This window comes from Otolemur garnettii, unplaced genomic scaffold, assembly GCF_000181295.1.
Source record: "Otolemur garnettii isolate 467f Iridium unplaced genomic scaffold, OtoGar3 scaffold00049, whole genome shotgun sequence".
NCBI lineage: Eukaryota > Metazoa > Chordata > Mammalia > Primates > Galagidae > Otolemur > Otolemur garnettii.
The window spans coordinates 2,318,995-2,385,003 of record NW_003852444.1 but is presented as its reverse complement, the minus strand read 5'-3'; the positions used below and the strand labels follow the sequence as shown (position 1 = coordinate 2,385,003).

Sequence of the window (66,009 nt, the reverse complement as noted above, 5' to 3'; positions counted from 1 at the left end):
ATTAGGGCCTTCCCCACCCACATGGGTCAGTGGGTTCAAGCTGAGGGGGGGCGTGGCACTCGGATCCAAACCTTGAACCTAGGACCTTTGTGCCCATTAACCAGCATTTGTCTGCTTGCCGACCCACCCACCTCTGTCCTATTCAGCTCTAGACAAAGACCCCAGGCTGGTCCCTGGTGGGGAGGAGATAAGCCATGAGTGTTTGTCCTCCTGGAGTGGGAGACTGTTTCTCTCTCTCTCTCTCTCTCTCTCTCTCTCTCTCTCTCTCTCTCGGCTTCCCTGCTGGTGTTGCCTTTTTATGTTTAGCCCACATGTGGAAAATTGAGCACAGACCCAACGTGGGGTTGTAAGGAAGGGGAAAGTGAGCACTGGGAGTACAAGCTCAGGCAGCAATGCTCTCCGGCCCCACACCCAGCTGTGTGTGCTTGGTCAGCAGGGAGGGTGGGCTGTGGGGTGGGCAGCTCCCAAGGTGCTCAAACCAGCACCCCTATCCATGTCCATGCTCACATTGGAAACTACATTCCCTGTCCCTTCCCAGCTGGCTGGTCCCAGGGAACAGGAAGGATAGTCTGAAACTCCTCCTTCCTCGAAAGGTCACAACTCTTTTCCCTACTCCCAGGCCTGTGCCACCACCCTGGGGGGCACCTCCCAAAAGAACACAGGAACAACTTGTTCTGTGACCTCAAATCAAGGAGTATTGGGGGTTAGGGGAATGAAAGGAGGTTAGAACTCATGGGAGGGCAGTCACAGGGCCACCTCATCTCATGAGACTTGTCGTCACATCCTCTCCAACCTCCTTCCCCCAAGCTCCAAATTCAAGAAGGCTTTGGTTACATGGAGCAAGTCACTGTTGATAAGCTTACAGACAGACATCTAGTCTGCCCTGATCTTCTTATGGTGCTGACCAAGGCCCAGGGAGACCTGTTGGAATCCAGACTTGGAGGAGGGAAGACAGATCTAGATCATGCTGACCTGAGAGGGGGAGAGGGTGGCTCTAACCAGATCTCACTGCTTCAGGCTGAGTCTCAGTCGCTAGTCTTAGTAAAAGTTAGGTCCTCAGGATTCACTGGAGCCCCAGAGTTGGACTGGCCCCCTCCAGGGCTGCCCACACAGCTAATCCCAGAGACTGTTGAAAAGGCCAGAGACTGTTGAAAAGGTGTGTGTGCACGTGTCAGTCCCCACAGTGCTGGGCCACAGCCCTGCTTGGGGGCATAGGAGCTGTTGCGTTTTGGGACTTATTTCTCAACCTGGGAATTATTATTGACATTCTGGAACAAATAAATCTTTCCTGTGGAGCTAACCTAGGAATTACAGAATGTTTAGTAGCATCTGAGCCTCCATTTGCTAGGTGACAGTGGCATGTCCCTCCCCTCCATTGTCACAACCAAAAATGTCTTTAAACATTGCCCAGTGTCCTCTGTTTGACAAAAGTCATCCTCTATTGAGAACCCTAATTTGGGGCCTCAAACCACATGTACATACACATAGACGTATATTTTCTGCTATTCTCTCTCTTTTTTTAAAATCTGCTTTGTCTTCTGAGTTTTTCCCAGTTTTTCTTCTCTTACTGACTCTGTCACTGTGTAGTGTATCTCTGCTCTCTTAGTTTTGGTCTCTGTGCTGGAGTGTGTGTGCACATGTGCGTGGTCATGTGTGCGGTATTTGATACATGTACAGCATATATATTTATCTATTATATTTGTATATAATCATATAGTGTGTTGCATGGTGTGTGTGTCATACAGGATGTGTGTTGTGTGTGTGGTAGTGTGCATCAGTGTCACAGTGTTGGGTGCGCTGTGTGTGGTGTATTTGCAGTGTGGTGTTGTGTAATGATATGTAGTGTGTTTGCATGTGTGCAGCGTGCACATGTGTATTGTGTGGGTCGTATGTGATTTGGTGTGTGTTATGCATGCTGTGTTTGTGCATATGTGTGTCTGCATCTATGAGTGAGTGGTCTTTCTGGGGTCCCCTAGTCTCCCCCGGTCCTCTTTCTCTTGATCGCTGTCTGTTTCTGCTCGCAATGGGCCCAGCTCTGCTCCCTGCCCAGTGGCATCTCTTCCTCCTTCTGTCACCAGCAGGGTTGGTGGGGCGGGCCAGGTGCTGTGAGGATGGAGCCAGCAAGGGGCAATGAGGTCAACACCACTGCTCACGAAGCTTGGAGTTTGTTCCAGTCACTGGGTTCACAAGCCCTGAGTGCCAACTCATACAGCCTGCAAAGGAGCTGAGGACAGCGGCGGGCAGGCCGGGAGCACTCCTGGGCTGGGGAGGACAGACCGGGCACTGCTGAGTCCTCTGACTGGGAGTGCAGTGAACTGCGCCCTAGTGCTGGCTCTGTCATTCCCCAGGTGGTACTTTGTGCTGAAACCCTCCACTTCCTTTCCAACGCAAATATCCTATGATTCTGAAGAAATATGAGTCACATGGTTCAAGTGTATGCAAATTCGCTTCAGCTTTCCAAGGTGGAAAGGTCTGATTTGTTGCAAAACTGTCATGTATGTTTCCCCAATAGTGTGATTTTAGTGCCTAATCCCTTGTTCTTAACCCAGTTGCCAGTTGTGGCACTATCTCTTTGCCACAAGCCCTCATTTCCTAAAAGCTCTCAGCTTAAGCCCCCTTAACCTCCACACCCTGGGCGCATTATATATGGAACTTCAGACACCACATGCTTCCTTGACCAGGTCAGGGGAAGGGCCCAGTGAAAGGTATAGAAAGACTGAGTCAGCCATGAGGCACGGGGAGGGATGGAGCAGCAGTCTCACCTGCTCAGATGTGCATGTGTGCATGAGTTGACATAAAGTTATGCATGGCATATTTTATGTCAAAATGAATCAATACAGTACAGCAATGTTTTAAAATAGTTGGGGGCATCCTCCCAGAAGTCCCTAGATTTCAAAATCCACAGGCATTTAGTCCGCCTGGCCCCCTATCCCTACGTAAGAGTGTGTAGAGTGTGATGAAGAGCCTATATGGACATGGGTCGGGGTGCACTCTCCCCTCCTCTTTTCCGTTCCCCTCTCCTGCCATCGGCCTGTGCAGCAGGAGGCTGGTTCAACCTGGAGAGGGCTCACATAGCTTATGGCCCCTCCCTACCCCTCTCCAGGAGTTTGAGTTTCTTGTTTCCTGGGTTCCCCCCTCCAGGAGATGTTGGGGGAGGGACTGAGTGCTTGTCTGTGCAAAATGGCTGCTGTCCCACAGGTGTTTTTGTCCCACAGGCCCCACAGAGCTGTGACCTGCCTCACCCAGGCTGGGTGTGGGTCTCCTGGAGAGCTGGCACATGTCAAAGTCTACAGCCTTCCCCTGGGCTGAGCCTTGGTCCTGCTGGGCATGTGCCCCAGGCCTCTGTCTCTGCCCTCTTTGTCTCCCCGCCTTCCCAGACCCTGAGGTCTTCTTTTAAGGCTAGGCGCCAGTCCTCTTCACCTCACTGTGCCTGGCCCCATCTTTTCTCTCACAGGCACCAAAGTCAACAGAGAGGCGGTACGCACCCCCAGGAGCTTTAGAAGTGAGCTGACTGTGCCATGGGAGGGAGGGGGCTGGGTTTCTGGGAGAGGCCAGAGAGAGCAATCGATTTGTAGTCAAGACAGCAGCATTCTAACCCTAATTCCACAGAAGTCACTTGGTTGACGTTGGCTGAGTCACTTACGTTTTAGTTTCCTCATCTGCAAAAAGTAAGAACTCATATCTTAAGTCCCTCTGTTCCTTTCTCCACTCTCTGCTGCCCCAGGGTAGCCCCCTCAGCATCCAGATCCAGAAGGGATCGTTTCCAAAGTTCCATCGTGTCAGGAAGGGCTCCTCATTCTCTGTGTCTGGCTGGCTCAGCTCTGAGCCCCACACTGGCAGAGAAGAGGGAGAAGGCAGCGACACAGCCTGCAGACTCGCAGCTTCTGATCATCCGCTGGCCTTCCAAGTGGCAGCTTCTGTGGTCCAAGCAGCTCTAGGTGAAGAGAGGGTGAACCTCTCCAACTATGGTGACTCCCAGAGCTCTGGAAAACCACAGATAGGGGAGGGGACATGGCATGTGGTCCTTCTGGCAAGGCGGCACTGGGCTGGTTCTCTACTCCAGGGCAGCCCAGACGCTGGGCTCCATGCCACCAACTGCCTTTACTCGGCAAGGACTTGGCTGTTGCCTCTTAGCCAGGGGTGTGGAAGGGGGATGTTGAGTCACTAAGTCTTAGAGTACAAAGCACGGGTCGGGGCTCAGGAGACAGGACCCAGCCATTATCCCACATCCCACCGTAGTGGGCAAACCTCCAGAACTCCGCCGCAAACCCTATTCCATCTGCTGACAGAGCCTTTGAGCTGCAGCTCTGTGTGGAGCCTGTGATTGCCAGTCTTCCCCCAGTTTGTCCCCACCTTCTTAGTCCTCTTCCTCAGCCCAATAAACTCAGGGAGAGGGTCGCAGGTGATAAAAACTCCTTCAAATCCTATTTATGTAAGTCAAGCACTCCCCTGAACACCGCACCACCGCAATCAAAAAACCCAAGCAAACTGTCAGGTTTGCTTAGGAGTAGGGGTTACTGTCCAGTGTGTGCAGCTGTGCCCAGATGCTGTGAGGGGGAAGCTGAGAACCAGGCTGCTTCTGCAGGCAGGTCCAGGGCAGAGAAAGCAGGAATGAGACAGGAGCAGAGCAGATGAGGGGGAGATGTCCTGGGGGTGCAGTGGGGGGGGGGCACACCTGAGAATCCAGGGACTGAAAGGAAGCACCAGGGAGTCAGGGAACAAACCCTGCCCCCCAGCTGGGGCTTGTAGCCTCACCCTCCAGTGGAGTGGCAGCAGGGAACAGGTGGCCTGGCTTTCCCCTGGATGGTGAGGTCATGCTAAGCTGGGGCATGAGGGATTGTGCAGATCCCATGGCAGATACCTGAGCAGGGTGTGGTGGGAGGCAGGAGCCCAGGAGGCCAGGAGGTGGTGCTCCCGGCTGGGTAGGAGAGAGGGAATGAAGCCAAACACTGTGTTCTCGACATGGCTGTTGGGCAACTCTGGATCTACCTCGGCACACGTATCATGAGGTCCCTACTCAGCCACTACAATAACAGGAAGTAGGAAACTTCAAAAAAGGATTTTAGCTATTCTGCAACTCCCCCACCACCTTGTCTCCGCCACACATGATTCCTGGGATACGAGGCATGGTTTCCTCCTAAGGGCCCTGAGCACTATGGAGTGAGGCTGTTGCAACCTGCCTTCTGGATTTGTTTGAGCCTGCGTGCACGGGGACTCATGCAGGGTGGTGGAGGAGGGTATGTGCTGGAGTAGGTGATGATCTCCCGATAGGGGTCTGTGCACCTATCATCCCTCTCATCGCATGCCTAACTGCTGTGCCCTGGGGTGGCTTTCCTGCCCTGTTTTTCTCCTCCTCCTTGTCTTCCTTGTCTTCCTCCTCCTCCTCTTCTTTCTCTTCCTCCTCCTCCTGGCTTTGCTGAGGTTCAAACTTTAACGGCTGACTCTGGAATATCCAAGGGACCCGTGAGTTTCCAACATGCAGGCAAGTCCAGGATCCATTCCTCAGGCAGGACTAGGTTCAGACTTCCAGCTCCCACATGGAAGTGCAGAAGGAAACGACACCGGCGCGCAGCTGCCTGAGGCTGCCGGGGTGGGATTCTGTGGCAGAGGTTGTGTGCCCATCCCTGGAGTAGCTGATGTAGCATAGTAACGTGCCCTACTGGCAGAGGTGTCTCTTACTTCCATTCTCTGTGTTCGTCCTTGTCACAGACTGCAGAGAGGGTGTCCTCACCCACCTGGGTCTGGATTTGTCCATCATCCACATGGATGAGGGAGCCGTGGTAGAGACAGGTCTCTCCAGGAGCCCAGAGTCCTGGGTTATTGTTCTGCTCTATCCAGTGAGATCTGTGACCTCAATCAATCTCTCTGAGAATCGGTTTCCTTGTCTATAAAACAGGGACACCTAATGCTTGACCCGTTTACTTTATGGGGTTGTTGTTGGGATTAAAGAAGATAATGGGCATTGAAAAGATTTTATGCACTGTAAAGTGCCACATGAATTTGAGTCATCTGTTTTACCATTTTGCTTGGGTGGGAATATTTGAAATTGAACACATCCAGGCAATACTAATAGCTTTCTGGTGGGTGGAGACATTAACTCTGGGGCTCTGAATCTTACAGTGGAAGCACAGGCCTTGGGGCCAGATAAATCTGGGTTCAAAGTCAAGCTCTGCTAATTACTGGTTGATTAATCTTGGACAAATTAATCTACCTCTGTGAGCCTCAGTTTCCTTGTCCACAAAATGAGCACATTAGTAGTCACTTCACCTTAGGCAAGTAACTCACCCTCTCTGGGCCCTGCTTGCCTATCTGTAAAGGAGGGTGACAACAGCTAACTTCCAGGTTCCTGAGCGTTAAATGAGATGTGTATAAGGCGCCTGGCTCATGGTGAATGTGCACTATTAGCCTCTGTTCTGATTCCCTCATCCTTCTCCTCTGTGGCTGTCTGTCTTGAAGACCAGTGTGCATTCTGGTGAGCAAATCCTTCCCCCTTTATAGTACTGGAGCTGATCTAATCTCAGACTTGTGATCACCTGCACAGGGCAAATTTCTGTTTCATCCATTCTGTGGACTTCACCCTTATCCCCAGTGAAGAGACTGTTTAGATCAAACTCCTGAGTACACTATTGACTTGTGAAACTGCTGCAGTTCAAGTTCATCAACTCCAGCTCAACTTCTGAGGCCCAATTCACATGTCCTGGGTTCCCTTCTCTTCCCTCTGCACCTAGCCCCACCCAGCCAGAGCTAGTCCCTGTTCCTCTAAGCTCCCACCTCTCTTTCCCCATGTCCTGAGTGTAAAGAATTACATGCGTTTAAGTGTCCCATACTTGCTTATTTCCCCCACTTGGAGGTCTAACAGGGAACAGCTAAACCACAGTATGTTCTTCTTTCTTCTTGCTGAAGTCCCTGGCTTAGAGTATGTGTTGAAGTATGCTTTGTGGAGAATAAGCCATGCCAAAGAAATCGCAAGCTATTTAATAGGTGTATTACCCTTCCTAGGTCCTAACAGCAAAGGTGGGACAGTGTCTAAGAGACAGACCCAAAAAGTGATGGGAAGCAGGGAAGGTGGCGGTGAAGTGTGTGTGTGCTCATATGCCCAGTGGGGATGGGGGTGTTTTTCACTCCCCAGCCCATACACAAAGAAAGGGCCATCTGCTCTTGAAAGATTAACTGGCCTGAAGAAGGTGGGAAAGGAGCCTCAGCTGGAATGGTGGGGGTGTGGTGTGTGTGGCGAAGACACCTGTGTTCCCAGCCACTCCACCCTCTTTTCCTGAGTTCTACCAGCCTGGTGGCCTTGGACCAGAGGGAGAGAGTGATCACTGACCTGAGTCCTAGAGGGGCTGGCACAGAGGCTGTGGGGCCTGGGAATCGCCTCCTTCTTTCCCGTTAGGTTCATTAGTTTTACCCATGAGGGAAGAGAGAGAAGAGGGAAGAGACAGAGATGTCTGTTAGGGTAAAGAAGGAACAATTTAGTCCAAAGCCCCTTTTGCAGATGCTCTCTCTGGATGTAGTTTATGTAGGGAGAGGAAAGGGAAAGCGAGGACTGCAGAGCCAGGGGCAGGAGCCGAGATTCCCCAGGAGAAGGAGCTAACTCCTTCACTGGGGAATTAACTGGGGAGCTAACTCCTTCCCGTCCACTGGGAAGGCTTACCCTCTCTGACCCTCTCTCCATTCCATGGAGTCCTGGCCTTGGATACACCTATCTTTTTCCCTTTCCTTCTTATCCTTGAGCTAGAAGACAGGACTATAGTAGGGCTGAGGAAAAGCAGAGGGAGCAAGAATACGAGAGAAGGGAATAGGCACAGACTGAGGCACTGCATTGACCCTTACATCAGTAAGGCCCGAGCCCGCGTGTTCTGCATACATGGTGCTACTTTATTGTCACAAACTTGTCAGGTAGACAAGTCAGAAATCATCATTGCCACCTGATATATGAGTTTCCTCCGCTAATGCCGCAGCAGAGCCAGGGATTAAAATTGGGCTTTCACCTGCTGGCTCTCCAAGGGTTCTCCTCATGGGGACGTGAGAGGAGAGGCTGAGTTGGCCTCTGAGTAGCTGAGAGCCTAAGACAGTCTAGAACCGAGTAAGGCCACAGTGACGGTTGGGGTGGGCAGCAGTGAGGAATGTGTCTTGGAGGCACCACAGCTCAACAGGGACGGGGTTGGGACAGCAGCTCACACAGAAAAAGCAGGGGAAGAGAAAGCTCTGCTGACAAGAGAACAGCCATTTAAGAATCACTAAGGAGGGCCGGGCATGGTGGCTCTAGCCTGTGATCCCAGCACTCTGGGAGGTTGAGGTAGGTGGGTTGCCTGAGCTCAGGAGTTCAAGACCAGCCTGAGAAAGAGTGAGACTCCATGTTTCCTAAAAATAAAAAAATTAACTGTGTGTTGTGGTGGGCACCCCTAGTCCCAGCTACTTTGAAGGCTGAGGCAAGAGGATCACTTGTGCCCAGATGTTGAAGGTTGCTATGAGCTAGGCTGAGGCCATGGCACTCTGTCTCAAAAAAAAAAAAAAAAAAAAATCACAAAGGAGAGCCCCTCTCCAACCACCTGGCCCTGTACTGGCAAGAGAGGACATATACACTCAGGCCTTCCAGCTGTGGCCCAGCCTTGCACAAGCCCCAGCTCCATCAGGCCCAAATGGCCATAATTGCAGCCTCCTCCACCCCAGGAACAACAAAGAGGTACAAGGAAAATGAAAGAGGTGTGTCCATTCCAGGTGGCTCCATTCAGGCAGAGAGAGTTGGGCCACACTTCCCTACCTCTGCCCATCAACTGTGTAACACCACTTGGTGTGACCTGCTTAAAGTATCTCTCGCTGTGCATTTCTCTTCTTTAAGAGACAAGCAGGTCTGGCTCAGAGAAGGGAATGATCCTTGACCCCACATCAGAGTGTTTCTTCAGCTTACCCCTATGTGATTTCGGGGGTGGTGAAAGGCCTTCTGAACGGTACAGTTGGCCCTTCTGTCTCCAAACCCACTCTGCGTTCTTAGGAGTCCTAGCGTACCCTCCCTTCACTGGCTCTCTCCCTCCTTCTCTTCTCACTCCTGCTCAGCATGACCTAGGCCTTATCTTGAATTTCTTCAGGCAACACAGGGGGAGGGACGCTGACCTCTGGTCTTCCTGCTGCCAGCAGAGCCATTCCTCAGGTGCAAGTCAACTTTTCTCATCAGAACCCAGAACCCTTCTGTGAAACACTGTAAATATCTAGGGAAGAGGACATGTTTTTAAAGTTCAGTGATGCCTGTGAGGACAAAATTCCCTCATCACTTTCTTGTCCCTGGTGCAAGAGGCTTACAGGACCAAGATTGTCTTCTGTGCTCCATCCTGAAATAATCAAGGATAAGGGAGACAGGAGGGAAGAATGGCCAGCATTTTCAGGTACCTGAGAAACTGCTGAGAGGGGAGAGCAGCTCAGCAGGACCACTGCCACCTAGTTTAACACTTCAGCACACCGTTCACCTCCTATATCTGTCTGGCAGTGCAGCAGTGTCTACGCCTGTTCTCCCTTCCCTTTTCAGCTGGGCTCCAAAGGTGATGTGGAATCTTGGCAATTGCATTAATTTCTTTCTCAGAGGGTATGACTACCACGGAGTTCAGTGAGCTCCGTCCCAGAGTGCTGTTGCTGAAATTCTCTCCCCCTTTTTCATTTTCTCCTTTCATTCCTCACCTTTCTCTTCTTCCTGTTCCTCCTTCCTCTCTCTCAATCTCTCTCTCTCACCCTCACACAGAAAGAGGTATATTTAGTATATTTAGGATGAACAATTTTGTAGTAATCATTGGCCTTGGCTTTTACTCATCCCAAAGTGTTTCCATTCATATTATATTATGTGCTCATTTTTAGTTACAACTTCACTCAAAAGGCAGATTTTTTTTTTCTTTAACAACCTTTGAGAGGTAGAACAAAAACTGAAGTATCTTTGGCCAGTAAGAGAACCTAAAATAAAAATAGGTCAATCATTCATAGATTCAGTTAATAAATATTTATTTCATAACACATCATACCAGGAATTATGCCAGGCCCTAGGAAGACAGTGATGAATAAGAAAGACACCATCTTTGCATTTGTGTAACTTGCAGTCAGCTAAACAATTAAGTACAATAAAGTGCAGTGCATGTAATGAAAAGAAAACACTGGAAACATAGAGGAAATGGTCTCTAACCTAGCCTTGGCGTCTGGGAGCCCCCACTCCCTTGGACATACACACATACATGCTTCCCAAAATGTATAATCTTTACTCTGAGACCAACAGGATGAATAACAAGTTACAAAGATGAAAGAGAGAATGAGTGCAGAGGGGTAGAAAGGTCCAGAAATTGCGAAGACCAAGAGGATGGAGAATGTAGCACTATTCAGGAACTAAAAAATAATTCATCCTGGTCAAATAGAGTGAAGAAGGAGAGAGGTGTGAGGGGTGTCTGGAGAGGTCTCTGGGGTCAGCTCAAGAGAAGGCTTCCCACAGTCCAGAGTTTGAGGCAGGAGCTGCCTTTTGCAAAGCTTATTTTGGCTGCAGGGCGGAGTGTGGGTTATAAAAGACCAACACTGCACACAAAGAGCACAGCAAAGATTTAGGGACCTACCCCTGTGGAGACAATGCAGGAGGCAGGTGAGGGTAGCTCATTTTAGAAGAATGGCAATAGGGTTTGGAGAGGCGGGGGCAAATGAAATATATATTTTTAAATGTTATATTGAAATAAGCCAGTCTTTTAAATATATTTAGTGACAAAAGCAATAATTGTTTCTCTAATTTACTCTACTATTATATGTATTTTAAGAGAAATAGATACATCCATAGGCTTGGATATGCCATGAGTATTTCTGGAAGGATAAATAATAAACTTTTCTTAGTGAATGTCCCTGGAGAACACACCTGAAAGCTTGAGACAGAGGTAGGAAAACTTATTTGTCTGTGTGCTCTTTGAATTTCAGACCATGTGATGTGCCATCTAAACAAAATCTTTCTTTTTTAAGAAGACATTTTTGGAATAGAATACTCATAGAATTTGAGATTTCCTGGAGTGAGAGCTAAGACAGAAGTGCTGAGCCTGACACCCAGGATCCTGGCTTAGGCAACCTTGGCGGTTGCACTGCCACGTGTTTGTTTGAGGACACCAGTGGAGAAGCAGGTTTGGTGAGGAAGGAAAGCTGTTCAGTTTGGGACATGTTGTATTTAAGCTGTTGGTAAAATATCCAGACAGAGCGGTCCAATAGATAGGGGCCAAGCTGCTCAGGCCTGGAGCTCCAGAGATAGATCTAAAGTAGAGAGAGGGAGTGGGCAATCGGTGAGCTCCTGTGCGGCGATCTATGAAAGCAGATGGGATGGCCCAGGTGGTGGGGAAAATGAGAGCCTGTGGGCCAAAACTCGTTACTGGGCCGGGAGAAGAGAAGCAGCTATAGTGGCCGGGGTGTGTAGCGCAAGACATGTTGAAAAATGGTGAATATTCAACTGTTCTGTGAATATCACCGAGAGCTCAGATAGAACTAAGGTTTTCAGTGGGTTCCATCACAGGCAAATAATCTTGACTAGTGGTATCAGCAGCAGGGAGAAGACAGGGTCAAATCACAATGGTCTAGGTGTCAGTGGGAGGCCAGGAGAAAATGGAGTTTACTCTTCAGAAGTTTGGTCCTGAGCAGGGGGTGGAAAAGGTAGAGCAGTAGCTGAAAGGAGAGGCAGGGTTGCAGGAGGGCCTTTGCAATTCCTTTGAAAGTGTAAAAAGCATAGAGGATACATATTTGCTGTCAGAGCCAGAAGAACGGAGAGGTTAAACATACACAAGTGAGGGCGGCGCCTGTGGCTCGTGTGAGTGAGTGTGTGTGTGCTTGTGTGGTCCCTCCACGTTGGGCCCTCAGCTCTGCACCTGTCTGTGGTTTCAGAAGTCCCACTTAGTCCTTTGCTGTTCCAGACCACAGTGCTCCTAAAAGTTGTCATGCCTTTTTGGTGCTGGTAATGGTGGAGGTTGAAATAAGAAGTGCAGTCTGTATACCCTGCCTGGGTGCCCTGGACACCTGGTTACCGATTTCTCTGCTGGAAACACCCCTTTGTCTATTGTTCTGATTATTTCACAATCCAGCACAGGGGCACAGGGAAGTGGGAGTGCAGGATGGCTGTCTCAGCAGCTTCCACGGTTGCTTCCAGGCACAAAGATGAGTGGCTGCTGGAAGCCACCTGAGAAGCAGGGAAGGAAGGGCCCAGAGAAGAAATGACCAGGACATTCAAGCATCATTTACCAGATGTACACAAAAACACCAGGATGCAAATGAGATGCAGACATTGTTCAGACTCTGTCTGACAAAGCAAGGATAAGACAACTCAACCTCGGTGAGGAACAACCCAGTTCAGAACCAAACAACCTGAATAGCCACTTCTCCATAGACGATAAATAAATGTCCAATACTTAATGCATGGTGACAGTCATCAAAACTGTCAGTCTTTAGGGAAAGTCAAATAAAACCTACAATGAGATACCACTCCACATTCATCAGAAGGTAAAGTGGTGAAGCCTGCTGTAAAAATCAGAATGGTGGTTCCTCGCAAAGCCTGACACAGAACTGCCACATGGTCCAGCAATTCCACTTCTAGGTATACATCCCAAATAATTGAAAATAGAGGCTTGAACAGCTATTTATGCCCCCATGTTCATAGCAGGACTATTCGCAATAGTCAAAAGGTGAAAAAATCAAATTTTCATCAATGGGTAAACGGATAAACAAAATGTAGCCTATACAGACTAAAAATATCATTTGATCTAAAAACAGGAATGAAATTCTGATGCCTACTACAATATGGATGAACTTAGAGAACATTATGCCAAAATAAGCCCGACAAATAGGACTGCAATTGTAGGATTCTGCTTAGGAGAGGTGCCCAGAGTAGTGAGATTCACAAGCAGGAAGGAGAATATTGGCCATCAGGTTTGGAGAGGGAAGAGCAGGAGAGCTATTGTTTAATGGGTATAAGAGCTTCTGTTTAGGAAAGAACTTCCGCAGATGAATCATGCTGAATCCACTGAATTGTACAATTAAAAGCGGTTAATATGGTGAATTTTATGGGTCATGTGTTTTGCTGCAATAAAAAGAAAAAGAAGGTAAGGATAAGAAATCTTTTTTATTGCAGTTTTGTAGTTGGGGTTTGGTTGCTAGGTGGGGAGAGAGTCTTGCAGGTTAGGGGAAAGGAAGGACCACAACCTGAGTGCCATGCCCAGCTCCTCCCACACTAAAATGCGCAGAGCCAGGCGGGCCTCCAGCAGACTACTTTCTAATGGTCACATGGAGCGGTCCTAACATTAATCCTGCATCACTACTTCAAGTTTTTGTACTCAAGTACAACTTTGGTCCAAAAAATACCTCCTTTTCCAAAGATGTGGGTCTTCCTAGAACCCAGAAAATACGTGTGACAATGTATATCCACTGGCCATCTTCAGAAATGCTGATGTGAAGGGTGAGACACGGCCCTGTGGGAATATTCTGTCCACGCCCTCCCACCATAACAGGCGTGAAAGTTAGATACTTGCGTGGGCAGGTGTTTTCCTGCTTGTCCCTGCCCCTGAGCCCACCTGGGCTCGGGTCAAGAGGAATGGGGATCCCACTCAGAGACGGTAGACCTCCTCTCCTTCCCCCTCGCCAAGGTCTAGGCCAAGATTCACATGTCCCATGGCATTTCGACGAAGGATCTCCCAGCCCCGGTGACTGCTGCTGCGGGATGTGGTCCGGGACAGGGAGGGCGTAGGGAGGGCAAGGGAGGCTCTAGCCAGGGTCCCACTCTCAGCCATGGAGGGCTGTTTCTCAGAAAACTGCTCCTGCCCATCCTCCTTGTCTGGGCCCTTGAACGCCTCCACATAGCGCATCACCCGCAGGGGGTTCTGAGTGGTGTGGTTCTCCACCCTGAGGAGGGCAAGAGGGAAGGGACTCAGTCGAGGTGGGAGAGATGGACCATGGGGAGAAGGGAAGGTGAATGTTCAGAACACAGGGTTGAGAGGAAATGGGAGAGAAGACACTTAGGACCAAGTGAAGGGAAGAGGATTGGAGTGGAGCTGAACCTGGGATGGAGATCAAAGAAGTGGAGACTCTGTGTGTGTGTGCGTGTGCGTGTGCATGTGTGTTTGTGTGCATGCACACATGCTTGCACAGTGCCGATATGTGAGCATGCCAAAGAAAAAATAGAACCAGTTACGAGATAAATGTGTCACGAGGACACAGAGCAGCAATTCAGGAAGTGGATGTGAGTGGAGGGAAGCCAGCTCAGGCGATGGGGGTGGAGTATCAGCAGGAAGTTAGACCAGAGGCGCAGCCTGCTGGAATGGGGGTCAGGTCAGGCAGCAATAAGCCACAGGCGAGCTGGGTGACCCATGCTCACTCCCTTCCTCCTTTCCCTGCCCTGAGGGGCACACAGCACGCTTGCTATCCTTCCACCTTAGCTCCCTTCCCACCTCCCAGCTGCCCTGGCCCCCCAAACCCCCCACCCCTGCACACACAGACTGGCCACTCACCGCAGGAACCAGCGATCCCCTAGCCCATATTGGAGCCCGCAAATCCCAGAGCGCGGCCACAGGAAGCGCGGCATCTTCCTCTCCAGCACCACCGTGGTGGCCACAACCTGAAAAGAGGCAAAAGGTGGAGGAAAAGCTCGAAGCCCAAGGTTCAGAGAGACACAGAGGCATCAACCAAAGGAACCTGGTAGATGAGATGCTAGAGGTCACTGGTGGGGACAGCCCCTGGATCGGCACCTGCTACCTGCTTCACTCCTCACAAAAACAGGATTTTTTATGAGTGTGTTGAATGAAATAGTGCCCCTCATGTTACTATTTAGATTCATGGAAAATGAGTCACTCCAAAGGAATCTCTGTTTCCTTATTCGTAGAAAAGCCATAGACCAATTACCCTGATGTAAATAAGATGATTAAATAGAATCTCCGTGATCTTGGGTGTGATATGATGCTGCTACTGTTCAGGGAATTTTCAGCACATTAAATAGCCATATCTTAAGGAGGAGCAGAGTTGATTAATAACTGCACACCTGGCAAGGAACTTTCTAGTAGCATGTCTGTCACATGTTTTGTCCTTTGCTCAGCCCTCATTAATTGCTTAGATGAGATACGGAAAACAAGCTTATCAAATATTCCTGGGACACACCACTGGGAGGGATGTGTGATATGTGAAGTGACGGAAGCAGTATGACATGACTTCACCAGGCTGGAATGCTGGTCTAAAACCAAGAACATGAAATTTGAGAAAACCAAGACTAAGGTCATTCATTTACGTGTAAGAAGCTGAACTCAGTGAGTCATGTAACAAAGACAAAGGGGTTCTAGTTGATCATAAGCTTAATGAGGGCCAGCTGTATATTTGCCAAAAGACCTGACTCAATTTTAGGAGCTTTTAATAGTATTATGTCCACAGCAAGGAGAGGCATGACCCCTCTTTGCAATGCACTGTTCCAATCAGATCAGGACCATTCTAGTTTCGAAGGGACTGTGACCCATCAGAGCATAAACACAAAAGTACAATCAGAATACGTTGGGACTGGGAAACTGTACGCATTAAAGGTGCTGGTAATCCTTAACATAGCAAACTCCTCACCTGGTGTTTTTCCACTCCTTTTCTTTCCCATTATCCCACACTTCCCTCAGTTTCTCAGTTGTTCCAAGTTCTTTCGCATCTCAGGACGTCCTTAGTTTAGTTCTCTTGCCCTGAATAGGTCTTCTTCTTTCCCTTGGCAAGGATGTTTATTGTTCTTCCTGAGACACCCATCAGCCCCCTCCTTCCCCTGATGACAGAGTCGGTCTTCCCTTCAGGGAGCCGCTCCTTCATCACTCTCAGCCCACGGGTCAGAGCAGACAAGCTTCACACAGTCCTGGTGAATTATTCTGTTCTCTCCCAAGCCTCATCTCTCCCACCTACACCACTACTAACTATTCAGCCCTTGGTCTTCCATTAAATTCAAAGACGTGTCTATGATCCAAACTTGTTCCAATGAGTTGGCACTTAGAATGAATTCACTAGGGAAAGATTTCTTTACATTTTTTTTTTTTTTAAATTCTTTTGAGCCTGAAGCACTCACTGCACAGCATCAGGAGCCTCACCTCCCAGAAGACAATGTGAACGGGGCCCTTGGGACTGTGCAACACAGTGCACATGCTCATTCTTTTCGGGGTTCGAAGTTTCTAGAAGCTAGCTCCCAAACATGATGAGAAAGCTCGCCTTAAAAGAGAGCAGAACAGAGAAAAACTGATATGAATGCAGGGATCTGCATTCTGGCTGGGAATTCCTAAAGTTAATTCTCTATGTTTTCCACTTGTGAGGACCAACACATCTTCCTCCCACTATTTAAAGAACAAAAAGCCTGATTGAGTGTATTTATCTATGCTGTAGTCAGAACCCTGATTGATACAAAGCTCACCCGCCATCCTTTCTCCTCATCCCTCTTAATTAGCTAGTTTTTCATTCCTCTTTAGGGTCTCATCTTAAATGTTCCTCCCCCCTCAGCAAAGCGTCTTCTAACTTTCAAGTCAGATCTCTGTTACAGGCTCTGCGTAGTACCTTGTACTTCTCTAGGACACTTTGGCTCCTGTCATTTTATGACGTTCTGTAAAGTCACTTGCTTCATGTCTGTCTTTCCAGTTAAACTGTCAGTACCATGAGGGCACAGATTGTATTCGCTGTGTTTATGCTTCTATCCCTAACTTTTAGACATGTCCCAACATACAACAAGCTCTAAATGATAATTGTTAAGGGACTAAAATGTCTGAGGGGATAAATAATAGTTATATTCAAATATTTGCAAGGTTCTCATGTGGAAGAATGTGTTCTGTATTATGTGAGGGGAAAAAACTGTAGCCAAAGAATAAAATTACAGTATGATAGGCTTTACCTGAATGCAATAATAAAATATTTTAAAATATGGAAAAACTCACTCCTCCTAACCCCCACCCAAATCTATGAGATAATAAGGTCCTAATCAGCATTAAAGAAGATATCGAATGACATAGTTACCAATAAATGATTAAAATGTTGACTAGGAAGTCACCTTGAAGAGCATTAAGGTCACTTCCAATTCTAATATTTTATTAGTCTATGATGACACAAAGAAAAGGTCATGGAGAAACATAAATGCACAGAAGCAAATAGAAGATAAGGTCCAAATGAAAACTGGAATATGTAAGAATGAGACAGTTTTTAGTTCACAGGACTCTGGGATGACTCCTGAATCCCTTCTTCACCTATGATCAACAACCCCACCTCTTACCTCCATCCTTCACTTCATCCCCTGTTGGTCCCCTACATTCATCCACACATACGTCAGACTCTCAGAGTTACATAAACCTCTTTGGGGCTGTTCTAGGACTCTCTTAAGAGTGGTCTACCATAACAATTCCCACTTTGATATTTCTCTCCATCCCCCTCCTCTGTGCAACACTAACTAATACTAATGAACTCACCTGGGCCCTCCAGAGCTCGTCTCGCTCCTGGGCCACCCTCCAGTGTGTGTCACCCATCATGGCGATAAACAGGTTGAGCATAAGCAGCGTAGCAATGATGGCAAAAGCAAAGTTGACAATGCCAAACATGAAAGGCAAGTTCACCTCGTAGTTGGCAGGTGCATCAATGATGGTGAGGAAAAGCTCAAAGGTGCTGAACAGAGCCATGGGATAGTCATAGAATTCCCCTAAATTGGTTGGGTCCTCTGTCTGGAAAATGATATAGAATGCTGTTCCACCCAGAAAAAGGACACAAAAATGGGAAAATTGAGTTATCACAATTGCATGGACCTAGCATTCATCCTACCTCTGAAATATATAGCTCTGCACACACACAAGCACATCCAATCGCACACCTATAAATGTAGTTATCTGTGGAACTGGCTAACCCTAAGATGTCCTATGACTAACTCCATTAGTCTGGGGAATAGTAATGATAATACTCAGCCATTTAACAACAACAACAAAAAAAGCATAAAAATGTGTGTATGTGTAAGGGTAATAAGTCACCTAACTGGTTTATACATTTCAGAGAACCAAATACTTAAAGTGAAAGTTATTACAAATATGCATGGAATCTCAGACAGAATACATGAAGGGCCAAGTGAAGAGTTCCTTTTTTATCCTCTTGGCCTCTAGATAATCATCCATCACTCTGAGAGTCCCTTGGTGAACCTGGACCCTTATGGGAAAGTTATCCTCACTCATTACATAGCCTACTAGATGCCAGTGAGTGTCCTGGAAACCTGGGACACCATAAGACCCTTTAAAAGGCTCTTCTCTGTATGGAGAACTGAAACTCAAACAAAGTGATCCCAATGAGATGAATGATCAAGCATTGCTTCCTTATTTACTTAAGAAGAAAGCAAGTAGGGGTAGTTTAAGGAATTCTAGGTATAGCACATCTACAGAAAAGTACTCTGTTGCCATTACCTCATTTTGTAGATTCAGATAAGGAGGGAGTGGGGAGAAAGAGTGCTTGAGGGCTCAGGGAAGTGGAGTACTCCAAACAGGGAGACCGCCCCAGTTTCCCGTTCATATTTCAGATCTTGGTGGATTTTTCTTCACCTACAATTTTGTGGGAACCCCTACTGAATGAGAAATTCCTAAGGACAATAATAGAGTCCTCTGTAGTGAGTCATGGTTTTTTAGAGTTTGGGGGTCTTCAAAGCTCACCTAGTATCAGTCATTGTCTGAGGGATGACCCGCTGCAGACACTGAGAAATGAGTTAGAGGTGCAAGACTTGGCTCTCCAGACACGGTCTATTCTCTTTCCTCCTGTCCTTAACTCTCTTCTGCTCACTTCCACCCCCTCCTCCTTCCCGCTGGTCTCTCTCTGCCTGTGCTTTCCAGCTGCTGTTCTTTCTCTTGCTCCCTGCCACCCACCCACCACCTGTGGCCTTGTCCCTGTTCTCCCAGTCTTTCTTCAGAACTCTTCTTTTCCCACCTCCTCTGTTTCTCTGCACCTCCATTTTCGTTCCCTTTCTTTCAACTTTGAATGACCACATGTAGAGGAAGAGCATGTTATGTGTCATCAAATGCTTTGTTTCTTCTTCCTAACTATAAACATGGGGAGTTAACTATTGCACTGTCTCTGTTTGCCCATAGTTTTCTGAGAGTCATGGCTGGCCAGCCTATCTTCTTTGATGTCTCTTTTTCCAAACACCCTTAATTGTCTTCTAAAGATCTTGCTGGGTGGTTAGTCAATGTGAAATCATTGGGTCTGAACACATAGGCCAGCCTGAGTGGCCCTGATCTTATGAATATGGGTGTGCTTTTGAACTCACTTTCCAATAGGAAAAGAAAGAAAGGGAGAAAAAAAAAAACTTAAAGCAGATGACAAGTGAGAGCAAGAGTGAGTATTGTAAACTGTTTGGAGAACTGGACCTAATGATCTAGTAGAGGAGGGGACAATGACTCACCTGAGGCAAAGCCCAAGATGACCACAGCCATCAGCCAGCAGAAACGCATGAGGTCTCCAAAAATCATCTGCATGAAACAGAAAAAGTGAGGCAGGCTTGGACAATCCCTCTTCCATGGTCACTGAGCAGCTATTGCTAATAGATCGGAAGGTATCTACCCCCATCCCTCTGTCTGGAAAGGACCCAGCATTGGGAAAGCACTGACCTTCTGAATCATAATGGTGAAGGGGCCCAACATCTGGAATCCTCGGGCAAAGTACATGACACTGCACCAGCCCAGCACCAGGGCCAAGGACATGGGCACCACTTCCCCATTGGTGTTGGTGATCCGCATTACCATGGTCACCAGCACAAGCGAGGCATAGGTGATGCTGGGGAGAGGAGGCAACAGGGCAGTGAGCGGGTGCGAAAGTACCTAGGTCTTCTGCAGCACATGGAATGAGTTGGGTGGGACCCCCATATGCAGGCTTTACACCTAAAATGCACACACAGTCACATAAGCCCACTAAAGAGAACCCCCCAGAGTGAGAGTCACCTGAGGTCTAGACCCCAGAGAGTGAATGAGAAACCTGGAGATGGTCTGGTGAGAAAAGGTAGAGACTGCAATGAGGGGACACTCACATGATGACATGAAAAGGCCCCCCGAGAACAGTCTGTCCAAAATATCGAGAGGCACCAACCCTGAAGATGTCTGGGATCTGGGGAGAGGCCAGTAAAACAAAAGGACAAGGTAGACTGCAGTTCAGTCTGGGCCTCAGGTGAGTGACCCTGGCCTGGTTCCCACCTGCACCTCACCTCTAGGAGCAGGATGATCACAGCTCCAATAACGGTGAACAGTTCCCCTACTAGCCGGATCATATCGTGATGTGTCACATAGGCCTCCTGTGGGAGGAAATTCAGAAGTGCTTTCTCAGAGTCAAATCCTTTCGGGCACACAAGCTGCCTATCCAAGATAATTCGAAGCTCCCCTAACCATCAGTATCTCCCCCACCCCTGCTGTATTTGCCACTGTAACTAACATTGTGACCAGAAATGAATGTTTACATTCATTTACATCCAAAGTTTAATATGTCTTACATATGCAGATGACTTGAGCTACCAGCTAGCAAAGTCATCTTTTGTATATATGTCGTAAGCAGTCATTTATGATGTTGTTTACTGAACAGCTAAGAACAGATTTCAAAGCATCAGTTAAGAAGTCTGAACCAACAGGAAGAGTTATTAGTGGCTTGGGGTAATTTCAGCTATGTGGAAAGTCCAGCTTTTCCAAACTCACTTTGGCTCCCGATAGGGATAATATACTGTAAACACAGCACAGAACTCAGGTTCCAGCCCCAGCCCAGAATGTACCATTGAGCACCATGGATATATTTATTGTGGTTTCGTTGTGATTTGGCAAGATAGAAAAGGGCGGAAACACTACATGGATTTTAGCTTTGATGAGGGGGTCCCTGTCTGCCCTGAGCAGTAGGGCAGCAGTAGAAGGTATAGGTACCAGCATCAATGTGGGAATGAAGACTATTCTACTTCATTGCATGTTACTTCTCAGTAAGACTTCTACATTACATATAGGTATAGGTAATGTTATGTCTAGGTAAGGATAGAATTCTACATCAATGATCCTCAATTTTTTTGAAGTTATGGATCCACCTAATAAAATAATAAAACTATGATCCCTCTTTCTGGAAAACTGTGTTCACATAGAGACAATTCCCACATAAACTTGTACAAACAATGTCATCACATTCAAGTAGCCTAAAGGCTTTGGAGAACTCTGTTTTCCTAGGTCACATCTCTAAATACTACACCCAAGGAAGGAGTTGAGAGTCCCTGGGGTTGGTAGGAAAGCTGATGATTGGAACTAGAGAGAATGAGAACCCTCGTTAAGCATGAGGACTGGCACCCATCCCTGTTCTGCTAATAAATGGGGATCCTATAAGCCTCTTTCCATCAGCACTGTAGCAGCACAGCCAGTGACCAGTCCAGAGAGAGGTGCAACTTTTAAGTTGGAAGAGATCCCATGAGGTAGGAGGTGACCTATGCAATAAGAAGGCATGCACCATGGTTGCCAATGCGAATCAGATCAGAAGATGCCAAGGATCTGGCCTTTACAGAAGAGTAGGACCAGATGCACCAACAGATGGTGGAAATGTTTCAGGTAAATTTTATGAAACTAAGAAAGACTAGGAAAGGAGTTATGGTGTATGTGCCCAGAGAACTCTGTGGTCTAACAAGTTGTATGTAGACATCAGTCACCATCATTGTTTTGGTTTTAAAGATTGACATTTATCTCTCTTAAGAAACTGGTAAATTGTATTTTACCATATGATGGAATATGCCCCCTTTTCCTTGCTTCCAAGGAATTTCAGAGCTCTTTTTTTGTCCTCAGTTCTAGTAACTATCTTTGAATTTCTTCTGCTCATTCCAGAAATTTAGTTCACGGATGATATTCTTTTGCTGTTGTTTCTGTTTTTGTTTTGTTTTGTTTATTGCAACAGAGTCTCACTCTGCTGCCTCCGCTAGAGTGTCATGGCATCATCATAGCTGACAGTAACCACAAACTCCTGGTTTAAGTGATCCTACTGCCTTAGCCTCTCAAGTAACTGGAACTACAGGCATGTGCCACTGTGCCAGGATGACTTCTCTTCTCTCCTCTCCTCTTCTCCCCTCTCCTCCCCTCCCTTTCCTCTTTTCTCTTTTCTTCCTTCCTTCCTTCCTTTCTTTTTTTATCTTTTTCATAGAGATAGATGTCTTGCTCTTGCTCAGGCTAGTCTCAAACTCCTGGCCTCAAGCAATCCTCCTGCCTTGACTTCCCAAAGTGGTAGGATTACAAACATAAGCGCCACACCCAGCCTCCTTTTCTTTATATTAATGTTCCTACAACACCTGTCTTTTATTCTTAAAATAGTCACCTCTTTCATGTCATGTAGTAAGTGGGAAGAAAAATAACAAATGCATTACTTAAGAAAAAAATTAAATATAGAAGTAACATAACTTCATCTATGCCATATAAATGTCTGTATAACATTTTTGAATTCTTCTTAAAACTTTTTACATTAGTTGAGAAAATTAAATATAGAAGTAACATAACTTCATTTATGCCATATAAATGTCTATATAACATTTTGAATTCTTAAAACTTTTTATCTTAGTTGAGCTTGTCTGGAAGAATGCTACCAACCTTTTTTTGGTTTAAAAGAAAAAGGAATAACAAACGCTAAGTTGGCCAGGAGAGCTGTGACGATCAGAGTGCCCCTGGAGGCCAGAAAGGGAATAGCAATCAGCTAGGCCCTAGGAAGACAGAAAAAGAAGTCAGACTTCAGGGAATGGAGATTGTTGGGTCACCAAACTCTCCTGCTGGGGGTTCCCTTCACTAGCTCCTCTTTTCTTATTCAACAGATTTCTTCACAAGTAGGTATTCCCCTGCACAGATTTACCAGTGAGTAACTACGATATCCAAGTTTTGCTTTAGCTCTGCCTAGCATCTGACTACATTGGTTAGCAACCTATGACCCCCACCCCATGCCTCTTGGGGTCTTTTCCCTTAAACCTGTTAAACCCAGCTGCAGGTGGTTGTGCTTTCCTGAGAGTCTTTTCCTTGCTTCTCTCCAAGGCCAGAAGCCTTGTGTAGGGTTTCATTTGCTTTTATTTTTTTTTAACTGCTCTCTCTAGAACATAAAAGATAATATATGTGTTAAGGTACAATAAAACTAATGACAATATTGGGTTATTAAGACATTTTTCTTTTGTAAAAAATGTATTTTAAGAACTCTCGGTTTCATATTGAAATATAATGGTTTAGAATACTCATAGATTCCAACAATGCTTTCAAAGGTAAAAAAAAAAATTTCAATGTTTCAAAAATGAATAAGGACATAGAATTTAAATGATAGTGAGGATTCTTATTTAATTACCACCTTTGCAACCCTATAATTAAACCCCAAGCCTAAACTGGCAATGAATATTTCTTTTTATTCTTTGAAAATTATAAGATTTTCCATCTAAATTAAGAAGCTGACCCACAGTGTTCTAGATGTGTGATCTTTATGCAAAAGTTTTGCACTCAAGATCAAGGTTATGTTCAACAATGTAAATCAGGAGGTCATCATACTCCAGTTCCTTGCAGCCACTCTCCCAGTTCTCTCTTCTCCTCAATCACAGACCTATGGCCTTAACGCAAACCCATGTCTTCTATCATCTGGTCTATCCAACATCTATTTTCCCTCCTTTCACCTACTCCCCACAATATTTCTGGACCAATCTTTCTAAAATGTCATCCATGAGGATTGTCTGTTTAACTCCTTTCCCAGCTCCCCAATGCCTTCAGAATGAAAATTCAGGAGAAAGGGTAGTGGAGGGCACTCTTTAAATCTTTATCATTTCAGAAATTCACTAGATAATGTCTAAATTTATTAATAAATAGAGATAGAAGCATATTATCCCAGGGGTGTGGACATGATGAATAAAAGAATAAAGAGCTAGAAGCAGGAAAACACGGTTGTTCCCAGGGAATAAGCCAGGGCAAGGAGAAGGGGCTGTCCATGTGAGTGATTTTTAAATCATGTTTATGTATTCTCTTAATTAGAAAAGCTCATTGTGAGATAAAGAAAAACAAATGAACCCAAATGGGCCCTGCCTCCTGTCCTCATACTCTGTGTCAGCCCCAGCCACAACGAGCTCCTGTAGTTGTGGTTTGCTGGGTCAGATCTACACAAAGGCTGTGGCCTTTCCTTAGTTGCCTTCCTTCACCACACGTACCTGGTTCACCCTGGCTTATGCCCCAAGATACAGATCAGGCTAACACTTCTCCTGAGGCTCTCTTTTCCTGCCTCTCCTTGCCCAGGTCAGGTGTGTCTCCAGTGGGTACATGGTGCAGCCCTCTCCCCACACATTTCAAATGTCTGAGGACCCCATTGTGTCACTGGGAGTCTTAGAAATTCCTGAGAGCAGGGACACCTCACTCCTTTTTATCCACAATGAACAAAGTAATGGGTGTTCGATTAGTAAAAAGGGAAAGAAGGAAGAAGGGGGACGAACAGCTGCGTGCTGATCTTCACCTGAGAGTTACAGAGGGGAGGAAAAGAGAAATCAGAAAGCAAAACTGGGGATACTTATCTGGAGGCAAAAGGGGGGAAGAACTACAACTAATAGGAATTTTTTGAGATTTCCAAACTCTTAGCTCACGGTCACCTAAACAGACTTGCTCCTACCCTTTTTTTATTGACACAGGATCTTGTTCTGTCACCCCACCTAGAGTGCAGTGGTATTATCATAACCCCCCTTTATAAATAAATATCTTCCAAAAATGACTGAAATTTTTTTTTTTTTTTTTGCAGTTTTTGGCTGAGGCTGGGTTTGAACCCACCACCTCCAGCATATGGGGCTGACGCCCTACTCCTTGAGCCACAGGTGCTGCCCTGAAATTTTTTATTTAACTGCATAGTTTAGAATTTTAGGACTGGTCAAAAACCAAAACTACACAAGTTGGCTATTTGTACTTCACTGAGAATAGGCCTGTGAGATTGCCCTGGCTGAATTCATTGTCTTAAAGAAAACATCCCAAAGGAGTGGCCATAGCAGAGCCTGGAGCAAACTGCCTGTGTGCACCCTGCATCAACCCCAATGGGGAGTGGGATCATGCCAGAATCATCCATGAACCAGCTGTCAACCCCAACCCTAGACCTTCTTATTCCTCTCCATGATGCCAGATTTGGAAAGGAGGGATATTCCCAGAAAAGGCCCTGCTGGCTCTTAATGCAGAGTTACTTGGATTTTCTGAACTGACCATAAGTTACTAAGCAGGGCTGCCCATCAGATTCAACCCAGACTTTGTCATGACACACATGTCCAGGCCAGCCTTGAGTTAGTTTGGATCAGAGATCTGGCATTTTCTTACGAAGCCCTGTAGGTGTTTTTCATAAGCACATCAAGTTAAAACTAACCATTGGGTCGTAAAGAGAGAGACTGTTCCTGGGTCCCATGTTGATTTCATGTCGTAATCTCTGCATTTCCTCAGGACAATCAATTTGGGGAATTACCACTTTCTTCACAGGAGTCCTTACCCATTCCCCTGGGATTCTGACTTTCCTCAAATACAAATAGGTTAACCACATTAAAAAAATAAGGCTAATTATCAAAAACTGGAGAATAACCAATAGCTCAGTAGCTATGGGAGGGAATCCTTCCATACTTCCCATACTGTGCCCAGCACTCAGTATCCTTCATCTTGACCTGAAAGCATTGAGCATGGCCACATAAAGGTGAACCAGCTGAACCACTTAGCCCCAGCTAGCTAAGAGAGAAGACTGAGATCCACCAAATCACTGTGAAAGAAGAAATGGCTTCTCTTCCTATTTAAAGGTGAGTATTCTGATGCAAATAGCCCTGCACTCCAATCCCAGAACCACCTTGCTAGCTGAGTGTCTTTGCCAGAGTTAGGAGATTAATCTCAGATTCACCATCGTAAAAGTGGTTATAATAACATTTACTTGTTAAATATGAGGATTAAATGCTGTAATGCTTTACCACCCAAAACGTGGTGCACAGAATGATAACATCAGCCTCCCCTGGCAGCACATTAGAAATGTGGAGTTTCACATCTCACCCTAGCCATTCTAAGATGTTAGAATCTGCATCTTAACTATATCTCAAAGGCATGGATAGATGCATGTCAAGTGCACAAAGTGAGGTGAGCACAGGGCAATGCTGCTTTTACTTGTTGGCACCCTGTTGGAACTCATCTCTTTCCCTGTCTTTAATGTGCTGTGTTCCACAGAGAGCTGATGGGACACATGAACAAAACTGTTTAGAGTTGGAGATCAATTGCTTTTTCAAATACCCATGGTGCTTTGCCTGGAGCACAACTTACAATAAATGATGATGTGTAGAGGGGTCCACATCACTGATTATGGCAGGTAGAAGATAATTTCAAAAGGATAGAAACCAACCTGTCACTCCTGAATTTTCTCTCCCTCCCTCTGCATCCAATCCATCATGCAACAGAGATGATCTCACCTTCAGTCAGTCTCCTGATGCCGATCCCTTACCTCCATCTCCCCATCACATTCCTAGGCCGATCCCCCATGACTTCTTGCTTGCTAAACTGTAATCCTGACTAGTCTCCCCAGATCTACTCTCTATCTTGCAAGCAAAGTCATTTTTCTAAAACAAAAATTGGGTCAAAAGTCCTTCTGAGCTTCCCAGTACCTTGGGGGAGAAAGATTTTCACAGCCTGAAAATCTCGGCACAATCTGAGGAGGACCTGCCCACGTTCCTTCACCCAACCTTGGAAGGCACCCACACAAGCTCCCTGTGCACCAGCGAGTCTTCACTCAGTCCTAAGACCTGGGCAAGTTTCCTCTCTGCCTAGAACTCTCTTTCCTCCTCCAATTTATTCTCAGACCTCAGCTCAGTTTCCTTCCTTAGACACCTTCTCTGGTCTCCCAAAGGTACAAGGCCCTAGTTATAAGGTCACTTAGCACTCTGTTCTTTTTATCAACCTACAAAGCAATAACATGAACAATAATAATCATAGGTTGTAATGAAATATCTGTTTATATGATCATTTGATTAATGTAAAGCTGTCTGCAAACCCCCAAAAGGCAGAGATCACATGAGTTTTGCTCAGACCATAGCTGCTGAATTGCCAATGCCTAGAGCAGTGTTCAATCTTTTATGAGGCTCTCAGTAACTATTTGTTTAATAAATGAGTTAGCATAATGTTTCTGGGAAAGGAAAAAGCAAAGGAGATCTTGAGGATATCTTTTTTAAGAAACAAGGAGGGGATGCGATGATAGAAGATCAGTGCCCTCCTAGGAGGAGCAAACAGTGTGCCCGGAATCAACATGAGCGAAGAATGGAGCTTAGGACAGGGCAGTGAGGCTGAGCAGATCTCAGAGGTGGAGGCCAGTTGTTCTCAATCCTGGCTGAACATTAGAAAGAGTTTATTGAAAATATCAAGTGGCTTAGGACCTCAACCTCAAACATCTGATCTATTAGGTCTGGGGTATAACTAGGTTTATAATGTGCAAGCTTGGTTAAAATTCACAGATCTAGCAGGAGGAAGGGTTTGCCCGCAGTCAAACAACTGTTTAATTTCAGTGTTAGGACTAAACCCCAGGCTGCTTAACTTCTGGACTTTCAACTTTTCCTTACCTGGAAACCTGAAAAAACTAGTACTATAGTACACACTGCTCTGCCTAAACCAAGCAGAATGAATAGAGTTAGGAAATTAACCCTGATTAATACAGTTCTTAGGAAACCCTAGGAAAGCAGAGATTTTTAGGACAGCTAAAAAATGAGGAACCTTAGTACCTAAGATATCCCCCAAACTGGATAAAGATAAACTAACTTCATTTTTACATATAGCAACTTTTGCATAGTTTCTGCTACCTCATAGAAATAGGGAAACTTGTTTTATTTCATTTCAACTGTCTTCAGACAGTGTTGCTCTCATACAATGCCAGATGTTAAACTATAAGGCATTTCAGAGGTTGTGGAGCCCAGCAATTTCCACAGACTCTGAAACATACCCCAAAGAAATCCTGCAATGACCAAGAGCCCTATGCTTTCAGACTTAATATAATTGAATACTGAAGTATTCATTCATGCAAGAAAAAGTTTCACTAGTTAACTAATATGCCAACAATTGAATTCCTCAAGTCAAGACACTGCATTTGTGCATTTTCATTTTTTCTAAAACTTTCAAGTAATTAAAAATATATAGGAAAGAAAGAAAATTTACTATTTTAAAAATTGTGGTATTGGCCCGGTGTGGTGGTCCACACCTGTAAACCTAGCACTCTGGGAGGCCGAGGCAGGTGGATTGCCTGAGTTCACGGGTTCAAAACCAGCCTGAACACGAGTGAGACCCCATCTCTAAAAAATAGCCAGGTGTTGTGGCTGGCACCTACAGTCCCAGCTACTTGGGAGACTGAGGCAAGAGAATCACTGGAGCCCAGGAGTTTGAGGTTGCTATGAACTAAGATGCCACACCACTCTACCAAGGGTGACTCTGTCTTAAATAAATAAATAAACAAACAAACATTGTGGCACATTATGAGAACAGAATCATTCAAATCATGGTGATAAGTTTGGGAGCCACCGATCTAATCCAAACTGACTTACTACTGAATGAGAGGAACACAGACATTCCATAAACTCCAGATGGAGGCGTAAGGGTTAACTCCAAAGAATAAGGACATTTCCTTTTTGTTCTGTGCTGTCTAAACCCATACAGCAACAGTCTTAACCTACTTTCTTCCCCCTCTCCCCACCAGGAAAAGAATATTTGAAAGAAGGGTAAAAACACTAACAAGAAGGAAGGAATGAAGAAGACAGGAGGCAAGAAGGCTAGCTAGGGGCCATAGCTCTGATCATGACTCCTGAAGCAAAGGGAGTAATGTATTAAATGTAATTTAATAATCTGGGTCAAGAAAACTATTTGTATCTAAGTAGTTCTATCTCAAAGAGAAAGAGACATAGAAGGAGACTTCAAGGTAATCAATCACTCAGCGCTGTTCTAGTGTAGGTTAGAACACTATCTGCATTTTAAATACAGAAAATTTCCAAGTTTGAGACAAAGGAAGTTTGGCAAAAACACATTGACAAAACAGGACCAGCAGCATTGGAAAAGTTCAACCCCCTCTCCCCCATCTTGTTTATGTTCACCCACAGTCTCCATAATTAGTCTCTCTCACATCCCTCTTGGCCATCTCCTGAATGTCCTTACTCCTCTTATGTGGTCTCCAAACCAGGGACAAACTTCATGCAGACTGAGATGCATGGAACACAACCTCCCCCAAACACCCCATGAGACTCTTTGGGCTTGTCTTCCCAAATCCTACCTCATGAGAGACAACAGCTATGGATACATGAGTACAAGATGGATGGATGGACAGATAGAAAGACAGATAAATAGATAGATGATAGAAGATAGATAGTAGATAATAGATGGTAGATGAGAGATGATTAGATAGATAGACAGATAGATAGATGGATGGATAGATAGATAATTATAGAAACAAGAAAGATGGATGGCATTTCTACCTTGTGTTCATTGAGGCTCTTTCTCCTGTTCTTTCTCTGCACATGCCGCTGTCTTGGGTCTCTGTGTATGCCTCTGTCTCAGGGTCTGTGTTTCTTGACTATAGGAAGTTTATGTTCCCTTTCTGATCCAAACTAACCCCCTTTCCTAGCTTAGACTAAGCCATACTTATTTTCCACAATCCTTTCTCCACATAGATAGAATTCTCCAGTCACTCAGCTTTCACTTGCTTCACAAAATTCTTTTGCCCCTATCCTTTGCTCCCTGCCCACATGCCTGCATTGCCTTTTGGCTAGTTTTAGCTGACCAGGACAAAATGTTAGTAATCCATGAAAGAGGCAACCTCCCAAATGTAGGTACATTTGTCGAATATGTATGTTCAGAAGTGCTCATCAGTCTACTAATTTTCTTGCACACACAGAAGGTTGTGCTCCCTTCAGTAACCGATTTTCACATTTACTCCATATCTCTAATTAGTTGCCCTCACTTCCCCAGGTCAGCCTTAGCCACCACAACACAAAATGGCAGCCCACAACAGTAAAGGCCACCTCAGAGAATATTGACTTTAACCTCTACCCAATCCAGGTGTCCTTCTGCAGAGGATCTGACAGGTGGTCAGACAACTGGTACATCATTTCCTGGAACTCATATTGACAGTACTCAGGAGAAGACACCTACAGGGATGTGTCCTGCCCTAACATACTAGAAATGGACACAGAAATGGACTGGGAGCACTATTTTCCTCCCTTAGAAGAATAGAATTTCCCTTGAACATACCACTTTATAAATTACAAAAAAATTCAGACAGGGCCTGTGTATACCAAGAACTCTTTCAAAGTTTGTGTGAGGAAATCCACAGCTCCCTGGACAAATGCTCTTTTACTCTCTAAACCATGTCTCCCGCCCCCTGATCTCATGTTTAATTTCTACCCAGCAATTTAGGAGCCTGTGACTGCTGGTGCCTACTGGGTGACATCTTTCCTGGATAGCATTCACTCTGGTCTCCCGAGCCATCACCCAATGCCATCACTCCTTTTCATCCTCTGCAGAGCAAAATCACCTGTAGTAACTTCTGCTGGAGGATGGTGTTATCTCGAGAATTAGTGCGGTTGCTGCCACGGAACTTGAGAGGCCGGTAGATGCAGCACGTGGTGAAACACACCATGTAGAGTAAGTACAAGGCCCCCAGCATGCAGAAGTATGGCCGCCCGTATTTGTTCCACTTGAGGCTCACCAGCTCCTTCACGGGGGTCTGTTCCAGGATCTGGCGAGCCTGCCACGGAAGAAGAGTGAAGCTTGAGGTGACCAACATAGTCAGGAGGGTTGGGTTTTCCACAGGGCCTCAGAGGGGCAGGGAGGTAACTATCACTACCTACATTCATGCTGCTAATGAGTTATTTCTTTGACAGACAACTAGTAAATTTCTATTAAATGCTGAGCCTTGAGCTAGTGCTAAAGATAAACGATTTCAGAAGTCAGTACAAGGCACCATGAGCACCATGAGGATTTAAAGGATGAGTAGTCATTAGCTGACTGAAGGAAGAGGTAGGAAAGATCACATCATAAAATAGCAGCAGTTGCCTGGGCAGGAAGGTATATGCAACCACTATCCATTGCAGTTGAGGTGTGGTTGAAGACATGGGAGAATCTTCTAGAAGTGATGGGCAGAAGCTATGAGTTGTGAATTAGATAAGGTCTAAATCTTTATGCATTATGAACACCAAAGTAGAAAGTTTGCATATTTTTTCTAAGTGTATAGGAAGCAGTTGTGGACTTCAAGCAGAGAAGTAGTCAGATTTGCTCTAGAAGTATTTGGGCCAGAGAAAAGCAATAGAAGTTACAGGTGGTAGGATGTAATCTAAGCGAGGTGGGATGGGGCTCTGATATAAGCAGAGGATGAGAGAGAGGCTTAAGGCACAAATGAGGGGGGAGAATGGAGAGGAGGAGGCATCCGAGAAATTAGGAAAAGGCAGATTCAAAGCCTTCAAAGTAAGTGAATTAACCATTAACAGAAAGAACATCTTTTCCTTCGAAGCTGGAGGGAAGAAAAGAGATAGCAGCCAGTTCCCAGACATGGGTGGCAGTTCCAGGGAGGAAGTGGAAGAAGCCCCAGCTAGAAAGCCTATATTTTTGTCACACAGTAGAAGTCTGGGTCTTCCAATGGAATGGAAGGGGAAGGTGGTAGGGGATATGAAAGGAGGCTATAATAAAAAAGTTTTAAGGAAGAGAAAAGCAGGTGACCCAAGACACATATAAAACCAACAGAAACCTTCCGCGGAATATTCAGAGCTAGCTGAAATCAAAAACCAATGATCCATGGTGGCAAAATCCACACAGACGGATTCAAGTTTTAATTCCTAAGCAATCCTTCCCCAGGCGTATCTGTTTCCAAGAAGCAGATCTACTTTGAGAAGATTATACAAACCGGCCACTCGACTTTTCTTCTATTCCTTAGTATTAATAATCATTCATGTTTCATCATTGTATAAGGAATTTCCCAGGAAATTATCAAGTGGTAGATAAACAATAGAAACTATATCTTGCCACTCTCACGGAGGTCCTTAAAATCCAGCATTTTCTCCTCTTTACCAGATTTTAACGAATTTTCCTTTCCTTCCTCTCACTGAATCCAGCACTGTGGAATGGTCTCTGTGCTCCTCCCTCTCTAAAAAGTTCTCAATATTCTCATCCTCTCGGTGTCTCTCAACTCTTCCTTAAAGAGATAGATGTTCAAGCTTTTCCTCTAATACCTTCTCTGGCCCACCCAGGCCAAGTCCACCCTACCTGAATTTTGCTACCCCTGTACATAGCACACACTCCTGCTACAGCATATGTTGTTCTGTATTGGGTTTATGGAGGACAGAAACCAAGAACTGAGGAAGCTGACTGACAGTAACTGTGTTGTATTTATTACTCTATTCTCAGTTCCTTGTACAGCACATAAGATACAGAAAGTATTCAATATGCTCAATGAATGAATGAATGAGTGAAAACAACTCTCATTTGTGGAGTTCCTCATCTGAAATGTCAGAATGAGAAAGGTAGGTGGAAGGACACGACTAGAGAGCAATGACTCAAGCAGGTCCCAGGACACTACGCCCACCTCTGCACAGACACTGAGTTCCCTCCCATGACAGTGCTCGATCTTCCTTGGCATCCTTACCTCCCGTTTATTGGAGGAGACCACAAGCTCTAGAAATGACAGCTCCTCTCCCCAGGAGTCAATCTCCGTGAGGTCGTAGAGGGTGGAGGTCAGTGGGCCCCACGTCCACTGGATGTGCTTCCGCTTCTGTATCAGGTGCTGGAACATCTGAGGGCACACTGAGGTGAGTCAGGGGTCAAGGTGTGGGGAGCTCGTCCAGTGGAACAATGGGACTGGATGAGGCCAGTCCTCGGGACTGACAGAAAGTGGAGAATAGGCAAGCCTCTGCTTTGAACCCCACTCTTTTTGTCATCTTTCTTTTCCACAAACCCCATAGAGCTCTGAAAGCAGAAACCAGATGAAGGGAGCAGAGGTTTGGGTTTCCATGGCAGATACTCTGGAGCCAGATTCTCAAATCCTCCAAGTAAGAGACTCTGAGGCTAAAGATTCTAGTGATGGGATAGAAAGTAAGGGGCAACTACTTTGTGGGATTTTGGAGAAAGGGGGGTTTTAGAAAGACCCATCCTTCACATCCATTTCTTCCCAGAGCCAGTAGAGTAAGGTGACAAGGGGCTGCCCTCACCACAGTGTTGCCCTCCACTCCAGCCAGCTTGAAGGGGGTGAGGCCCTGGTGGTTGGGCACGGCTTCCAGGGGCAGCAGGTGGTCTTTAAGGCAATCATAGGATAGCAGAAGATTGTACATCTGACAGGCAAAGGTTTTGTTGGGCTGGAGAACGAGGATGTGCAATACTGTGTTTCCTGGAGGAGGACACGGGCATCATGGGGCCATTGGACCAGAGTCGTCCCTGATGTCCCCATCCCCACCTGGGGTGTGCCTGAGAGCTGTCCCGGCCCTCCCCTCCCCTCCTCCACAGCCTGGCTGCCCTCTCTATCCTAGCTCTTACCCAAGGAGTCCTGGGCCCGGATGTCAGCTCCATGCTCAATGAGAAGCCGCACAATCTCCTCACTGCCCACACAGGCAGCAAAAGACAGAGGGTGCTCCCCTGGGAACACACAGGGCACCATGGCAGGAGAGCACAGGACTGTAAGATGTGAGGTCTGTGTCCCCCAAATGTCTCCCACCCACACACACATCTCAGCTCAGGGTCTGAGGACACTTGTCCAGCGGAACCAGAGGAAGGGCTGTGAGGCAATTGGCCTTGGGCCTAATTAAGCCCCAGATGGCTGTTCTTGGCCACTTCTCTGCCTGCCAGTCCTCCCAGCCTGACCCTGCTCTCACCGAAGTAGATGAGGTTGCGGGGACTGCGGCAAAAGGCGGCGCCCGTAGCTCTGGCAGAGACACTGGCCCCGTGGGTCAGCAGGGCTCGCACCAGGTTCACGTTCTGGTTCACAACAGCAATGTGCAGTGCAGTCTGACCTGGCCCAGAGACAGCCAGCAGTCACGGGACTGTCACAACCCCAATTCTCTCTCCTCTTCTCCCATACAGGAGGTCCCTGACAGGACCTTTCGTGGCCTTCTACCCTGGGCTCGTCAGGAAAGCCTAGAACTGAGGACAGTTCATCCTCAGGCTGCCCTGCTCAGGGCACCTGCCCCTCAGGGGATGCACTGTAAATGCAATCACTCTGGTGTGGCTCTGAGTGAACGAAATATCAACATGTCCTTCAGTGACCATGAGGGGACTGAGAGGAGACACTAAATGGTGAAAGGAAGCCACAGGTGCTAAACGCCAGGGCAAGACCTTCGTATTCCTTCACCTTGAGGAGCTTCACCCACCCTTCCGAGGCCCATCTTAAGAGATGGCAGCACACTCCACACCACGACGTGTCCGCCTGGGATTTCTGAGCACGGTGCTCACCTACAAAAGGCTCACACAATGTGGGCTCCTTGGCCAGCTCTGGGGCAGCCTCCATCAGCACTACAGCAGCCTCCAGGTTGTCATAGAGGGCTGCTACATGCAACGCGGTCTCCCCCAGGCCTCCTGGAGTGGAGCAAGACAGGAATGTCAGACACTCCCTAGCCTCCCTGGACAAAGGTGCACCAGGCTCCAGAGGCACCCTTGAAGGCCCCATTGTGAAAATTCTTCAGTGCTGGGGTAGGGGGTGGGTGAGCAGGTGCTTCTGTCCCCACGTCCCTCCCCTTAAATCCAGATCCCACCTCTTTGCCAAAAGTTGCAGGCTTGATTCAGCAGAAGTTGCTTAAGGACAAATAGGTCATTTTCCTTGGCGGCCTGAAGCAGTGGGGACTCTTGAATTCTGAGGGAAAATGAATACAAGTTCTGTAGAGACAGAGTCAGAATGAAGCCAGGAGCAGACGGGATCAGAGACATTCTCTGTCTAAAATGGACACTGACTCACAGTGCGTAGTAATGGACTGGCACCAGGTGTCTGCTGGACTCACGTGACTGAGGGCAGACTTGAAAAAGGGCCAGTCTCAGGAGCTGCCCCTGGGCTCAGCAGCCTCTCCCTCTGCCTCCCTTGGGGGTAGGCCTTGCAGCTCAGCTGGTTGGGAGGAAGGTTTCTAGAAGGGGCTGGCACCTGAGCAAGGAAGGCCTGGGATCCAGAAGGGGTGGCCCGAGGGTCCCAGAGCAGAGGTCCTAAGCCTGTCCGAATACATCTGAGCTGAACAGATGGAGCAAGTGGAAGAGAGGGCACTGCCATCAGGCCCTGTTCCCAGAAAGGCCAGAGCCTGCTCTCCTTAGCCAAAGGGCAGCATGAGAGACCAGCAGGGCAGAAGGGCTGTTGGATCTTTCCTGATCTGTGGAATTTGTGAGCTGTTAAAGTTCTGACTACTCCTGGGGGCTCTTTAGATACACAACCCTGCTGAGAGTAGAGCTCTAGGGGTAGGGTAGGGGAAGTTGTTTATTTTGTATCATACCCTTAGGTGCAAGGGTCTACATAACCTTGTTTATTTGGGCCCCTCATTGCCAGAAGGTGCTTGAGATAATTACCCAGCAGGACATCTCTTAGTTAATCTTTTGTTTCTCCTGTATCTCTTGAAATGAGCAAGAGATAAAGTAGGAGTCTGTACTGGCAGACGCCTGCCTGTAAGTGTTGACTCCAGAGCAAACATGGGGTCTAGTTGGGGAGACCAGAGGAGACAGGCTGACCAGCTGCTGTGGTGGCCTACCCCACCCCAAATTCTTTTCTTCCAATAGCCCGCCCACAGGAGCCAGAGAGAAATGTTTTACTTAAAAAAGAAGCTTTTTATCTAAAGATAGTTTAGAAAAGTGGAGAATGAGAAGTCAGCCACCTGCCCCACGTCACCCTGGGCCTCAATCTCAGGGAGCCACGTGTCCCTGACCAGTCCAGGGTGGCCATGACTGGGATTCTGAGTTCACCCCTGTCCTCAGGCCACTCCACAAAGCCCCTGCCTGCCTGGTCCCACTGCCTCTCTGCTAGCTCTGTCAGACCACTGAGGTGATACTCCAAAGGGAGTGTGGAGAGGTCAAAGATCCCATCGCAGGTCAGATGGCATAGGAGGTAAGCAGAGAGCCTTGCTGGAGTGAGGGCTCAAGGCACTTGGGCAGGTGCAGTGCAAACTGCACATGCAGGACCCCTTCCCATCGGCCCACCCACCTGTTCAAAATCACCGAGAATTTCAAGATGGAGACATCAGGGGATTGCACCAAGTACAGGGCTCTTCTTTAGCCCAGGGGCAGGGGGTGGGGGGGCTATGTGACTGCCAGTGTCTGCTCACCACATGCTTCAGGCTGCAGGATGGTCCCTGCCACACTACTCTTTTGGGTCCATGAAATGGTCCACCCCTAAATGCACAAGCCTGACCTGACCTGAGAGCTCCCTGGAGCAGACATGGCCTCGCTCCACCTGCCTGTGCTTGGAACACAGCACCCCACTTCACACAGCAGACTCCATAGAAAGTAGATGAAGGGAACTCAGAACCGCCCAGCGTTACCTGATCTGCCCCTCTCCACTGGTCAGGGTGTCACAACCTCTCCCCCTTTCCCACTAGTGAGCTTTCATTCAAACTTAGGTCAAGGTCTCCCTTTCTTCCCCCACCCATAGGATGGAATCACAGCCCTTCCACAGCAGCCAGCCTTGCCTGCCACCTCACCCCACACACCTGACCTTTTCTTTTGATTGTTTGGTCCCCTTATTCCTCCTTCTATAAGGCAGGCAGATTAGAGCCCTGGCTGTCATGCTGTCCCTGTCATATGGCATGTGGTTGTGAAGTATGTCTACAGGCAAGGTCTCCCATGTGGCCCCAAATCACACCCCTCCACCACCAACCAGTCAGAGGGGCCAGCTGGGGTTTGCAGTGGGTGGGGTGGAAGGGAAAGGTTTTCTAAGACTGCTCTATCAGGGTCAGAGGGTTTGAGGACCAGGGTGGTGGGGACCCAGGTGTCCAAGGGCAGCTCACCTCTTTTGTTGCAGCATATAAGCCTGGTCCATGCGCTTGTCCCAGTCTTCCTCTCTGACCATCCAGGAGAACAGACATCTCTGGGGCTGCAGCCAGGGCCCTTTGGCCTTGGGTGGGCAAGCCTCCATGTCCTTTCCTTGCAAGTGCTGGCAGGTTGTAGGAATGTGATGAAGGGAATAGGTCTCTGATGGCAGCAGCTGAGGAGGTGGAGTCTGTTTGGGGCTGGGAATTTAAATGAGTGTATCTCCCTTGCGACTTGTGTGCACAGTGTGCAGTGTGTGGTTGTGAAGTGTGTGCACGTGTGTATGTGAGGGTGAGCACACAGTGAGGGGCTGGCTGCCCTGCCTGGGGAGAGGTGCTCTTCTGGAGGGAAGGGAGCTTTTTATGAGCTGGAGCCCAGGGGGCAAGGAGCTGGGAGGGAAGGGAGGGAGAGGTGGGTTCCTTGCCGTGGGCTGGAGCGGCTGAGACTGGGAGAGGCTGAGGGGTGGGGCAGAGGAATTCAGAAAGGGATCAAGAACGGAGCTCAGAGCACAGAGGTTGGGTCCACAAACAAGGTACACAGTTAGCCAGATGCAGGACAGCAGGACTAGGAGGACTCCAGCTCTGGAATCAGGCAGGTTCTGGTTCTTCCCCCTTGCAAACACTTAGGTGAGCTTTCTCAGCTTCAGTCTTCTAACCTGTAAAACTGGGACACCAATCACACTGTCTCACTGGAAGCATCTGAAAAGCATGTGTCACAAGTGGTCGCCCACTGCTGATCCCCCTTCCATAGGTGGGCTCACTAAGCCCAATGGGCTGCTCCTCAGCCCTTCCTGAGTACCTTGATCTCCTGGTCAGAGGAGGTCCCAGGGGCCCCATGTTTCTGGGGAGGGTGAATACCAGGACCAGTGCAAAGGCACACAACAAACAAATCTTGATTTCATATTTGGGACTCTTTCAGGAATTAGACAGGAGGAGGAATGTGTAAAGACAAGACAGTTTTCCATTATTTCATTAAGGACCCCCCCTTGTCCACAGAATCATTCTCTCTGAGAGTTCCACTAGCTGAGGTCAGCCGCAGTTTGCAAGTAGGTGAAAATGGGTACAATAAGACATTTTGAGAGGGGGAGAGAAGAGACCATATTTGCTTAATTTGTTACAATATATTATAATTTTCTGTTTTGTTATTGTTGTTAATCTCTGTGCTAATTTACAAATTAAAGTTTACGTAGGTTTATTCCTATAGGAAAAATCACAGTATATGTCGGCTTGGGTACTATCATGGCATCTGGCATCTGCTGTGTGTCTTCGAATGTGTCCCGAAGGATAAGAGGGAGCCTGCTGTACATGACAGCTTGCACTCATCTGCCTAGTTGCTTTCAAGAAGGTATCAAGGTCACTGAATTGTAGTCACTCAGTGGATCTGCTGAGCAGGGTAAATGGGGACAGGGAAGCGTTTTCTACTTTCTGAATGAGAAGACAGAGCACAGAGAGGGAGTGTGATGGCCCCCAAACCCCACAGCTAGTAGTGAGGCCAGAACTGGCTTTGAAGGTGGAATCTCAGCTCCAAGTCACTCTGCAGACCTGTTGCTTCTAGGGAAACTTTTGGCTATTAAGTAGGAGATTAGGGTGAGGTACACAGGGACCCTGCCCTTGCAGGTCTTTAGGGACAGGGGACTGTCCCATTTTCTTTTGTACTAAGAAAGAGAGCTCTGCCCCGGAGACTGAGGAATAGACTGAATAACCTTTAGAGAAGGACACAAATTGAAAGGAAAATAAGGAAAGGAAGAGAAGGTGCCCAAGGGAGAATCACGTTCTCACCCAGGAGAGGGAGGGCTTGACTTGTGGGGCATTTTTCTGCCTCACTGGGGGTCAGTCAGTGCAGAAGGACCTCCAGTCTAAGGAGATGGAGGGAGTGATAAGGCTGAGGTGGGGGTTGTAGATATTCTGATAAGCAGGCAGGCCAGGGAAGGGAGCACCTGCCAAGGGACTGGCAACCCATAAAGCTGACCCTGGAGGGGTGGGGTGGGGAGGGGCTGGCACGGGGCGGGGGGAGGCTGGCCCGGTCAAAGCCGCACAGAGCAGGTGTGGGGGGAATTTCCACCAAGGGCATTGTCTACTGGTCCAAGGAGGGGGGGTGCCGAGATCGCAAGGCCTCCATCCCTGGGCGTTTACCCTCTTGCCTGCCCTTCTCGCCTCACTGCTCTCTCCAGCGGGAGGGGCACAAACCAAGCTGTCCCCCCATCTTAGCCAGTAGCCTAGAGATTGGAGTCTCTCCTGGCCTCTCTGCCCTTTCTCACCCACTCCTGTCTCTTTGTGACACTAGACTTCAACCACCCTTCTATTCTCTCCTCTCTTTCCTCTCAGGCCACTCTCAGCTTTCTGCAGGCAAGGACTTGTGTAGAAATCTCTCTGCCCCCTCTAAGACAAGTCTGTAACGCCTTCTGGGTGCCCAGAAGGAGACCTGGGTTGGTGGCACCTTACCGGGCTATCAGGTCCCAGAGTGCCTTTGTGCCAAAGCAGCCTGACCTCTTATTCAGATGTGATAAGGAAGAGGAGAAAAAAATAATACCAGGATTACAATTTACAAGAAATACAGCTCTCTTTTGCGTCCTTACTTCAAAGATGACAAAGAAAAGAAGGAACGACAGTCGTGCCAAAAAGGGTCATGGCCACGTGCAACCTACTGACTGCACAAACTGCACTCGATGCATGCCAAAGACAAGAAGCTATAAAGAGTTCATCATTCGGAACATAGTAGAGGCCGCAGCTGTGAGGGATATTTCTGAAGTGAACGTCTTCAACGCCTATGTACTTCCCAAGCTCTGTGTGAAGCTACGTTACTATGTGAGCCCTGCTATTCACAGCAAGGTAGTCAGGAACCATTCTCGGGAAGCCCGCAGGCCCAAACATCTCCACCCCGATTTAGACCTGTGGGTGCTGCCCCACAACCTCTACCAAAGCCCATGTAAGGAATTGAGTCCTTGAGGACTGAAGGGAAACTATCCTTTGGGAAAAAATAAAATGGAAATTATACTTAAACAAATAAAAAAGAAAGACACTCCAACCCCACATGGCCACAGCCATCTATGAAAAGGAGTCAGATCCTACATCTTAAAAGTTGGATAGTGATTATTATTGGATGTTAGAACGATTAGCTTTGGGGGAGGTGTACGTTTCTATGTCGTATACATGGTAATTAGAACAAAAAATGTGTAAGAGATTCATGGTTTCCTGCAAGCATGTTTCTCTGTGGACACCAGGATTCATGTGGATGGGGGTGAGGATAGGGAAGGTGTGGTCGTCAGTGCCACCTAGTTCTTTCCACCCTGTCCTGCCCTGCCCTGGGAGACACACACCCAGCCAACCTCCCCACCCATACCCACAGAGCTGGAGATGGCTTCTTTTGCCAGAGAACCAAGAGGTTTTTACCCCAGAGCAGTCAGGAGAAGGTTAGTGAGTTTTTTTTCCCACACGAGCATTGTTCTCTTTTTGGCTATTGCCCCCCTTGCAAACACTTAGGTGAGCTTTCTCACCTTCAGTCTTCTAACCTGTAAAACTGGGACACCAATCACACTGTCTCACTGGAAGCATCTGAAAAGCACGTGTCACAAGTGGTCGCCCACTGCTGATCCCCCTTCCATAGGTGGGCTCACTAAGATCTAGGATGGATCTAGGGTCAATGAGTGCAAGGTGGGGGTGATCAGGCTCACCTGCCTACTTGAATTTCTCTTCCCTCACCTTCAAGCAACCTTCTGTACCACTCCCCAGCCCCGCCCTAGCCCCTGGCTTGGATCCCAGGGAACTGTCTAAGAGGTGACATCTGCTATAGATGAGAGCATCCTTGGGGGCACGTCTGCTAGCATGGCTAACCTCCGCAGGAAGGGATCTTGTCACTCACTTCTGTACTTCCCATCCCTTCCTACAGAAAGGATGCCTGTCTCCACACATGTCCTCACCCACACGGGCACGTTTCCCTCGGGGCTGGTATGCATGGACGGGCAGGAGTGCTGCGAGGTGGTTATGGCAGTTCAGATGTGCCTGTACGCTTCCTCTCACCCATCTAGCATCCGCTCTGTATCTTAGGGCCTATGTGTCTGGTTTCTAGTTTTCAAAAAAAGGTCTTCATTCTGCCTCCCCTGACCCATAGCCTCTAACCATCTCTGCTCCAAGAAGCAGATGGTGGTAATTAGTCACAGCTGGTTACTGCCAACAGGTCTGCTGTTGCCAGGTTCATGGGCAGAAGGGACATTGTGGAGCTGAGGCAGGATTTTTCCAGACCCATTATTTGGGTCCTTGATGCCCTGCCATGCTATGTCCCTTCTGCAGACTCTAACTCCGCCCACCAAACAAAGAGTTTAGAGACGATCTGCTAACAACTTTTTGGTCTGTTTTTAAGAGGACAGGAAGCTGCAAAATGAGAGAAGAGGGTGTTTCAGTCTGGTAGGACAGAGGACAGAGGCCAGGAAAGGGGGAAGCGGAGGAGAGGACAGGGAGAGGAGGAGAGAATAGTTTCTGCTTTGCTGCCTCTTTCTGTCTCCATCTCTGTCACTATCTCTGTCTCTCTCTGTCTCTGTCCCTCATATGTACACACACAGGTGCGCACACATAGGGTATGTGTCCTCTGTGCTCCTTCCTGTCCTCACTTCTTGGCAGACCCACATTTCTTGTGAGCAGCAGGCCCACGCCCAGGACTTGAAGATCCTGACTTCTCCATCTGGTCTGCACCTAACCCTACACAAATCAGTCTTCTTAGAGAAAGGCAGCATGGACTGGCAGGAAGACATGGTTTAGAATTAAAAGAGTTAATCAAGAGTCCTTCTTGCAAAATAGTACAATCTCTATGGAAAGTAATATGGAGATACATCGAAGAACTAAAAGTAGACGTACCATTTGATCCAGCAATGCTGATTATTATTTACCCAAAGGGGGGAAAAAGTCATTGTAGCAAAAACAAACAAACAAACAAAAAAACCCGCGTGCCCTCCGATGTTTATTGCAGCACAATTCACAATTGCAAAGATGTGGAACCAACTCAAGTGCCCATCAATACATGAGTGGATTAATGAATGAGGTCTGTGCATCCCACGGAGTACTACGACCATAAAAACAAGTGATGAATGAGTTAGTTCCTTTGGTGACAACCTGGATGGAACTGGAAATCATTCTTCTAAGTGAAGTTTCACAAGAATGGAAAAACAAACATCACAGGTACTACTCACTCTGAAATTGGAACTAATGGATCAATGCCCACAGGCACATTTTGTAGTAAGACTCACTGGAAACCAAACAGGTGGTTGGGGGAAGGAGAGGAGAAACAAATTCACACCAAACAGGTACGGTCCACATTATCTGGGTAACAGACACACTTACAGCTTCAACTCAAACTGTACAAAAAAAATACATGCAACTAGAATATTTGTTCCCCCATAATATTCTGAAATGTACAAAAAAAAAAAAGAAATATTTTCAAACCACAAAAAGATTTACAAAATCTTGGCAAATAAATAAATACATCATTGTTATGTGAGTCGTTACCAATAGGGCAAACTGGGTGAGGGGTGTACAGGGACTGGGTACTATCTTTGCAACTTTTCTGTAAATCTAAAATTATTTCAATATAAAAATATACTTAAACATTTAAAAAAGAAAAAATAATCCTGATCTGCCTTTTGGTGTTTTGGTGATCTTGAGTGGGGAAGTCCTTTCTTCTATGAACCTTAAATTTCCTCAGCTGTGTGATGCCGTGATTTTCAACGGATGTGTTCTAGCTTCTGGTGTGCTGTGAGAGGATCTTAGGTGTGCCATGAAAATTTTTAAAGATCATTAATTAAATTATTTTTGAAATAACAAAATATAATAATAAAATATCGTCTTTTTTTACTCCTTTGTTTAAACAACATAATTTAATTGTGCCCCAGAAGTTTACCTATGAAGAGTGCAGTGAGATAAAAAAGATTGAAAAACACTGAATTGTAATGGGTATGAGAATACTATTACTTTGGAGTCCTGGTTGTTATGTGGATCTAATGGTGTACATTGCAAATTCTTAAGTCATTTCTGTTGCTATCTACAAGAAGCTCCGTTGTAGTCATTCCAGAAGCCTCTGCCATCCCTACTGGCTCCACTTCAGTTTCTTGCCAGGCAACAGAACACTCTAGTGAACTGGAATGGTCATGTCCAAGGATGTGATGTCACAGTACACATGAGGTCAGAGGTACTATGGAAGAGAACGGAAGAAAACGGTGCTGGGCAGGGGTAAGGCTGGGACGGGGTGGGGTGGGAGGTGGGGGGAGCCTGCTGACCACTGGGGTGCCAGGAGGGTCAAAGGCAGAGAGGGGCAGGCCCATGCCTGCCTTGGGCTCCCAGATCTGCAGGGCAGCATTCCTGGCCACCATCTTGCTGCTGTTGAGAACAAAGGGGATGAAGCTTCAGAAGAGGAGCCCAGGCTCAGAGGAGAGGGAAGAAGAAACGCCCTCTCCAGGTAGGTAGCGAAGAGGGAAAACCTGGAGGCCAAAACTGGGTCTGTTTGAGCTCAGGCCCCAGGGCTGTGGGAGGGAACTCCAGCTCCCTGTTGTGATAACCTTAATTGATAGCCTCAGGGCACATGTGGGTTCCGTGAGTATGTGAGTCTGGACCATTTGCCTGGGAAGAGGGTCTTAGGTTTTCTTCTCACTTTAAGGTGGCACCTCACTCCCTGAATGGCAGATCACCTTGGAGGAGGCAGCTAGCCTTAGGAATGGTTGTGTGTCTTTGAGGTGGAGCTGTCATTGGACACAGACCAGAAAAGACCTCTAGAAGGAGCATTACCTTTCTGATCAAGACCGGGGTTATGGGTCCTTGGACAAAGAGCCCAAGACCCCAACCTTTTTTTCCTATTCTAATTTCTTCTCTTTCCCATCCAGGCCAGGGTCATCAAAACAGGGCCAGGTCAGTGTCAGACCATCATTCCCTTCGCCTCTTCCCTGTTCTAGACCAGAATCAAGAGCAGTTTGAAGAGCACTTTATGATCTCTTCGGTGGGTGAGATGTGGCAGGTGATGGACATGGCCCAGCAAGAGGAAGATAAGACATCTGAGACAGCAGCTCTCCATGACCACCTCTTTTACCTAGCCTTCTGCTTTAACCTGGCCAGTATCATGATTTTTTTATGAGGGACATTGAGGCTGAGGTGGTGGCCTGGTTCCTGGATGAGAACCTGGGGACCTACCTTCGCTTCGTGATCATCTACTGACCCTCCCTCAACGATGGGCTTTGGGTCACCGCCCCCCCCAAAACATGTACACTCCTCCTGCCCGTCATCAGGAGGGCTGCACCCTAGGGAGCAAACCTGCATCCTACTCTCTCCCACACCTCTCCTGGTGTTGTTCAGGTCAGCAGATTAGGGGGAGGAGGCAGAGGCAAAAAGTCAGCAATAAAATCTTGAAAACAATTGGGAGCTGTTTTCTGAGAGTAACCAAAACACTTATGTCTTCCGTTGGGGTATTTAATTGCCGACCTTTGGGCCAGTGGCCAACCTTCAGACCCACTAGGTCACCAGTCATTGGTTCTTCTGTTTTCTTATGTCTATGGGATATTTTTGGCATTTTCTACCTGGGCATATCATTTCCGACTTGGAGGCATAGAACCTAGCAGGAAAGAGGCATTAAGAGACAGGCAGAAGCCAAGTGGAGGTTTTTACTTTTGGAATAGAAGTACAAAGAGATCTTGCCCTGATTCTGTGGATCAGGCAGGGGAGATGCTGGCACATCTGTATCGTAGTCTCTTTGGTAGCCAGGTCACCAGATTTGGCAGCGGCTAGCGGGGTTCAGGAGGGCACCACGGGGACAACTGAAGTGTTGCGCAAACATTGAGGTGCTGCTGACTGGCCCGTGGACCCGAAGCGGGGCAGGACTGTGAGTGTGGTTGGAGTCCTGGGAGCTGGGCCTGCTGCACATCACCTGGGCAGGCAGAGGGGTCAAGGAGGGAGAAGGAAGGCCAGTTGTGAGCAGTGTCTGTAGCACAAGGAAGAGCTGGTGACATGAGGTGGCTGAGGAGGGCCAACAGAGGAGGAACAGGGAATAAAGTGCTCCAAGGGCCATCTGAAGGATCTGTAGGTAATAGGTCCTATAATCTGGAGAAAGGAGTGGGGGGAGGGCCTGGCTATGTAATGACAATGTCTGTCAGTGACTGAGTGCCTCTCGGAGGAGGTTTTATGGTGCTGAGGAGCTGGGAACTGGGTCATCTACAGAGCACAGGTGCGTAAGGGGCTTCTGTCAAGTGGGCACCACACTTGGGTATGGGTCTCTGAAGAGGAACTGTATACAGCCAGCCTGGGGCAGGCTCATTTTTAAGGCTTATGTATTTTGGGGAGCGTGAAAGAAGAAAATAGTTGGGCTCATCTCATGGAGAGGCCTGGGAGAAAGGTTTTTCCTGTCTCTTGAGTGGTCAAGGAACATGTAATGTGAAGGACGATTCTGACAAGGAGTGATGAAAGATGACAGTGGGGACATCTGCACCAGAGGCTCAGGGTATTTGTGGGGGTGGGGGGTGGGGAGAAGGGAGGTTCTGTGAGCGCCAGTATTAGGGTGGGTGTCTATTATAAAGTAAGCTCTGGTGGGACGCAGGAGCTGCCTACCTGGGCATAGCTTTGAAAGAAGATCTGCTGGGGGCTGAGCTCCAGGCTGGGCAGGATTGTCTCCCCATAGTGCCTCAACAGACTCTCCCTGTATGCCTGCACAGGGAAAGGGTGGACAGTGGCCACCTAAAAATCCAGTGCCCTTCACACTAGACCCAAACCAGCCCTTGTTCCTTCCTCCTGGGTTGTGCACTGACACAGCCAGAGAAAGAGTGTGAGCCAGCAGGCCTATAGACATGTCCTAGGAATCGGGGGACCTATGAGGCAGGAGGGAAATCCCCTAGTTGACATCCACTCGGAGGGTGGGGAGGGCACAAAGGGCAGAAAGCTATATAACTATGTCTGTATGAGAGATGGGGGGAGGAAAACCTGAGGACAGGGCTTAACTGGCCAGTAAAAATCGATGGCAGCCTGGGAGCTTGAGTCACCTGCAGTGCGATGGTCAGAGCACCCACATCTGCAGCATTCTCCAGAAACCTGCGGGATCCATTGAAGAAGCTTCTGTCTGGTGACTGGAAGGAGGCATAGTGGTGCTCTAGACACAGGAGCTCCCTCTGCAGGGCACGGGGGCTGCAGTCTGGGCAGTCTTCAGGGAGCACTGTTGACAATGGGGCAAGAAGATGCACAGGTGAGGGTGGCGCTTGGGGGGTTCGGACGTCGTGGGTAGTGTAAACTGATCTGGCTGCCGGGAGCAACACAGTTTCCAGGACTGTCTCCCTTGGAGGCCTAGAATTACCCCACACCATACCACTTCTAGAGACCTCCCTTGAGGCTTTTCCTTGGGCTCTCTGTGCCTGACCTCTTGGTGGCCCTGTTACTCACAGAGTTCGTAGAAGACCTGTGACAGCTCACGAGCCATTATACTGCCAACAGCACCAAAATTCACGGCTCTAGGAGAGAAGGGTTTGTGTTGCCCCCAGAAGCCTTCAGCATTTTTGACCTCAGGTTCCATCCATCATCATCTGCAAATTCCTCTTGGGAGACTCCCTGCCCGCATAGAATCATCCATACCTGGGGTAGCCAGGGTGAAAGAACGGGGGCTGCAAGAGTCCAGCTGGGAAGACCACCACATGGTCAGGGACTGAGTAGTAGGCACTGACAGCCCAGGGGGACACCTTCCACCTGGGGGAAGAGCACACACACCAGCACCACCATTTATTGTCCTCCCACCCCCAAACGCACATGTCCTTCCCACCTACTGCCCCTGTTCCTGCCCTGGTTTCTGTCCCTCCTAATAATCAGAGGGTATCTTTAGGATGGATGGTCTGTGTCTCCCCTGCCCTCACCTGTGGTTGGGGAAGGGCTGCAAGAAGCTCTGGACAGTTCTAGCTTGAAGGGCTCGGACACAGCTCAGGAAAGACTGCAGGAAGCTAGGTCCAAGCTGTATCTGGGGAGCAGGCAGGAGGTGGCTTGAGTGCACAGAGACAAAAGCAGACACACCCTGACATGTGCTGATGGGCACATGTGAACCAAAAGAGGTGAGCCCTGCCACAGATTAGCAGAAGCCAGCCCAGAGCCATGACATGTACCAGGGGCAGACTGGCTTTACTAATCTTGGCACACAGCTAGACACACTCAGACAAGTCATGGGATGGACGCTGTAATGTGTGCACACACATTGTGACCGGAAAAGGTGCTATTCTTCTTCCAGCAAGACCAACAGTGTAGACTTTCACCCAGAAAGCCCAGTCGCATCAGGACAAGGAAGTGATTGGTTAGAATCACCCAGGGAAAACCCATTGATTGTCTGGCAAAGATCCAGGTACTTTGGTGAAATGAGGAGAAAAAAGACAAGACCTGAGGAGATGGGAAGGTCAGAGACTCACATCATTGTATTCTTGCCTGGTGGGCTCTGGCTTCAGGGCCCATTCTGGGGCCCCCATCTCTACCTGAAGTTGGGTGACCTGCAGAGAGATACAAAAGGTGGCAGGAAGCCAGCTGTGCTCAGTCTATCAGAGGCAGGCTTTCCTGCTCACCACCCCTGCCCCAGCCTTCCATGCTGTCTCCAGGATGTGTGCAGCACACTGGCCTTTACACTTGACTTGTATTCTTGGGCTCCTGGTGCTCTCCAGTCCCCATCTCTAACCATCCACTGCTCTAACCATCCCGTACCAGTTCCCACATTGCCCCTTATGCTCAGCCTGACCTTGTTCTGGGCCTTCTCCCGGGTCTCCTCATTCATCCAGGGAAGGCTTCTGAGGTGAGTGATGAGGGCATTCTTGATGGCCATGAATAATTTCATAGCCTGTGGAAGTGAGGTTGGGAACAGGGGCATGATCTCAGGGATTCAGCTTGGGCCTGCCCACACACCTGATCCTAGGAGGGGCACACATTCTCTCTCTCCCTCTTCCTGAGTTTCTCAGCTTCCCAGCCCAAGTGTGCAGTCACTGCCTCCCCAGCCACCTTCTGTGAAAACTTTCTTATACACATCACTGAGGACATCAGAGTGAGTGACATCAGGGGCCTAGGCTCTGGCATCAGACAGCCTGAGTTCAAATCCTTACTCTGTTTGGATCTTGTGTAACTTTGGCCAAGTCACTCAACTTTGCTGCGCCTTGGTTCTCTCCTCTATACAATTAGGATGATAATAAGAATTAAATAAAGTCATTCATGCAGAGTGCTCACAAATGCCCCTGGGCATGGGGTAGGCACTCAGAAAGTATTCAGTAGTTACTTATTTACTGTCCTCACGATTATGTCATCCCATTCTCATGTCATTTTTCATGTTGTTAAACAATCTCAGGTAAGCATGAAGGAGCCTGAAAGGTCACAGAGTTCTATTTTCTTATTTCATGGTTGAAGAAGCACAAGACCAGGAAAGTCGGGTGCCTTGTCCAAGGCAGTGCGTGCTGTGGAGACTCTGTATCCTGTGGCCGAGCTATGCTCATCCCAGGGCTGGACAGTCCTTTGGGTTCGCCCCCTCAGTGGACACTCTCTCTAGGCCTGTCTGATTTCCCACTCTCAGGGACGCTGAGAAGGGCGAGGGTCCCAGAACAAGGGAGAGAGTTGGGGTAGAGGAGCAGAGGGACAGGGCTGATGGAACTCTCACATACAGCACTTTGGGTCCTGGGGCCAAAGGCTTCCTGAACAAACAGGGCCGCCAGGGTGGGCTCAAAGAAGGTGCCTGTCTCCTCCACGCACTTCATCCATCGTGGGCGGGCAGGCTACAGAGACAGAGGTGGAGTGAGAAACTTCTCCCCAGGCCTATCTTCTCTAGATCTGCACCCCCCAGAGGGTACTCTCTTGACTGAATTTTCTGGGTTCTGTCTCAGTTTATTATCCCTTTGGGTGACACACCCTGCTGCTCAGAGAAAGGGGCTTCCATCCTCCCCTGTGCTCCCTCAGGGTTAATCTTGTGAGGGTGGTTGAGCAAAGTCTCCCTGGTTATTGCCTGCTGAATATGGGAAGGAGAGGGTGAGAAGCCAGGCCTCTTACCTCAGCAGGTGTACTGCCCGCCCATCCCCAACACTGCACGCTCCCCTCTGGGGTCCCAGCCATGACACCCACCCTCCCATGCTGAACAGCTGGAGACATTGACTCCCTCCCATCTGTGCAAGTGGGAGTCAGGTATCATCCTGTAGGATCTCATAAGAAGGCAACTGTCGGAATAAAACTGGGTTTTAGATGCCACATTGTTTGCTAGGAGAAGAGGACAAAAGATACGACTAAATATATGAATTGGGAGAGCTAGAAAGAAGTCCTTCAGCCAAACTGGGGAGGTGGAAACAGGACAAGAGAATGGGGAGCTTTCACTGCAGAAGCAGCGAGGCCATCGACAAGCACTGGGGAAAGGAAGGGCAGTGGCAACTGAGATGTTTTTGTCAGAAGGACCTAGAGAATAAGAAATATAAGAGACAGATGTGGGTAAAGACTTAGCTCTGGGCTTGAGTGGCTTTGGACAGCTGACCAAGAAGTCAGCCCAGAGAGGACACAAGTGCAACAGGGTGACCAGAGAAACACACTCACAGAGCCAGGGGTGAGGAGTAGGCAGCTGACCCAAGGAAAGAGATACAAACCAGATGACATGCTAATTTGGGTTAAGCGGGATGAAGCCACAAGACTTTATTCCTGCCATTTATTGACTTCCCACAGATCTGGGGCTGGGAAGGCAGGAAGGCAGGAAGGCTGGAAGGCTGCTGCTGGGGCCTCAGAACAGCTGGGCTGGTCCTAAGATGGGGAGGGAAGTTATGAGCACCACCTGGAGGAATAGAGAGTGGAAGCCAGGCTGGTGATCATCAAGGAAGAGACTCCCAGCCCACGAGTTAAAGAGTCAATCATTTTGGAGGTTGGTCCAGACCTGACTGTGAGATCTCTTCTCTCACACATCTCAGCACACAGAGACACGTACTGAGGCAAGTGAGAAGCAAACAGGAATGGAGAGGAAGCTTGGGTCTGATAGCAACGAGTAGATTCAGGTGGGGAAGTTCTTCTGGACATTGTCAATTTCCTTCTCCCGAGGGACAAGTTTGGTTCTGGAACTGCCTCTCAGAAGAGAGTGACAACCTGGGGCAGCAGCCAACAGGAGCAGTGGGCCTTTTCACATCTCCTGCTCCCTGAGTTCTTCCCTGATCTCCTTTTTGGGGGCCCAACTAATTTGTCCAACATTATTTGCCCTGGGATTTTACTACTGGAGACCACAGAGGCCCCCTCAGACTACCACCAGCTCTCTCTCAAGACATGGAATGATAGAATACACCACATTGATTGGAAAGATAATGCTAAAAAGAGAGAAAGAGAGAAATAGAATTAGAGAAAAATAAATTCCTAAATATGAAGGATGGAAAAAATACTTCAAACTCAAGATAATGAAATTCAGTGGATTAGTTTTAAGGCACCAAAAAAAAAGTTGCTAATATAACCTCAGAACCAGTAATAATAATATTTGGGAAGTGATAAATATCAGGAAAAATTCTAAAAGTCTACAGGGGAAGCAAGAATGTGACTAATTTTCAATAGGATGAAAGTAGATTTTAGAGCTCTTTAATGTTAATTTCTAAACAAAATTTCTAGAAAGAATTATTAGATAATTCTTTTGAATGTTTGAATTTGAATGTTTGGAAAATAATGTATAACTTATCAAGGGCTATGGTGGAATCAGTGAGGACAAAGAAGGCCAAAATAATAAAAGTTCCTAAAGCTTTTCAAACTGGGGTATACACAAGACCAGAAGCTACTAATTGAAATCTGAGTCACATGCCACTGCGTGGTGGTTGTGGCTGCCCTGAAGAAGGCTGCCCCATGTTTCCTGAGCTTCGCACACACATGTACACACAGGCTGGAAATCTGAACCCTGGCATTCCATCTCTTAATTTTTAAATGTTGATGATTAATTCAAAGTTTGCAAAAGACTCCAAAGACTAACAAAACACATCTGCAGACTAAATCCATCCCTAAGGCCACCACCATACAACCACAGGACAGGGACAGAGTACTCAGCTTTTACTAAATGTGAGTTATGAACTTAAACCCCTGTGCTTCAGCTATACCAGCGGTCAAAATGAAAATATTATGGGTTCTACCTTCCCCCTGGATAAGAGGATCTGGTGAAATGATTCTCTGAAAGTACTCTGCATATTCAAAAGTACTACCCTGCTTTGCTGGCATTCTCTTGATTTACCCAAGGCATTTGGTATGGATTAAATCCTAGTGAATTTGCTGGAGAAGTTAATGTCGAATGATAGTGTGATTTAAGTGAACTCTCATCTGGCTGCACCAGGACTGAACATCACTGATGAAGGACTCCAAGTTCACTTGGCCTGCCCTGACTTTCCTGTGGAGAACCATAACTGCTCCTCACTTAGCATTCCTTTCTTCATCTCCTGTTGTATTTTCCTCCGTAACATATTTTATTTAGCTCATTTATTATCTTTCTTTCTTTACTAAAATTATGTGTCCAAGGCAAAGATATTTGTCTATTTTTTTTCACTGCCATATCCAAAGTGCTTAGGGAAGTATCTGGGATATAAGAAGTGCTCAATACATACTTATTGCCTAAATGAATGGATACATTTATAACTAAGTCCTCGATATGCTGATCTGATGTCCTTCCCCTTTAAGGATCTTAACAGAAGTCTGCAAGAAGATGCACTGCACAAAATTGCAAATGACCCAAGGTTGGAAAAGACAGACGATAAAATGGAGGATCAGGAAAAAAATGGCTAAAGTAACTTGAATAAATTGGGATGCTGAGCTGAATATAAACAGTTCATATTTAATTGCCACAAATGTGAAGTTCTTCTTTAGCTTCCCAAACCCAGCTTCCCACGTTTCCTAAAAGAAAGGCCTGGCTCAATGGCCATTTTCAGTGACTATATATTTGAAAGCAATCAACCTAAGATGGTCAGATAATGAGGCTTTAGCAGTCTTTAGGAATAAGAGCACTATAAATGAGAATTTGTTCAGAAGAATATGAACAGAAGTCTGAAATTAATGACCTTTAAATAGAGCTAAAAATGTTGGTTAAATCAAGGCCAAAACCTTGGTGGAGTCATTGACCCCACTCTTTCCCCTAGATCACACATCAGGAAATCTCATTTTGAACCTTATAATATGTTCTTTCAAATCATAAAATAGATAAACGCCTCATGTTCCTATTTGCTGCAGAGGAAATGAGACCTACCAGTCCCTATGAGGTCCTCTCCTTCCTGCTGATGTTCTCCCTCCTAATGTCCTGTCCACTGTGCTGCAGGTGTCCTGGCCTCCTTGTGGATTGTCAAACACGAACACTCAGGGACACGCTCCAGTGGCAGCAGTGGGCACTGCCTTCCCTCCAAGCCTACTCATCTCTCCTCAGCCAGACCCACCAGGAGGGACCTCATACTGGACCAAGTTTTAGCCACCCTTCCCCACACCCTGTCCCAATGAGGTGATCAGCCTTTCTTTGCTGGAAAACTCCTTCCCCTCTCTAGACTTTAATTTGGTTTTCTCTCCTGCATAAAGATCCCACTGATCATTCAAACACTCCCTGATCTTTCCGTCTTGGGAACTCCAAGAGTATCTGTTGTCCAAACCTGAGTTCTTTCTCTAGGAAAACAATCACATCTGCCATTGCTGCCTTTGTGCTGCGAAAACATTGTTGAGCAGCTGTAGCATAGACCACATGGACCACAGAGCCAAAAATGTTTACTACTTTGCCCTTTACAGAAAGGTTTGCTCATCCCTTGTTTACAGCAGCCACTTATTTCCCAATCCTGCACAGGGTGTGGCAAAAAAAAAACAAACAAAAAAAAACCCTGATTCTGTAAGCCAAATAGATCTATCATGGAGCCTGTTCCTTTACTTATGAGCTGTGTGATCTTGGCAAAGTGCCCTGGCCTTTCCGAGTCTATTTTTGCACCAGTGAAATGGGAATTAAAAGCCTCCAAGTGTTTCTGGGAGATTAAATAAAATAATCTATGCTAAGTGCTGACAGATCATGACTTCTCAGGGTATAATCAGCTTTTATCATTATTGTTATGTGTCATATTTTACACTCTTGTTCCAAAAAGGTAAAATGGCTTCTCCAAGGTCACACAACTATTTGTTGGCATAGGTTGACTCAGATTTTAAGCCCAAGATCAATTATGTACCTTAATGGAAAAGAGAGTGACTTCAGGATGTGTAAGCCTTCTGCGTTCTTTAAGTAAAACTCAACAAGAGCAGTCTCACACCCTCACCTTTAGAAAGTTGCCCTCAGGCCACGGGGGAGGGATTTACAGGAAACTGCTTGTTGCCACTGATTTTGTAGCAACTCTAATCTAGAGAACATGGGGCTCTGTTCTGCCTCATTTGAATCAAGATAAAAGCTGGGCAGAAGCTCCCTGGGGACAAGGTGAGGACTCTAAGAAGCAATGCTTTTTACTACAATGAATAAGCACAGACCCTGACTCCAGACTGCCAGAGTTCAAATCCTCTATTTACCAATTCATTAGCTATAGTCCTTTGAACAAACTCCTTAACCTTTGGGCCTTTGTTTCTCCATCTCTAAACCAGGGACAAAATGGTGTCCATGGTACCTTGTGGAACTGTGAGGATTAAATTAGTTAATAGACCAAAAGCATTTAGGAAAATGTCTAGCACAATATAAGCTCTCAATAAGTAAAGACTATATTCCAGTCCCTGCGGATACCTTTTTCCTGTCTGAATTCCACAGACATTTCCGGTTGCCAAAGCAGAGAGTTTCTCCAAGGCAGAGAAATGGTCCACAAATTACTAAGAGAACCCAGTGATTTTCAAGAATACACTGTGTTCTTCACTGAGGTTGGATGTATCCAATGTACAAGACACTTCTGCTTGCCTTTGGAGATTTGACTCAAGAGTTCGAGTTTCTCAGTGGAGAAGTATCTCTGCATCTTATGTTGTAAGTTGACTCTCCTCAGTGAAATACATTTGCTCCCCAGCATCCTCCTCAGATGCATCAAAGGCTGCACCCCAAAGCCCACGTGTCACCCGACAGATCCCCCTGGATGTCAGAGATGAATCTTTATGCAGAACATTTTTGTGTGGAATATGGAATCACTGAGAGTCAGGGAAGGCTACTGCTTGCCACACCTGTCCCACTTCCCAGTGAATCCTAAGTTCTAGGTCCAGTCGAATATCTGAGCAAATAACGTAAGGGGCACAACAAAAGATAGCAGTCCTTGGTAATTGCAGAGTTTTATAATTAAACTCTAATACTCAGCAAGAGGCCAGAGAGGTGGCCGGGACAGGCGACATGTTTCTCAACACCTGACACCTGGTACCTTGGTTCTTGAGTGAAGCCTCATCTGTCCAACCTGCCTGTTTCCATGGAGAGCTCAGACAGGGAGGGGCACCTGCCATCATGACCCTCTCCCTGAGACAGACAAGCTAACACTTACACCTCAGAAGACAAGATACTTTTCTAGCTCCCAATCTAGGAAAAAACAACCCCTCTTCTCCTCACCATGGGTGGTTGCTCTGTCAGCTCCCGAAGTTTCTGCCTCAGCTCTCTGCGTGCATTCTGGAATTTACTGTCCAGGGCTGGAGAAAGAGTCCCCACCAACCCTAAAATCATGTGGCTCTGCAGAAAGTCCCTGTGGAGACAAAAAGAGACCTACACATATACATCTGAGGATGTCTGAAGAACAATTTTTTTAATACGCAAACAGTCAAGAAGAGCTTTTCTTGCTGCGGTTTAGGAGAGGGGGTAGGGAAATGACAGAAGAAGGAACTAGGTGAAAAGGCAACCTTCAAAGTCACAGAGAAAGAAGTTCTTGGCCTAGATGCAAGCTAATACATTCCTTTTGGAAAGAAGTTTGGAGAACACTCAGGGATCTAAAAGTAGACCTGCTGTTTGATCCTGCAATTCCTCTACTACGTGTACATCCAAAAGACCAAAAATCACTTTGCAACAAAGATATTTGCACCAGATTGTTCTTTGCTGCTCAATTCATAATTGCCAAGTCATGGAAGGAGCCCAAATGCCCACTGACCCTTGAATGGATTAATAAATTGTGGTATACAAGGGAAAGGGAAAGGAGGCAGAAAGGCCAAAAAGGATTTCATAAAAATACATCATTAAATATAAAAGTGTAAAAAAAAAAATAAATCGTGGTATATGTATACCATGGAACACTATGAAGCCTTAAAAAAAGATGGAGACTTTACCTCTTTTATGTTTACGTGGATGGAGCTACAGCATATTTTTCTTAGTAAAGTATCTCAAGAATGGAAGAAAGTATTGAATGTACTCAGTACTTTTATGAAACCAATTTATAATTACACGTTCTTGTGAAAGATGGATCACAACTATAGCCTAGGATGAAGGAGAGAAGTGAAGGGGGATGGGAGGGGAGAGGGGAGGTTTGATAGAAGAGGATAAATGGGGGGACCACACCTATGGAGCATATTGTAAGGATAAGAGTTAAATCTATCAAGAATAGAACATAAATGTCTTAACAGAATAACTAAATAAGGTGAAAGCTATGTTGACTAGTTTGATGTAAGCATTCCAAATTGTATAAAAAACAACACATTATATCCCACAGATGCATAAATGTATTCATGATCTATGTGTATACGACTTAATAAAAGGAAAAAAAAAGGTTAAAAAAAAAAAGAAAGAGATTCATCTACTTCCACAAGTAAGAAATCTCAGCGCATCTTCAACCATATCGCTTCAGCAATGTGAAGCTGGGTTCTGCGGCTCCCCTGTCCTGCTGGCAATGCTCTGCCCTGAGATGACTGGCCCCTCATGTAAACCTGCCCCTTCCCCTCCCCGAAAGGATTTTGAGATGTTGCTGCCACCAAGTTATAATGAAGAAGGGCTTTGAGTCCAAGCCCGTGGAAGGAAGAGCTGCTGCCTTTGGGCGGTGGCCACACAGGTTTTGGAGAGGCGGAGGGCCCAATGTAGAATTGCACTATCTTACACTATCTTGTGCCCCACCTGACTTGGCATCCTGATCCTCCCAGAATTGGTCTTAGATATTCTTTCCCACAAGGGCTCCAGAATTCCCTCACCACAGCTGAGAAATATACTCTGCCTCAGCTTTTCCCCCTTTACCACCTCCTTCTCCTTATCTCCCTGGCTCGCTCCTCTTGCCTGTAGTGCTCAGTTGCTGAAGGGCACAAATGCCCTCACATGCTCCATATGTGACCTTGTAGCATCTCCTGAAGCTCAGAGGCTCTCTGCAAGTTGCTTTGCTATTCCCAGCAGTCCCGATGTTCTGGCTGTCCCTAGACCCATTATTTTGTGTGTGCTCTGTTCCCCATGCTCTAGACCTCACATCCTTCTCCTCTCATGCCACCCACCCCACTCCACCCCTCCCTGCCCCAAATGGAACAGGTCCCTCTCATCTCCCTGGGAGGCCTTACCAGCCTGCATTCCCAAGGTATCCCAGGTCCCCGAGTCCTACAGGTCCTTGGACTCTCCTTCCATTTCTCCCCAGTCCCACCTGAGGCAAACCTGTGTGTCAACACCAGCTCTTCCACCAGTTGTGACATGTTTTTCAAATATTCCAGGTCATGAACCATGAGGGGCTGAGAAGGGCTCAGGGACATCGGTGTGAATGTTGCTTGCAAGCAGGACAACCAGTCGATGGCCGGGGCCATTTCCTTAGAGGAGGGACACAAAGCTGAGGGGGACAATGAGAAAAGGAGAGAAGGAAGGGGAAAAGACTTCCCCTTGGGCTTAGGAGAAAGAGGAAAAACGGTTGGAGAAGAGGATAAGTCTGGAGAAAGTCAGAGATGCAAAAGAATTAAGGGCAGTAGGAGGAAGAGTATAAGGAGGTAAGAAAAGCTTGGGCAGAGACCTTCATGCCCACAATCCTCCTGTTCCCCATATGAGGTACCTGGAGTTGGTCTATAGTGACCATCTGGTCAACCTTGCCCTGTGCTTGCTGCTTCTCCAGGGGCCTACGAAACCGGAACAGCCTTGAAGTGATGGAGATGGACAAGGAGGCGTGTTCTTGCACCTTCACTGGGTCCCCTCCCAGCAAGTTCCCCAGCTGGTTCAGGTACTTCAAGTACTCCCGAAAGATCTGGGGAAGAACAACCTCAGTCACAGGTTCCAGAGGCTCCTGCCCTTCTCCTGGCCTCCGAGGGTGGGGACCCTGTCCACAGGCCACCTTACCTGGGCATCGACCTTCTGTTCCTGCTCTTGCTGAAGGGGAACATCAAACTCTGGTGGGTCTATCTGGACACAAGAGAGGCTGGAGAGTGGTGGGAGAGCATGGGGGGCAGAGAGGGACATGTGGGGACCTCGGGGAGTGTCCCAAGGAAGGTGGCCATGGACATGGGTATGAAGAGTTCACAAAGAAGGAGTGAGAGCACAAAGAAATGGCAGGATTGGGGGCCAAGGGCCACCAAAGGAAGAGTCCAGACATGCAAATGTGATAGGATAGTGACTAACATAACCAGCTTGGGGATGATTACCAGGAAAGAAGCTTAACAATTGGTGTCCTGAAGGGACCCATCCCTTGGACTAGAGCCACAGCTAGGACAATGGAGAGATGTCCATCTCAAATGAAAAATTTAAGAGGTATCCAGTACTCAGTAATCAAGACAAACATTTTAATTAATTTAAAAAATAAAGATTAATACAAGGGACTCTACAATAAGATCTCAAAACTTTGCTTATGATGGATTCACACTCACCCCCCCCCCAATTAACATGTTTTCCTGACTCATTTTGAAAAAATCATGGATGTGTTCCAGAAAGTCTTCAATGTATTTTTGATTCATTTTGAAAAAAAATTGTAAGAGTTTTGTTCCAGTTTGAAAAAAAGTATAACCTTTTAAAAAAAATCAATAATGAACAAAAAATTGATGTTTTGTGCAATCACTGATTTTTGCATGGATTTTGATTTTTTAGGGATAGTCATTAAAATACTATTTTTTCTTGACACTGAGTTTTGGGGACCTTCCTAGAGTCCTTCTTGAGGACCCTCACATACCTCGCCTGAGCTCCGGCTCTGCTCAGCCCGTGATTCTATCTTGAGGAACTTTGCTTCCATATTTTCCTTTACTTTCTCCCATTTCAATATTACACTCCTACCTTAAGGTATGTACTTTTCCTCTATCCTAAAAATCTTTTACTTGACTCTTTTGTCACATTTTATGTCCAAAGTTTGGGGAATAAAAAGGATTCCTTATCTTAATCCATCTGATTTGTGTCCATTTCCATAACCATTGGGAAACTGTTTCTAGGTCCAGTGGTGTCATCTCATGTATTGTCTGAGCTTGGAAATCTCTGGAATCCATGATGATCTCTCCTTCCTGCAGCACTTCCCCTCTCCTCTGTGACCTGTCCTTGTGGGCCTAGCCCCCACTTCTCTGAACATTCTTACTCTTCTATGGCTCCCTCTGTCCCTCAGCCCCTCCCCATTCATCCAGGAATGATGAATCATTCCTGGTTCATCCCTTAGCTCAGGATTTCCTACAGCCCTTTTAATAACCCTCAGCCTCACTATCACCTTTACCTGTGTGAGCCAAGCACGATGTTTAGCTCACATTCTCTCCTATCTGAGCCTTTCCTTAACCGGTTTAGATCTTAATTGACCCCCAAAACCACACCAGCTAAACTCCTGAGCCTACTTTTAGAACTAAATTTTAGAACACTTCATCCTGATTACCAGTTCTTGTATATTCAGCCTCTTTTTGTGGAATTTTTGAGAGTAGGGACAAAATATATAGATGGCATTACATTGCATACCATGGCAGTGATGGCACCAGTGTTTTTATTTAGTTGCTGGTGTGAGTCTCAAGCTGGGTGGCCCTGTACTAGATCCTGAGGAACAACGAGGAATAGGTGTGGTCCTGTGCTGGGAAGGCTCACAGGCTTCAGTACTGAGTGTACATGCTGAGAGCAGGAGGAAATGAGAGGAAGGAGAGAAAGGCTTCACCTAACTCCTAATTAGGATGTCAATGGAGACTTTCTGGAAGAGATAATAACTAAAGCCAACATTTGAAAAATATAGAAGAGTTCTCCAGGCTAAATGTAAGAGATTGTTGCAGACCAAAGGAGCAGCATATACAAAGAATGGAGGAATATTCATGGAACTACCAGTGAGTCAGCCTGGCTTAGGTTGTAAGAATGAGAGGGACATGTAGAGATAAGGCTGGAGAAGTATGTGGGGTCAAATCTCAAAGTACTTGCTTTGCTAAGGATTAGGGCCCAGATCCTGATGACTTGGTGAACCACTGGAGGCATTTAAACACAAATAATATAGCACAAGTAGCCATTGGTTTAGAAAGTTGGCAGAAATGAAGAGCAAATAATAGGGAAATCCTGGAGATATGAAAATTAGTTAAGAATTAATTCAGATCAGTAGGAAGAAAGATCAGAATTACTTCTAACCTCCTGAGACTGGCCCTATTGCTCTGTCTGCCACCCTCACCTAATGTTCCTGACTCTCATATTAAAAATTTTCCCTTAAGATAAAGCTGTTCCCTACATTGCACCTTTGTCCCACCCCAACCTGTAGCATTCTGCTAGGAGTTGACAGGCTAGATTTGAGGCAGGCTGAGGTCCATTTGTGCTTTTGCTAGTACACTGCTCACCTGGATGACTGGTGTGTGTGAGGTGATCTCATGAGGTTCCAGGTAGGCTCTGAAGAATGGGAAGTGACCATACTGACTCATCAGAAGTCTCAGAGTTTGGTTAAAGTCTAAGGATGTCCAATTACCAGAGATGCGCCATCCTCCAAGCTGGGAAGAAAAGGGAGAAAGGGCTGAGTATAGGATCTATGAGTCCCTCACTGGCTTGATCTTCTCTTTCTCAGAGATCTGGCACCTCTTGATCTCTGCTCTGAGTTCTCCGATGTCTCCAGGGCTCCACATCTATCTCTTCTTCTCTGGATTCACCCAAGGTCCTAGTACTCCCACAGGATATTGCCATTTCTAGCTCCATCTGTCCCTAGAACTCAGGGATTCTTAGGAGGATGACCCACCGTCTAGAAAAAAAGTGGCAGCCCCAAGCTTTCATTGGTTCTATTTGTTATGCATCCAAAAAAGTTAATATCCTAGTTTTTCTCACCTCCTCAATAACTTGTTTGAGGGGCCCAGTCCCTGAGGCTTCAATGGTGTGTGTGTCCATGCAGGAGCTATAGAATTGAAAGGCTTTCTCTTCTCCCGAGCCTGGACGCCAGGAGCCCTGGGCCTCTAGAAAGGAAGCATGGGAGAATTAAAGAAGTGAAGAGCAGCAAAGTGACAACATGGAGCATGAGGGGCAGGGCATGTACAGGAAGGAAAGGAAGACTCCCACAGGACATGGAAGGAAAGGGAGGCATAAAGAAGAGAAATTGAAAAGATGAAAGGATTGTCCAGTTTGGAATGGCTCAGCTCCGTGGTAGGATAAGAGCAGGGAGAAGAGAAGAACATGATGAGGAAGATAAAGAAAGTGTGAGGCCAAAGCAGGTGGACTGCTTGAGCTCATGAGTTTTAGACCAGCCTGAACAAGACTGAGACCTGGTCTCTACCCAAAATAGAAAAAAACTAGCTAGGTATTGGGGTGCATACCTGTCGTCCCAGCTAATTGGGAGGCTGAAGCAAGATGATCACCTGAGCCTGAGTTTGAGGTTGCTGTGAGCTATGATGCTATGGGACTCCACCAAGTGCAATGGAGTGAGAGTCTGCCTCGCAATAAATAAATAAATAAATAAATGAAGTGTGGAGAAGAAAACAAGAAGGAAAAAACATAGAAGAAAGGAGAAAAAGAATATGTGGGATATGGGTAGAGATGGGATAGAAATGGAAGGCAGGAGAGAAACAGATGAAGGAATTGGACAAATTCAGGAAACTAGAAAACTTAGACTGGAAAGAAGAAAACTGACAAGGAAAGGTGTAGCAAAGAGAAGAAGCCAACTCCTCATCTATGGATCCCAGAAAGCAAACACAGCACGGTAATGAGATGCACATCTCTGAATCAGCCACCCTCTGATATCTAACATTCCCACCCTCGAATCCCCTGTAATCTCTTTGCACCACTGTGGTCAATAGAATTTTTCCTACTATTCTTCCTTTTCATGCCTGTACCTCAACCAGCAATATCCCTCCATGGAGAAAGTAAACCTTCCACTCCTCCTTCATTCATTTCTCCCAGATTCCAGCTGATCCATTAGTAGTGCTGGAGGACTGGAAGTGCAAGCCTGTCTCATGTGCTCCTGTCCCCACTGGGCAGCAGCATGGCCAGCTTCCTGGGACCCACTTCCACCCTCCTGGCTTCCTCTTCACAGCCTCAACTCGTGAGAACTCTCTCTTCCAGCATAGCCAGTGGGCTGGTTATATTCGCTCCCTCAGCTTTACACAGGCTCCACCCATGGTGCCAGCCCCTCTCCTCACACTGTCACCCTGCCTCTTTCATTCTCCACAACCTGTGGGCACCCAGCCCTCTTACCCCGCCAGCTGCAGTTCAACATGCCTTCCACCAGCCACGGTTTTAGTGGAGAAGCAAGAGACCACTGGGAGAGCCAGGAGCTGGGACGTGGTGGGAGGCAAAGGGTGACATGGACAGAGAGGCACTGGAGGACCAGAGGGTCTGAAGCTGGAGAGAGGGCACTGGAGTGAAGAGCTGAAGGGCGGCGTGTTGAGGAGGTGGCGGCGGAGGAAGACACCACGTGTAGGACAGACACGGAACACTTGAGAGAAACAACAAAGTGGATGGAGCTTGTTAAAAGGAAGGGCTTGGAGACAATGGAATAATCACAGATTGGCAGAGGAAAGAGGTTGGGGATGAGGTAGAGAAGATGAAGAGAGGGACCAAGAGAGATGGAAGAAGGGAAGGGGCAGCTGAGGTGGCAGGGGCGGCGGGAGAGAAGCGAGGCCAGGCAGTTGTTCCGCAGCCTGGACTTTGGGGCCGCGGGCTCCTGGTCCTGGGCTCAGAAGCTTTCACCTGTAAAAAGACCCTTCCACCTGCTTTCCTCACCCAAGATCCTCCGAAGTTGGCTCTTGTTCTCCTCAGCAAGAGCCTGGAAGGAATCGCTGGACCTGTTTGTCTTTCCACAGACGAAGCTGAAGAAGTCGGTGCAGGGGTCCACGCTGCTGTTCCCCGAGGCCAGGTAAAGAGCCCTAAGATCCCAACACACCTGCCTCTGGCAGGCACCTGTGAGGGAAGGAAGGAGAGAGGCCAGGGCATTCCCCTCCCTCCAGGGATAGGGGACAGGGGAGGAGGAGTCTGGTGAGAAGGACATGGCTGAATGGGCGAGAAGTTAGGAGGCTCAGGGTGGGCATCAGAGCTCCAGGAGCAGGGATGGGCCACTTGGCAGGACTAGGTTGAGCGGGCTGATCTTGCTTACCTGGGCCACAGTTCCGGAAGGCGTAGACTAAAAGCACAGAAGAAGCCAGGAGCAGGCTGAAGAGCAGGGCATTCATCAGCACACGCCAGGCGGTGGCCCGCAGTCTGCTCCCCTCTGGGGGCAGCCTCTCTTCTGGAGAGTTCCGTGGGAGGAACTGGCAGGCGAAAAACACAAGGGTGGAGGGGGTGGAGAAGGGATGGAGGGAAGAAGACGAGAGAGAAGGAAAAAAGAATTGGTTAGGTTAGTGCTAGTGCTTTTGTACAAAGGTGATTCTCTTCGTTCTTCCTTAACCCAACCCTGGGGAGCCCACTGAGAGATGAGAAAATAGGGAACGGCACCTGTCTTGGGCAAAGGTTAAGCAGGCACTGCAGGGGATGAATGTTGGTGGGATGTTGGAGCCAGGGGTGATAACATTAGTGTCTGTCATGTCACTTACCTCTGGGCTCCCTAGAGTCTCCATTGCAGGGGCCTGGCTGAGACTCTTCAGCTCATCTTCACTCTTATCCCCACCCTCCTGGAGGTGAGTGGAAGGGAAGGAGACAGAGGATAGTTCAGGAAGGGAGGGCACTAAACAGAGTTTCATCAGGCTGCCAAGACTGCACCCTGCCCTCACACACTTTTTTTTGTCTTAGGGCCATGTTCCCAGATGGGTTTCAGAGCAAGCCTCTGTCCTGAGGTGCCATCTCTCTCCTCCCTCTCTCTTCACCTCTACTCTCTGCCTAAATTATTCCCCCTTCTGCTCCCTGATCTCCAGTGGGGGCAGAACCTTTGCCCACAGCCACCCTCAGTCCCCAACCTCCTCTGACTCCAAAATGGTATGGTGTCTCTAGGGGACTTACCATCTCTCTGTGCTCTCTGGCTCCAGAATCCTTCCCAGTACTGCTCTAGTTGCTGGCTCTGAGGACTGGATCAGGAAAATGGGCTCCTGTCTGGTGCTGCCCCAGTTTCTTGGTCCTGGAGAAGGGGCACTTCTGTTGCTCTGTCCCCTGTCCCCAAACACACAGTTCTGGCCTCTGGGTGGAGCTTGTTTATCTATGAGGAGACACACAAACCTCACCCCTCTTTTATCTCAGCTTCTCAGGGGAGCAGAGGGCGGGAGTCTTCCCTGCCCAGGCAGTCCTGCCCCTGTTCTGCTCTATGCCTGCTCTTCTGGTCCTTCTCTGTGACTTTGCTCATGAAGTTCCTTTATCTCTGGACTATTCTCCCTTCTCTCTTTACTTCAATTGTAAAAAAAAGAACAAAAAAAAAAAAGCTGAGGGACAATAACATTTCAAAGAGTTCATTTGAGTAAGAAGCAATTCACGGTTTGGGGAACTAGACTAACAGAAGTTTAGAGTTTCGATCATAAGACGTCAAAGGCACAGACTGTCAGAGGCAAGTATTTACTGGGAAAACATGGAAGCAAAATAAACCAGTATTTGATTGGTCTGCAGCTACTTAATTGCCTTTTTTAAAATTTCAGAATATTAAAGGAGTACAAATATTGTGAATATATGAATCGCTTTTGCACAGTTGGAGTCAAAGTCGTACTGTGCCCATCACCTGATGGTCTGCTTTGTACAAGTTAGTAGTGAATTTACCTCTCTCCTTCTGCCCCCCACCACCTGCTTGCTTTTCACTGAATTTTACTACCAATGAGCAAACTGGTGTTGATAAGTTCGTTCCAATTTAATAATTGAATAATCAGTTTGTTTTTCCATTCTTGCAAGACCTCACTTAGAAGAATGGTCTCCAATTCCATCCAGATTGTTACAAAAGATATTTGCTCACGCTTTGCTGTTATGGGTGAGTAGTACTCCATGGTATACACACATTACATTTTATTAATCCACTCATGTATTGATGGGTACTTGGGTTGATTCCACATCTTTGTGATTGTGAATTGTTCAACTGCACTTTTTTAGGTACCTTGTTAAAAAGTCCCTTGTCGTATAATTTACGTTAGTTGGCTGCTTATGATTGGCTGGGGCTAGATTTTATATCTAACATAAGCACTTGTCAGAAATGATCCAAGTTAAACTTCACTTTACATTTGTGGTTTAAGCAAAAATAAAGCTATCTTTAAGGCCTTTGGTTTGGTTTTGCTTGGGAACTTTTCAGGCTCAGTCTTCATTTTAATTTTGCCTTAACCCTTCTCTGATTGAAATCTCTTGGATCTTTGATGCCCAGGTCGAATGCCACCTCACCCAGGGGCCCCACAGCCATGCCATTCACATTGTTCCCAAGCATGCTTAATTGTTTCTAGGGTGTTTCACAGTCTTGCTGGTTGTAGGCAGAGTCATGCATTAAAAAGATCACCCAACTAGGAGACCCTAATCTGCTAATTATTAGCTCTGTGACAATAAACAAACCACTTAAACTCTCAGGCATGTAAGCAAGTTTGCCGAATGAAGGTAATAAATATTTGCCTATGCCTGCCTCAAAGGATCTCATACCTTCTACAAAAGGTCAAGGCATTATTGATCCCCCTTTTCTATCATTCTACAATCTTCTATGCTAGGGGCTCGCATCTTCATCCCCTATTGCTGGAAAATTATTTTGTGACAGATGCAATGTCCCTTTTTCCTTCATACCCACCTTAGGTGTTTTATAAATGTTCGTAGGAATGAATTGCATTCCAGGTCAGATATATGCATCATATGAAGCCCTCATCTGTGGTCTCAGTGAAGCAAACACACTCCTAGAAAAAGATGTTTCAATTCTTGTGTCCCCAATTCAGGGGGATTAGATTTGCTAAGATACCCTGGCAATATTTCTGGATTACATCAGCATGGTGCTAGGGCCACAGTGTGCTTCCCAGGATGGGGTAGGCGTGGAAGGGGCAAAGCCATTGTGTCAGCTGGGACCATGCTGTGGAGTAACATGAAAGACATGAAGAAAAGTCACAACTCCATGTGTTAGAAAATAAAGCATGGGAGAAGGAAGACCTTTGAGGAAGGATGCGACAGTATACTACTAGGAGAAGCTGGTTTGGCCCTGGCGAGCTGGATTGATTAGATCAGTGGTTCTCAACCTTCCTAATGCCGCAGCCCTTTCATACAGTTCCTCATGTTGTGGTGACCCCCAACCATATTATTTTCATTGCTACTTCATAACTGTAATTTTGCTGCTGTTATGAATTATAATGTCATATCTGATATGCAAGAGACCCCCAAAGGGGTTGCAACCCACAGGTTGAGAACCCCTGGATTAGATAAAAGACAAGAGGCAGAGCAGCAAGATTGGAGCTGGATGAGTAAGGAAAGGAGGGCCCAGCCCAGAAGGATGGCAGAGGGCAGCAAGGAACATAGAACGATTAAGAGAAAAAAATAAAGTCAGGGACACTGAGTGAGTGGAGAGGTGGTTGCCATAAAGTAACAAATGAGCTCTCTGAGTTGTGTTCCTCGAAGACCAAGAGAATAGTGATGCCAGTGATAGAAAAAGTATAATTTTGGTTAAGGGTTGGGGTAGAGATAGTGTTAGATAATTGCCTCAGAAAGCCCCTTCCCCAAAACACCCCTTCCTGCTCTTAAAGTTATAACTCCTTCCCAAGCACAGGGAATGGCCCACTTACCTCATCACCCTGTTCCGGTTACCCATTGCCCGCCCCTAATGGCTCTTTCTGCTGGAGCAATAACTCCTTATTAGTTATTACACCATCCCATCACCATTCTAAGTCTTCCCTATATAAGGATAGGTTTCTCCTCTCTCTCTTTCTTTCCCCCTTCCCCCCTTCTCGCTCTCCCTCTCTCTCTCCTTCTTGCTCTCTCCTCTTTTTCTCTC

The 66,009-nt window shown here is 47.0% G+C and overlaps 3 protein-coding genes and 1 pseudogene across 3 annotated transcripts; 2 read left to right on the top strand and 2 right to left on the bottom strand.

The window, feature by feature from the left end:
* Nucleotides 1–13,562: 13,562 nt before the first annotated feature.
* On the bottom strand, nt 13,563–37,111 carry TRPV5 (transient receptor potential cation channel subfamily V member 5). Its single transcript, XM_003791553.3, has 15 exons — nt 36,923–37,111; nt 34,700–34,797; nt 34,401–34,523; nt 33,824–33,961; nt 33,489–33,587; nt 33,167–33,342; nt 32,605–32,751; nt 30,502–30,714; nt 20,192–20,278; nt 20,018–20,094; nt 19,602–19,767; nt 19,397–19,463; nt 17,436–17,704; nt 14,487–14,593; nt 13,563–13,881 (listed from the first exon to the last, which is right to left on the bottom strand). The coding sequence occupies exons 1-15, from the start codon at nt 37,048–37,050 to the stop codon at nt 13,587–13,589; spliced, it is 2,190 nt and encodes a 729-aa protein (XP_003791601.1). The 5' UTR covers nt 37,051–37,111; the 3' UTR covers nt 13,563–13,586.
* A 2,415-nt stretch (nt 37,112–39,526) lies between these two features.
* Nucleotides 39,527–39,873, top strand: LOC111725889 (annotated as a pseudogene).
* Nucleotides 39,874–43,181: 3,308 nt separating this feature from the next.
* On the top strand, nt 43,182–44,054 carry LLCFC1 (LLLL and CFNLAS motif containing 1). The gene is made up of 2 exons (XM_012806216.2): nt 43,182–43,385; nt 43,876–44,054. Exons 1-2 carry the CDS (start codon nt 43,250–43,252, stop codon nt 44,052–44,054), a joined length of 315 nt encoding a protein of 104 aa, XP_012661670.1. The 5' UTR covers nt 43,182–43,249.
* Nucleotides 44,055–44,678: 624 nt separating this feature from the next.
* KEL (Kell blood group, metallo-endopeptidase) lies at nt 44,679–63,140 on the bottom strand. Its single transcript, XM_023514221.1, has 19 exons — nt 63,087–63,140; nt 62,684–62,761; nt 62,248–62,401; nt 61,878–62,054; nt 59,991–60,115; nt 59,516–59,662; nt 57,087–57,149; nt 56,806–56,994; nt 56,421–56,569; nt 54,420–54,549; nt 48,571–48,681; nt 47,664–47,762; nt 47,344–47,421; nt 46,804–46,904; nt 46,529–46,639; nt 46,340–46,407; nt 45,946–46,115; nt 45,518–45,613; nt 44,679–44,840 (listed from the first exon to the last, which is right to left on the bottom strand). Exons 1-19 carry the CDS (start codon nt 63,087–63,089, stop codon nt 44,679–44,681), a joined length of 2,211 nt encoding a protein of 736 aa, XP_023369989.1. The 5' UTR covers nt 63,090–63,140.
* Between the last annotated feature and the right edge of the window lie 2,869 nt (nt 63,141–66,009).

What these genes read in the sequence shown, in the direction of transcription:
- LLCFC1 (XM_012806216.2), top strand. Translation starts at nt 43,250, where the DNA reads ATGCCTGCCTTGGGCTCCCAGATCTGCAGGGCAGCATTCCTGGCCACC. An exon ending in AGAAGAAACGCCCTCTCCAG is followed by an intron (nt 43,386 to 43,875) that starts GTAGGTAGCGAA and finishes TCCCTGTTCTAG; the next exon opens with ACCAGAATCAAGAGCAGTTT.
- TRPV5 (XM_003791553.3), bottom strand. Translation starts at nt 37,050, where the DNA reads ATGGAGGCTTGCCCACCCAAGGCCAAAGGGCCCTGGCTGCAGCCCCAG. An exon ending in TATATGCTGCAACAAAAGAG is followed by an intron (nt 34,798 to 36,922) that starts GTGAGCTGCCCT and finishes ATTTTCCCTCAG; the next exon opens with AATTCAAGAGTCCCCACTGC. An exon ending in CCGCAACCTCATCTACTTCG is followed by an intron (nt 33,588 to 33,823) that starts GTGAGAGCAGGG and finishes GTGTGTTCCCAG; the next exon opens with GGGAGCACCCTCTGTCTTTT.
- KEL (XM_023514221.1), bottom strand. An exon ending in CTTCCGGAACTGTGGCCCAG is followed by an intron (nt 62,055 to 62,247) that starts GTAAGCAAGATC and finishes CTTCCCTCACAG; the next exon opens with GTGCCTGCCAGAGGCAGGTG. An exon ending in TGACAGAGCAACCACCCATG is followed by an intron (nt 48,682 to 54,419) that starts GTGAGGAGAAGA and finishes CTGTCTCTGTAG; the next exon opens with CCTGCCCGCCCACGATGGAT.